Below are 71,553 nucleotides of genomic sequence, written 5' to 3'. Positions count from 1 at the left end.
TTCCCCAAAAAATATTCAACTGGGATCTCCCTTGCTGCAATCTGTGATGGTTGCCTCTCATCCTCTTGCTGATCTGCTCTAAGAAGAGTCTCTTAGATTTGAACTTACAGTAGACACAGGTACAGGTATGCACCTTACTGCTGACCTAATTTTGCCGCACTGACTATAGCTAAGCCAGTAAATATCTACCCCTTCTATACCTGCCAGATTTTAATCAGGACTTACAGTGCCATTGTGTGATATTTGTAAAGGTCAAAAAGCTCACAAGTTACAGGTGACCTTTTTGAAGATACTTATGTCGCTGAACCTACTGGGACTTTTCATTCCCTTTATGGGAGCTGACAGTTTGGAAACAAAGAAATACGTGCAAAAACATGATCCTGCAGTTTCACAAGAAGTAAGGTTTGCTTATCATAATTTTTATTGTACTTCATACTTTGTACAGAAAACCAAAAGAGCATCATGCTTTTGTTTATAATTCCATTGCAGAGAAATAACCAAGTCTCAGCAACTCCCACAGAGCTGTTGCACAAGTCACATCTTAACTGGAACATACATTTATCATCAATCCTCCAGTAACTGGAAAACTTAAACAGAAACCCCCACATCACTTGGAATTCTGCTGCACGTTGCTAATTTGGTGAACTTCACTTATAAACATGTACCACCAACTCAAGTGGACTAAAGATCTCTAAATAATATGAATTTAGTATCAAGGGAAAAGACAAATATTTTCTTTAGAAAATATCCTCCACCTAATCTGAAGCTTGATCCAGGTCCATTTTTATGCCTATGACAGGAAACTATCTCCCAAATTTAATTTAAAGAAGCAAATAACAGACTCAGATTATTTTTCCCACTTGTGGTCTAGTTCTAGCTCACGTTTCCTTGTTAATTTTCAACTTTGCAAATTCTCATCCCCTTCTTCCAAAGTAAGTAATATCACATTGTATGCAATTTATTTTTCCTATTTTCTCAGTTTTCTCTCCTTGCAAAGTCAAGTTTAATCTCTGATCTGATTTCTGCCTAAAACTCTATGTTTCCACATGCCTCCAGGAAAACTAAGCTCACCCACTCCTTGTTCAAGAACCATTTTTGCTGAGCTACTAAGGTCCTGCTTGGACTTTTAACTGCTTACCTCTTTGCAGATTCAGAATGTAACCGATTTTTAAAGCTGTTAAAAGCCAAATTCTTCCTTTGGCTCACAGTCAGGTTTCTTCTATCCTTTTATTCTAATAGCCCTGGATGAGCCTTAGCAGCTGTTTGTGTATAATAATTCTTATAATGGGGCATTTGTGATGTACGTCCTTTCTGCAGAATCCATCTGGCAGGGCTGTTCTCCTAATAAGTATACCGAGAGCTATCTTTACTGTCCAGAATGTTGTTACACAGCTGTCTCTCCCTGATAATAGCTATGCCTATGTTTATATCACGTTATAGTCACCTCAGACGTATTTTGGAGCAAGCTGAGAAGCTATAAAATAACTGCAGCACTTACACTCATACCAGCTGCTGTCAGGACACAGAGGGATAACATTATGTGTTGGAGCTACTTTTCATGCTAGGAAGGCTTGTTCCAGCCACTGAGCAGCTTCACTAATTTCAATAATTACATGTGCTAGTGTTTTTACAACTAGCACAGGTTAAACTGTAGAATACTACAGCTGGGAAAGTAGGGCTTTGCAAATGCAGATGCCTACTGTGGCAGCCATTTTTAACTGTAATTTGGTTCCTCCATAAAATCCTTATACTCTACCAGCTCATAGCGTCATCTAACCTACATAACAGCACTCCAGCATTTGGTGTGGATATAGTTTTGTGTGGGAACAGCTGTAAAACCGCCTACAGTGAAATGGCTTAGGGACAAGCTACATTAACATAGTATTATAAATGCTGCTCCAGGATCATCAGTTTGGCATTTCTTGAGCGCAGGCATCAGTGTCTTAATTAGAAACTGTTGCAACATCTTGGAAGAGGAAATCCCATGTATCAAGATTTCTGTTTGCATAAAAATAGCAATACCGGCAGTCTTAACTACTGCAAATTAAATTCCATCTGTTTCTTTTACTGATCTCAGTATTAGTTTCAGCTCCTAAAATGGAGTAAGTTCACACTTGGAGGGGGTGGTAATGGCGTTCATTGGTTGTTTTAATCTGTTTAAATCAGCATGGTTGCAACATATTTCTCAGATAAGACCTTGTGAGAAATATTAATGTAAGCTTGGTAAATCAAAGAAGTTACAAATCAAGTCAGTAAAAAACTTGTTTTTCCCATGTTACTCCATCTTGTGGATGACTGAAGCTGCCACAGTTTCATGACCCTAGTTTGACCAGCATCCATGAAAACCATTCAGATGATGCCATATATTCTCAGGATATGTACATTCAGAGCCACATCAGTTGACACTGATTAGCAAATGCAAAAGAAGCAGGAAGGAGTATGAAGATGAATGTTTCTCCTCACAGACGCCGGTTTTGTTTTCCCATGTTCTGAACAGAGAAAAGGCTTCATGAAGCACATCAAGATGTCACAAAAGCTTTGTAGTCACTAGGAAGGAAGTTATAACTGAACGTTTCCTACAGTTGAAAGCAAATAGTGCCATAATGAAAGCAGATACCTTGCAGGATGAACACAAATGACTGCTACACTGACACCCATCAATGACCCTTGTCAACAACTTTTTATACAAATACCAAAGTTGTTGTGGGTTCTCCTGGCTCAATACTCTACTCCACAGAATTAATTTCTGTAGTGTGTTGGAAAGAAAGATGGAGGAAGCAGCTGCAGAAAAAAAACCCTTGCAATAATCTTATCTATTAATTTGAATTATGCTTATTTTCAAATACTAGTAATATTTACAAGTGATACTGCCCAAATAGTGAAGCAAACCAAACAAAGTGTCTGGTCTCCCTGCTTTCTGTTTGTTTAGCTGTACATTTGTTCTACAAAGGTATTAGGTATCCAGTTTAATTCTTTTGATTCAAGAAAGGTGAAAGTTCTTGCCACAAAGTGGCAGGAGCTTCCCAATTAAAATCATACCTAATCTGTGATCTAATGACAGGTTGCTAACTGTCAGGACTATAGACCATTTCTGTGCACCAGGATGCAAACTAGCTTGCTTCAAGTGGGTGGCGTTTTTTTGGTTTGGGTTTCCCCCCCGCCCCGCCCCGCCCAACGAGAAAATAAAAATCTTTTTAAAAAACAATAGAAGAGATCACAACAGTCTCATGGACAGAAGAATTTCTTGCCTACTCAATTCAGGAATTACAACTAAAAAGGCTTCTAGAAACAGTTTAAAAAAAAAAAAAACTTAGAAAAATTGTTTTCCCACTCTGGATTGATTCCTATATAAGCACTCTTTCCTGTTTAAAAGTAGAATTCTCAAAGCTCTACCTCTGCCACTTTCCACTCCATTTTTTCAGCAAGAACAAAGCCATTCATTTCTATTCAAAGTAGCAGCTGCCCTTATGACATTAAGCACCCACAGCCATGCAGGGCAGCAAGCTCCACTGAATGCCGTGTTTCCTGCTCAGCACAGGTTTCTGAGAAGAACCAATCCTTTTGCTATCAATGAGAAAACCCAATTTAGAGCAAGTCTACTTAGTCAGCTTCATTTCTGCCACCTGATAACAGGTTGGTTTTTTTCTTTGAGTTTCAAAGACTTTGCTTTGAGTTTCTGGGGGATGCCTAAAAGTCATCATCATTGTCTCTGATCTGCAGATGATGTCCCGGTAATCCCTGACCCAAGCCTGAGTCCTTATTCCTTCCTTCACTGGAGCTTATGCCCTGAAATATAGCAGCTACAGTGTTTTTGGAGATGTTTTACCCCTGCACTCACAGCTGACAGCTCTGCTGGTGTAAGTTTAAGTATAGACCTAGCCTAAATATTTCAGAGATGTAAACTGACCAACATTCATGAACACAGCATTGCACATTACATTTCTGTGCCGTGGCCCATGTAATATTTGCATTTTTACTGATTTTTTTTTTTTTTTTTTAAACTTGTGTTTACTCTTAGGATTATTCTGGGGAAATGGAAGATCATACTACTCAGGAACAGCAGGAGTGTTTCATCTGCTGAAGACTCTCACTGTGGTATCAGTAGCAAGAAAGCTACTAAGTATGACCTTCAGGTTAGTGTTCACTGACTGGTGCTTAAGACTGTCTCCACAGAATGCTTCAAATCTATTGTCACATAACCACAGCCAGAATATGGTGGCAGAGAGGATGGTATCTTCTGGATTCTTTTTTTTTTTAAAACTGTTTTGGGTTTGCATGGCAAGGTCTTGGTAGCGGGGAGGGGCTACAAGGGTGACTTCTGTCAGAAGCTGCTAGAAGCTTCCTCCATGTCCAATAGAGCCAATGCCAGCCGGCTCCAAGACAGACCCGCCGCTGGCCAAGGCCAAGCCCATCAGTGACAGCGGCAGCGCCTCTGGGATAACATATTTAAGAAGGGGGAAAAAAAACCCACCAGGACACAAACTGCAGCTGGAGTGAGGAGTGAGAATATGTGAGAGGAACGACTCTGCAGGCACCAAGGTCAGTGCAGAAGGAGGGGGAGGAGGTGTTCCAGGCACCGGAGCAGAGATTCCCCTGCAGCCCCTGGTGAAGCCCATGGTGAGGCAGCTGTTCCCCTGCAGCCCATGGAGGTCCACAGTGGAGCAGATAGCCATCTGCAGCCCGGGGAGGACCCCATGACGGAGTGGTGGATGCCTGAAGGAGGCTGTGACCCCGTGGGAAGCCCACGCTGGAGCAGGTTTGCTGGCAGGACTTGTGACCCCGTGGGGGACCCACGCTGCAGCGGTCTGCTCCTGAAGGGCTGCACCCCGTGGAAGGGACCCACGCTGGAGCAGTTCATGAAGAACTGTAGCCTGTGGGAAGGACCCACGCTGGAGAAGTCCGAGGAGCACTGTCTCCCGTGGGAGGGACCCCACGCTGGAGCAGGGGAAGAGCGTGAGGAGTCCTCCCCTGAGGAGGAAGGAGCGGCAGAGACAACATGTGGAGAACTGACTGCAACCCCCATTCCCTGTCCCCCTGCGCTGCTCAGGGAGAGGAGGTAGAGAAAATTGGGAGTGAAGTTAAGCCCAGGAAGAAGAGAGGGGTGGGGGGGAAGGTGTTTTAAGATTTGTTTTTTATTTCTCATTATCCTACTCTGTTTTGACTGGTAATAAAATAAACTGATTTTCCCCAAGTCGAGTCCGTTTTGTCCGTGACGGTAATTGCTAGGTGATCTCTCCCTGTCCTTATCTCAACCCATGAGCTCTTCATTGTATTTTCTCTCCCCTGTCCAGCTGAGAAGGGGAGTGATAGAGCGGCTTTGGTGGGCACTTGGCATCCAGCTAGGGTCAACCCACCACATTAACACAGTAGAAGAGTATGGAGAAAAGTCTCAAGTATTCTGTCTTCCACTGACTTTAAACTTTTTTCCTACATATCTTTGCTTTAGAGTTCTTATTGTTTGCTACTTATTCTACTAAAGCATAATTATTATAAATTGTGCTCTCATGACAGAACAAAATCCCAAAGATATTTCTGCATAAACATCACCGAAGTTGTACGTAGTATTTGTAGATTACAACATTTTGTTAACAAGAATAATTATATTTAGTTCCTGACAAATTCCATTATAAGTTAGAGCTAAGGATATTGCCCTTCTCCCTCCCCTTTTGTCCCAAGCAACTAGCCAGCTATTTTCAGCAACATTTTTCAGTTTTGGGAAACAGGCATTTCCACCAGAAAATCATTTTGAGTAGAAGCTCCCAACCACCTTTAACTGCAAGCTTGTCAGCATACACTAGGGTATTGGAAGAGTCTAGGTTCTACTGATTTTAGTTTTAGTGTTCCGTCCCCTATTTAACACTTAAGCACACCACCCCCCCCCCCCCCCCCCCCGCCATGTTTTGTTTCGTTTTTTTTAAATGTCAATGTAAAATGCAATTCCAAGGAGAAAGCCAAGTCAGTTATTCTGTAATATGCTGGTGACCAGGACAGTAAATCAAGAAACTTGGGGTTGGGTTTTTTACAGGACAAAGGAGGACAGCAGCAAGCTAAATATGAGTAGGGTTACAGAAGGTCTAATATTGACTGTTACACCTCACTATACCACAAGATAGCTACAAATACAACAGACATCCATTATATGGTAGATTTCAACTGTATTTACACTGAAACATATTCATGTTCTTATACCAAGTTTCTAAATAATCAGTTGTCATTTCATTAGCAATTCCTAAAGGCTTATGCAATTACTTTTCTTTGCTATGTATCTGCAACCAACTGTACTGGGCACACACACAAGTAGAGGTTATTCTCCTACCTCAGAAGTATAACGAGCACAGAAATAAATTGACTAGTTGTGCCTCTTGTCCACACTGTGCTGACCAAACTGGAAACTAAGTAAAATTGCTCATTCAAAGTCTGTCAAAGGCTTTCAGAGAAATTATTAGCTCGAATCTAAAAAATCTAAAATTTTCTGCAAGTATTTTAAGTTAGCTTCCTTGGAATCTGACATGAAGCCCAAGCATGTGCTCTTAAACAGCCAGAGCTGTGGGCAAATAAGAGATCCTATATATAATATTATTTTTTTTTACAGAAGTTTTGCTAAGAGACTTCAAAGTACCTTTGTCTTGGGATGTCTTCGTCAGACCAGAAAATTTGCCAACTTAGGATCCATTGTTTCTGAGGTACTTTATCATCTATACAACATATTGTGATGCTTAAGAACAGGTTTCTTTAATTGAGGAATTTGGCAGTAATCTGAATAAGGCGGTAGATAGAAAATTGCCGTGGTTCTAGTGCAAAGAGAGCTCCCTTGCAGCTATGAGAGAAAATCACCTAAGATGATATTAAAGCACAGCATGTACACTTACATCTCTCCTTTTGTAATAAACAGCATTTTGTGATACAGTCTGGAGTTACTGAGTAAAAGGGCTATGTGCACAGCAAGAGACCAGGACACACTCAGAACTATTGCAGAATTTTGTTATGCTCCAGAGCTGGGCAGTTGACAGCGTATCTTGTTACAGAAAGAGGAGTATTAGGAGATGAACTGGACAAGTGACCTTACCCAACCAGCTAGGTAAAGTCAAGTTGATACACACAGAGGTAATACAGGTTTGTGAACCAGCCTTTAACTAGTTTATTGCCGTGAGAAGCTGAGTGTTTTCATGCTGTCATAGAATGATCTGTTTTTCAAATCAGGATGGACCAAGCTCATAAACTCCAGTGAAGTTGTAATATCTTCTCACCTTTCTTCATCTAAACACCAGCAAGGCTGGTATTAAACAAGGGGAGCATCTCCTCTCCTGGGTGACGTTCTGCTTCTGGCTTTCACAACACAAGTATGTCTCCTCAAACTCTGCGCTGGGATTTGATTACCCTTTGCATAGAGTCATACATATGTTTACAAATGTATCACATATGAGGACCGAAATCAAGACATCTTGTTCTTCTGTGCAAGGCCAAAATGTGAGACATCACTCACATGGCTCTGACCACACTCAGTTGACAAGAGCTGTGCACAAAGCCACAGCAGCACACAGGAAGCAGTATGTTATGTTGAATCTGATGACACAAGCCAGGACACGTTCCTTATTCTCTACAGAATAAGAAACAAGTATCAACAAGCATCCTGTTTTGAGGTTTATTACAGTTTTGACATCTTCTCGTCCTAGTTTTATATATACCTGCCAACACTGTATGCCCAACAGTCTTCTCTTTCCGTAGCTTTATTCCAATATAATTTCAATTAGCGCCAAGATCATAATTTGTTACTCAGTTGGCTGGCTGTAAATGAATAACAAGCTTTGTTAAACAACTCTACCAGCCTTATCAAAAATAAAGAAAGACTGCAAGCAAAGTGTGGATACAATGCTTTTGGCTGTTCAAATTGAGTTGTTTTATTTTTATTATTAATTCTAGGTAAGGCAAAATAATTTGTGGGGTATTTATAATCAGCAATAGCTGCCATACATCTACGTGTCCAGTAAGGAGGACATGAAAAAGTCATTTATCCCCACACTAAGGGGCATCTAAACTGCTGTGTGTTTAACCAGACCTGCCTCATCATGCCTGTGATAGACCCAGTTTAGGAGAGACAGGGAAGACACCAGTTCTTAATTTACTGCTTCAAAAGAGGCTGCCAAAGTGCCTAAAGCAAAGTCAATGGCATTACACACTTCAGTTTACATAAAGAGAAACCAATATTTCTATGCTGCTGCTTGTATTCGTATGTGCAACCACGATACCTATTACACAGAGAAAAGTCAGTATCTGAATTTTGAATTCTTATAGTTTTCAAGTTTCCATTGCTTCAAGAGCGGAGCTGATGGGACTTAGACTGTTGACCAAGTATCTAGCTAAAGCTGAAAAACTTTCACTGAAGTACTAATTTAATTTCTTAGCAGTCTAATTCATCAGCATGGCAAAAGATCTCTGTGGATATTTTGAGCATATTCTCAAGTAATTGGAAAGTATTGTTACTGATTCTTTACCAAAAGGAAAAGGTTTCACTAAAAGGTTTACAACTAACAAATCAAAGATAGCTGAACAGTTCAACTTCAGTCTTCCTAGTCAGTTATTCAGCTTGGATATAATTCTGCCAGTAGGGCTGAGTTGTACCTCACTTTGAAGAGACTCTCACCGGAGTTCATAGAAAAACGTACTCAAGAGTTCCTGTCATGTACATTTAGTTTAGATAATCTCAAAGAATCAGATCTTGGATTACTGGGTCATACACTGTGGGAGTTGAAACATTTCAAACACAGGTTAAGTTAAAATGGATTTTGACAAATTACCCTTTATATTGCCTAGAACTCCTGCAATGTATAGAGAAGGATGCAGGTTATTTATGTTATTCAACAATAGTTTTGAATTACATGATTATTTATATATAACAAACATGGGAGAGTGTTTTTGCTTAAGCTCCATGAACTTTACAGGGTATCTAATCACAAAAGACTGAATCAACTTAGGCATATTACATGACTTACTTTTTATTCCTAGTGAAGAAGTTAAATTAGAATAAGCTGAACACCTCATGAAGTTAAACTGTAAAAACACATTTTGAACACTAAACGTTCAAGTCACAGAAGACAGAGAGCAAAAGACATTCTGTTTTTTCAAAAAGTAGTCCCAACCCACTGTACAGGAAACAGAGATTTTTTTTTTAAAAAAAATCACAGATAAGCTCTTTTAGCAGAGCATGAGGTGTATGAGAGTTATTGAGAGCCTCAAGGCTTTTACCAGAATCTATATTTAAGTTTCCTTCTTCAGCAGATGGTAGGTTCTGGCATTGAGAAAGCAAGTCTTTATCTTAGCATACAATATGAAACAATACCTCAAGACATAAAAGAGCTTGTCAAAGAGATTATTATCAGTTGTTTTAGTAACTATATGGTAGACTGCTCAGAGGAAGATTGGACAAAATGTTTCTGCTCCCTTGATCTGCATCAGGTTGAATGTGATCTGTTTATTACCAACATCATTTTCTACCTTGGAGACTGACTTGACAAGTCATAAAACAACTCTTCAAGGATGAGAAAGGCAAATCTCTGATTTATTTTGAAGCTTTCTACAGACACACTCTTAAAGACAACCATTTGAACATGAGCCACATACGTCTATGTTTTAGGTGACACCAAATTATGTACACACTGAAGTAGTAATTTTTTAGAATTAAAAACCCCATGACAACCTAAAACAACTTCTATCTGTTCCACAAGCTTCTGAATAACTACCTTAGTTTTTTCTCATACATCCAAGAATGTTCTGTAACATTGGATTTGTCTTCTCACCACTACAGGTTACTATTTTCACACAGGCTACATTATTCAGGAAATGAGTTGTTTTTTCTTCTGAAATGCACTGCCTGCAGTTAAGCAACCATATAAGCAAGTCAGGCAGTCAGCATGCAGACTACGTGTTCCGTCCCATGGCCTGAATCTCCTATAAAGCCTCCTAAGAGTTTTTTTAGGAGTACTTCCTATTTTAATGGCATTCCCTCTGGAATGAAGACTGAGTCCTTAGCATAATTTATGTGCTAAGACACCTGCAAAATAGATAAACTACCCACAGGTCACTTCTAGTGAACAATCTGAAGATGTTGCAACATCCAGAATAGAAAACAATTCAGCAATACCTTCACTCAGGCACTGAGCAAAACAAAATAGTTTCTTTGAAAAAATGAGACTGTTCCATAAATCTATGTGAAGGTAAATTGATGGTATACTTCAGCTCCCCCTCCCAACCCATTAAAATGGATGAGAGAAAGATGGAATTTGCAAGAGCTGACACTCCTGGAAAGGAGCATACTCCTGAGAGCAGTACAGATATAGCACTGAAGGACTTGGGACCAAAAGGACTTTTCTTAGTTCAAAGTACCTTCTTTGAACTGAAATCAGCCATTTCTTTAATTAGCAGTCAAAAATCAGTTAGAATTTTATCTAAAATTATTTAACTTGTGGAAAGAGGTTAACAGTCTAATCATTGAGGGAAGAATATTAACTTCGGATCAGCTCCATGCAAATTTTAGAGTGAAATATAACATGAAGTTTTGCCAGATTAGAACATTTCCAGAGTTTAGCTTATCATACTTCAGGTTATGTATTTGCTAGGAAGTAGTGCAGGCCAATAGAAACTGATTTGGAGAGTGACTGTGGTATAAGACACAAGAAGCAGGGACAATCAGCAGTCTCAGTTCAGAAGTACACTTTTGATGAAAATTTGTGTAGATACACCTTTATAATCTTCCTGTCCCTGCTGAGGATGGAGAGCATGGAACACTTTTGCTTGGTTTGTCACATTTTCAGTATTTAGCCTGTATTTACATTTAAGAATATGCTTTGTTTTGCCATTGTTACATGGCTGTATGCTCCCCGAGCTCTTACCTCAGCAAACACTTGAGCTATACAAACAAAGCAGATCCACAGAGCCAGCCAATAGCCCACTCAAACAGTTCCATGATTAAGTCTTATTAAAGAGAAAAATAGTACAAACTGATCTAATAGATTAAGAATCAATCAATAAACCTCCATCTGCTTTAAATCCTGACTGTACCATCTCAATGGCAACATCACAGGGCTCAGAGCAGCTGTGATAGAAGCTGTCATCAATTAAAATGAAAGGACTCTCTTCTCAGTTATGTTCAATCTAAACCCCTTTCATCGGGAAGAGTTTTACAGCCCAATAAAATTGCAACTCTTCAAAAGAGATGAAGTGATTGATCTTTGGTAATTGTGACTTTAGTTACCTATATGCAGGGGAGTACCCTTTCAGCCAGCTGTTTGATTAAACCAACCCCTTCTGTGCTTAGAAGGCTCTCCCTTGTGCACACACACACACAGGCTTGTGCCAAAGAGACAGCTATTTACCAGTCTCCTGTCCAGCCCTCCAAGATCCACAGGTGAGAGGGAATGGCTCTTTATCACACCTGAGGTTCCAGTTTAGTTCACATACTGACATAGCACATTAACAATTTCAGACTCCTCTTTTCGTATCGTACAATGTTTGACATTGTCATGGTCAGAGTGAGATTCCAATCCCTCCCCAAGAGACTCAAACTTTACAGCTCACAAAAGTTGAAAGGATTTACTTATTCATTATATTGATTTTTTAACCCTAAAATTCATGAAGCAGGGAAGTCACACTTCAGAACCCCTTCTTTCCTCCACCAAGTGCCTAGCTTGAACAGTCAATTATTTTTCTTCTGGCCCTGTGATGTTTGCACTCTCTGCAGCACTTCATCATAGTTCCTACATGGGCAAGACTACCCTGTACAGCTTGGCTTATGGCCTGGTGGACAAGTGACTTAGTGTCGAGGGGATGAAGATTTCAGTTCCTTTAGGAAAGGGATTTTGCGGGGTTGGAAAGGAATTGAATCTGGGCTCCCATTTTTTGGGCCAATATATGCAGAGTGGGCAGCAGGACCTCCTGCCCCTCTTGGGGTCATACTTAAAGAGGAATGGACACTGCATCTTCTCTCACCAGGGCATAACCAAGCTCGGGGTCACAATAGGAGCGGGTTGTTACAATCCAAGTGCAGACAAGTGCAGAGATTTCAGACCTACCGTTGCTTGTTTCCTAGCAGCTGCATCTAGGTAGCTTGTTACTCAGCCTAAAGGGCTTTTCAGCCCAAGTCAGTCTTCTGAAGACCACAGTATAAAAAGACAGATGCCAAACTCAAAGCCACAAACTGGACTTTTGGGGCTAGATGCCTGTTTGTTTTCCCTTAAATGGATCTGGATCTGAGATGTAACCCACATTCTCCAGAGAGGGAAAAAAGTATGACAAGTGAGGTTCTGGCTCGCTGTTATGCTTGAGTGCCCTCTTCCACTCAAAAGTCAAGAGGCTTAGAGAGCTAATGCATAGGTATCAAAAAGCTAAACCACGACTATCAAAACAGTAAGAGTGATTTGCAACATACCTGATATTCAATGTAATTAGGAGCTGAAGCACCCATTAGCAATCAGAAAATGGACAAATTAGTTTGTACCTATACAGGCTAAAAATGTTACCATTTAAATACTACCATCTAATGCTTTGGGTTTTTCCCCCCTACCCTTGTTCCTAAGGCTGACATTCTCCCTCTCTTCGCCTTAATGTGGGACTGCCAATTTATCCATAAAGATCCAGTGCTGTCCTCTCTCAACAAAACACCTCTGATGCGTGTTTAGTCAGGGACTCAGCATGCAAGTCCAGTGCTTTCATTTAGCCCAACATCAACTCAAAGGCAACAGCATGTGGCTTCCAGTTCAGTCTTGACCGAGGTGATGTCTGTGAGACTTCTACCTTTTTTTTTCCCCTCCCACAGAGGATATTCAGTTTCCTTTTCCTACGTCTTCTTACTCACGTTTAAATGTTTGTTGTCTTCATCCAGGAAGCAACAGAGTTTCTAAAGAACAGCAGAATTTGTAGAGCTATTTCATGCAGCTCAATCCACAGTGCATCAATTGTTTCTGGTTTTCAGGTGAAACACCACAGAAGTACCACACACAACATGGATGCTCCCAGCAAACCAGGTATTACAGGTTCACTTGCTATTTGTGCTCCTGCACTCAAGAAAGTGACTTGATCTTCTCCTCCTAGTTGGACTAATGAATATGTCTTATGGCAGGTACTTTGTCTCCACACGGTCAGTTCTCATCCAGCTGCATTTGCGCTGTGCATTCTCAAGGACAGGGGCTTTCTCCCTGTCAAAACCACACCATTTAAAGCAGTTGAGAACTGGCAGAAAGAGAGAAACAGAAAAAGGAATGCTTACCTTTTTAGAACTTTTGAATGCCACGGTAGGCATGATTTCAGGACAAGTTTTCAGCAAAGCATGTAAATTACCGCTGGAAATTATTTCCTCCCAAGTAAGGCCAGCCAGGAATACTCCCAGACCAACCAACTTCCATTTAAAGTCAGATTTGCAGCATCTCAGTTCCCCAGTGAAAACAAGCTGAGTTTTTGCACCTAGCTTACTGGATATCTAATTCAGCAGGTCGCTGCCACTTTCCATTCAGAATACTCACCTTTCCTCCCACTCCCCCAGTTATAACACTCTCACTGAAATCTGAAAAAAAACCAACCCTGGAGCAGTCTATTTTTTTAAAAAAAAATCAAATAGTATTCTGAAGATGGAGAACAAAGCTGGTAATGTCCCTTCTGCAAGAATTTAGGAGATTTTTGAAAATTTTTTTACAAATCTAAACAATCCTATGATCTCTCCCTCCTCACTGCTAGAACTGTGCTGTCCTCTGCCCATCTTCCACTTGGTGTGCCATGCAATCTTTTAGTTCTGCAAAGCTGTGTTTGTTCTGCAGGTGACACATACATACAAGTTCTCAAATTCCTGCATGCATTGTCTCAAATCCCCTGCAGTAGAAACCATTTGTGCTGCAGTTTTTATTATTTTGCCCAAACCCACTAGAAGAAAAAAAAAAGGACTCTCTCATTTGCTGTGATTGCTATGGGTGCTTCTTAAATAATACTTTCTGATATGACTGCCCACTAAAGAAAATGGAACAAAACCAAAACATATCTAAAATACAGCAATAGCTATTGAAATCACCTGCAATAGACTTCTCTAAAATGTTACACGAAGTCACATGAATAGTTTCACAAGAAGTAACCTTATGATGGTCACATATTAACAGAAAAGGAAAAGCAAGAATATTTAAGTTTCATGATTTAACGATGTGGACGTGCACGAGGATGAGAGGAAAACAACAGCAGGTAGATTCATTACCAAACGGTGGGACAGTATGTTTGAGGGAAAGAAAGAACAAGGACCGCCACAGGAGCTGTCTGAAAGCAGTGAAGGAGATGAAATGCCAGCAGATGGCACTCAGATCTGCAGCACAACCCCAGAGCTTGCAGGGTCCCTGAAAGCAGTGCACTGCAAGCAGCTGTCTGCAAGCTGAGGGCAGAGATCCCAGCAAACAGACAGAAGATTTGGGGGACTGGAAAACTTAATGGTGTCTGAGGTGCTGTGCCACAGCACTCAAGGCAGACGGGCTGCAGAAGACTAAGAGAGCTGCAGGTGGCATCCAGGTAGCTGGCCCAGCCAGTGATCTGCTTGCTGGCACACAACAAGGGTAGATACATTTTCCACTGCAACTTTCACTCCCTAGCCACTTCCCACCTCACCCCATAACTAGCCTCAAAACTATGGGGGGAAATAAGGAGTCTAGCTTCATAACAGATTTTAAATGAGTATATCAGAGCAGGCTAAGGCAGCACTATGACCTCTCTCAACCAGATCTTAGAGACAAGTCACAAGGCATGGCAATTCTCAGTCACAGAACTTCATTTCAAAAATTAAGGGACTCCCTCCAGTCTAACCTCCACATCCACAGGAGCCAGTGGTGGGCCACCCTGACCAAGTGCCTAGACTTGTAACCACTGAAAAATCAAGACGTGTACTCTTCTATGCAAGAAGCTGCCCTGCATGCATAAATCACTGTGTGCAGGTACTGTTAATGTTTGCCTAAACTCTGTTTCCCTCCTTACTACCTGTAGAGTTCACAGAATCCCTTAAGAAATGTGAGGGAACATACCATTAAAACCAAGTTACTTAGTGCTTTCTAAAACATACGTACTGTTTCTGTAAGTAAGCATCAAAACCACAATAACTAAGCCATTAACCCTTAATAAAACTTACTTTTTTTTTTTTTTTTTTTCCCCAAATCCATATCTCTATTCCCTAGCAGGGAATACTACAGCTGCTCACAGTTACCAAGACTGAACCTTTCCTTTTCCAGTCCAGATGCTCTTGGCACTACTGGGCTGAACCTGGAACTTCATTACAGCAGGATCAACATGATCAATGAATGTTCAGGCACTAAGGAATTTGGGCAGATAGCCAAGAAGTGGCAGGACGCAGCTGCTGAGTCTAAGGCTCTTCCAGTTTTTTGTGCTGAAAATACAACTATCCAGATTGCTTTATGCTCTAATGTGAGCACATTAGAGAGAGTATGAAACAAAAAAATCCTGCTCTGTTGATAAAACCACATATTTTAGCCTTTTTCCTCCTCATGCAGCCAGTTCCAATGCTGCTCCTCACAGAACTATACACGCTATTGCTCAGCAGTTGCTGCTCGACCCATCCCTTTGGATGAGAACTATGCTTTTGCTCTGCTCTTCCCCTCCTTGTGAGTAGTAACTTACAGGGGCAGAGCTGATCAGGGGTTATTTTCTGAAGCGCTCAGGTCACAGACAGCGTTTGTTCTCACTGCCGCAGCTCTGACTGGAGCTGGGAGAGCAGGTACGACAGCTGCAGATCCAGGGACTGGCGTGGGAGGGAAGCAGAAGGAGGGGCGTGAGGAAGCTGAGCTGCAGTCGCTTTGCCTCTGCTCCAAGCTCCCAGAGCAGCTTCATCCTCAGCCCTTCTGGCACGGACTTTCCCTCTGCCATGAGAGCTTCTCCAGCAGCAACTGCCAAACTTGCAGTTACCTCTTGGATGAGAAAATTCCTCAACACCCTTTTTTGCCAGTTCCTGGAATAATCTGCACCAGAGACAGACAGAGCTTGGAAGAATCATCTGAAGAAAATTGCTCCCCAAAGGAGAGACACAGAGCATTGGAAAACCCAAGCATTCAGCCTCTGGCCACCACTAACATAGACATGCCTGACAGCAGTCAGGGCTACAGCAACTGCTCCCTGCCTTCCAAGCAGCCTGGCTCCATGGAGGAGCAGGAAGACAACTTTGTGCTCTCCCTTGGAGCCAACACCAGCAAGTACAGCCTTGAGACTAACCAAACACAGGCCCCAGCATACTGGTCAGGAGCAAGCAGGGGTGGCCCGGAGGTGGTGATCGTACCAGTGCTTTTTGGGTTGATTTTCCTCCTGGGAATGGTGGGAAACACGTTAGTGTTTGTTGTTTTGGGACGTCTCCGGCCTGGGGGACGCCCATCACGCAGCACTACCAACATCTTCATCCTGAACTTGAGCATTGCAGACTTCTCCTTTCTGCTGTTCTGCGTCCCCTTCCAGGCCACCATCTACTCCTTGCCAGAGTGGATCTTCGGTGCCTTCTTTTGCAAGTGGGTTCACTATTTGGCCATGGCAACAATGCTGGTGAGCATCTTTACTCTGGTGGCTATGTCTGTGGACAGATACATTGCTGTGGTCCATGCCAAGCGTTCACTCTGCATCCGCAGCAAGCGCAACGCTGCCCTTGGCGTGGGTGTCATCTGGCTGCTGTCTCTACTCATTGCCATCCCTGTAGCCCAGCACCAGGCCCTCATGAGTGGTCATCAGCAAGCACCCAACAGCTCTTTCTGCTGGGAGCACTGGGCAGATAGTTCAACAGCCAAGCAGATGTACAAGATTACCATCCTGCTGGTGGGATACCTCCTGCCTCTGGTGCTCATCACCTGCTGCTATGCCAAGGTGGGTGAGAGGGACATGAGTAATGTTTAAATGGAGGGAAAGGTCACTCCCAGACTCTTGGTGGCTTGGATGTGTACACTTAAGCTATGCAGCCAACAAATAATAGATCCAATCCTTTCCATATTCTCTCCTGGTGTAGAATACTTCTCTGAGGCAGGGGGAGGGAAGGAAAACAGAGAATGAAATTACACCAGCTCACAAAAAGGATTACAACTGCTAAGTTGACACCCAAATCCCCTAAAGACTCTTACTATTTTTCCTATTTTTCTGTTTGTTCTTTCCTGATAACAAATGTTTGTTCCTGGCAAGAGGAAAAACCCATGGAGGGAGAAACTATGCAGGGCGTGTACAGAAACAGTATTAAAGACATCAACCCGTTGTTTGTTTTTTTTTTTTCTTGGGTTTTTTTTTGGGGGGGGTGTTTTTTTTTTTGGACACAAAGCTCAGACACTGTGTCTTGCAAAGACTTGCAAAAAGAGATCTTTAGGATGAGAGTTTTATTCAGCAAGAAAACTCTTCCTTTCTTCTTGTGGATTGCTATTGTTTAAATTTTTGTTTTCCCCTGACTGATCTTTAGTGTGTTTAAGACTGACAGTAAGTCTATGAGTTGTGCTAGCATGCAGAATAAGTTTTCTGTGAATTTTGAATTAATACCCTGTTGTGCAGGGACTGGACTTCCTTGTCACTAGTCAGTTGCAGGTCTACCCTCTTGGAGAAAAGGAAAGTTTTCCTGGTATTTAAATTCATGTTTGTTTAATCAAAATTTAATTACTGTCAATACTAATCTGTTCTGCTATCATTAGTGCTAATGACAGGACAATGCACTTACATTTAAGCTAAAAGTCTAAACCTCAGGCCTTGCATGTCATAAGAGGAAAAAGCCACTAGAGCTCTTAACTCCTGTCACTGTAGCTCCAGCTGTTTGTCCCCTCACTGCCCTAGGTGAGACAGCAGCAACTAGAAGGTGAGCTGCATTTAATAGAGGCTTTTTTTTTTGTTCACTAATTGCTTTAGAAAATTTAGTCTGTTAGCTGCAAAGGCCAAAGTATAAACATTGCAAGGTTACTGCTGTGCTGTAATCAGGTTTCAAAAGCTTGATATAGATGTTGTTAACTGAGAATTTCCCTACAGTGCTCTAACATTTCTTATGACTATCCCTCTGAAAGGAGAACCCACTCCAACTGCCCCATTTGTTAGTGCAGCATTCAGGAGTGGCAGGACAGTCACACCAGGGTATAGTACTGGCAGCCTGCTCTCTGCCTTTGTATATAATCAGCCTAGAGAATAAATGTAGATAACCTGAGGCACAATCTAAAATTCAAAATCCATGGAAAGACTCCTGTGGATTTCAGCATAGTGCCAGCTGAGCTCTTAATATATGCTAAACTAGGTCTTCTGGAAGCATAGCTGTTTCAATGCTTTTTCCAAACCTTGTTTCTTGAAGGAGAAAGAACTGAAGAGGGCTTAGAATTAAAAGTCTCACAGTATCAAATTCAGCTTTGGTTGAAGTCATGCTAAAACAATTCTTTTAATTTTTCGTGCTTGTACGAGAAGTTCAAATACTAATATACGCAATTCAATTACCCATTCAATATATTGCTCCCTTTTCCCCCCAAGGTTTTATATCATCTCCATACGAAAGTAAAGAACATTTCCAAGAAGTCAGAGAGATCAAAGAAGAAGGTAAATATCTTTGGTTTAATCTGTACGCTGACCATAAAACGTCAGGTTTCTAAAATAACCAATAGCCTTTTCAAGCTCCGTCCGCATACTGAAGTGTCATTCCTGTACCAGCCTTTCAGCTCAGGTTCAGAATTAATGTTGACAGCTTGTTATACCTTTATAGACACAATACATAATGATGCCATTATTGAAATGTTATATTGATCTCTATATACAGGCCTGCTGGACTGCCTTTTTTGATTCATTGTGCTATAATAGAATCCCACAAATACTATCTTTTTACATTGCCAGCCAGTAAGATATTCGGACTATAAAAATATCTGTGTTTTGAGTATACCTCAGCAAGCTGAAAGGAAAATACATGAAGAACCCTGAAACTGAAGTACTTCAGTTTAGCTGCAGTTTGCATTTAAGATCTTTCTTAAGGCTTGCTTCTAAGTAGGTGGTGGATTCAGATCCTGGTTTGATCCCTTTGCAAGCCAAACAGGGTTTTCCTTGGCTCAAGCTGTATGAAATAAGCAGAATTGCAAGTATTTACTGAGAAAAAAGTTAAGGGTAGAATTATTTTTTTTCTTCTGTCTAGAATATTAGAGTGAATAAGCCATAATTAGTAGAAGTTCTCAGGTAGCAAAACTCAGCGGCTTCAGTGATGCAATATCAGATTTACTTGACATGAAAGGGGAAAATGCTATTTCAGTCAGAAATGTTATAATTGTTGAGTGTGCAGCGATAAGTGACTAGCAAGATAGCCTTCAGTTTCAAACACAAGAAGTAATGGAGTACTATCATTAGCTGCTGATAGGACAGTCAGGTCACAGTCTGTGCCAGCGGCACAGCAACTGTACAACCCAAATGAGCAGTATGTGTGCCTCCAAGCAGATGTGAGAGCCAGTGGAGATGACTAGGGAGTGCTTTGATTTGCTCCCAGCCCAATGCACTGGCCAGTTTCAGTGCCTACCTGCCACATTAGAGCAGCCCTACAAGATGTTGCCATGATGCTGTCTATGATAAAAGTGAGGGCCATCACAGCAAACATGGCCATTTGACTGAAAAAGGTGAAAGACACAGAAATCAAAGCTTTGACATGACTCCAGTAAAAAAAAGACACACACTGGTACCACAGCTACAACAAGGTACAGATGTTTTGAAACACGGAACCACTTCTGGGCATGACAAGTTGCATCCAGTGATTTATTCACTAGCATTACAGGACCCCCTTGTAAATTTAGATCACTCACAAGATGAGGAATTCAAGATACTAGATTTTCAGCATGCTGCAGCTATACCTTATAATAACATGAGCTGGAACCTCCATTGATTTCTCTTTCACCAAAGAGACTTACTGTAGTGGAGACAAAAGGGTATATCCCTAAACATAACATAGCTATCTGGTCCTTATCTCAGAAGTAAACCAATCTTAGCAGGTTAATGTTCTGTATGCAGCTAAGACATCACAGAAAAATGTACAGTTCTTATCAGCATAGACATCTTCATGATCTTCATGATCAACCTATTCAGGAAAAGGCAGAGGTGTTTTAGGAGGTTAACTGTGCACTTTAGCACCTGTAGTAGCATCTCAAACAAAACTTAAGGGTTTTTAATACAAAAATAATAGTCTTTCAGGTGTATCCTCTGCAATATTGTGCTACAGTTTTAATGGTCTGGTCTGTGCTGCTTCTAGTTGATTTAGAGCTTCTATAGAGATTTTGCCAGTCCTCTATGCCTATGAATCCTAACCAGATTTAACTATAGCTTATACTTAGTTTCTACTGGTTCATTACATTCACTAACATACACTCAGTTTTGTTGGTAATCTGATTATCAATCTATAATTGGTCTTGCACCTACACTGCCTGTAAGGATAGAACTCAACCGGTATTTGCAATATTATCTCACAATACAAGATGACTATAGAAATTATAACACACCACAAACAATGTTTCCTTGATAGGAATTACTTTCCCTTTCCCCTTGGAGTGTTTTGATCATGTTTTCTGTGTTCAGTTGCCGAGTTAACAAAGTAAGCATAAAGCCTCACAAATACCACTTTGTTCATCTGCTTGTTCCTGAAACTTATTGAGATTAATATCATTAGTCCACCTCATCTGATTTCAAGTAGGTTCTGATAAACATTCTTTTAATCACCTTTTCTAAGGCAATAAATTATGCAAGAATTAGTTGCTCTGTATTGCCTGCTACAGGAGCACCACCAGACCTAGACGAAACAGACTATGTTGAAGAACACCATGTCTTTCTTTGCCTACTGACTTTCTGATGAACACTGGTGCTGCCCCAGATATACTGTGAATTAAAATTTGAGAACCAAAAGTATCATTTCTGGGCAGATAGCGCAGACTACAAGCAGAAAGCACAGTCAGAGTCTTATGTGCTTAACAACTACCGTGAGAAAAAGCAACCAAGATCTGTTGACAATTTTATTTATGTAAAATACGGCAAATAAAGTGCTAAGAAGCACTGTCATTCTGCATAGAATAATTTCATGACTACACAAGTTTGAAAACTTGCTTTAGGTCTCAAAATCATCAATAAATTCCTAAACAGTTTGTTTGGTTTAAATTCCTCTTCTGTCTTTCCTTACCTATATATGAATGGCACACTACCCATTTCTTTGCTATATTTGAAGAGAATGCTACCAACAGTCAAAAATTACTACTGTAATTTTCCTGTAAGGCAGTAAGTTACAGAATTTCATTTATGACGCTCATTTTTTCAAATGTATCTGTTTGCGTAGTTTTCAGATTTGTCCTGTAGAGTTAGATGAAAAAACAACTCTACAGTTTCTTCAGCTTTGGGTTTCCTGATTAGATATGACTTTACCTGTTCAAACAAGTTAAACGTACAGCACTTCTTTCTTCCTCCCTTTAAGTATTTCCCTGGCCATAATTCTGAGGTGCCCGGTAGCAATTCTTCCTCCTTTTGGCACAGTTAGGCCTCACTAAATAGGTGATCCTTTCAGATGAAAGAAAAATCAAATACATTCCTCTATACACACACACCATCTTCCACAATTTGTCTCCTTCCAGCACTTTCTGTGTAGAAATTGCTCATCAACTCTTTCTGCAGGCCAAAGAGCATCTTTAGTGTACCTATTTCAAGTATTTTTTGTTTCAGCCACTTCTCTTAGCACTTTATAAGGAGTCTTTCTTGGGTAGGTTGCAGACACACTCAATTCCTGCATATGCGTTCAAAGTATACTTGAAACATATTGAGTGTCAATCATTTAAAGCAGATCTTCTTAAGAACACTTCACATTAGAGCCTAATAGAAAATTCATATGTGTGTGTCAGTTCTGCTAAATTAGCTTCCTTCATATGTACTTAATTGGTCTATTAGCAACAAGTAGTTTTGTTTGGTTTTAATTAATAAACTTCATCAGAGATTAAATGAACAGCTTTTGCTTATTTTGCTGAAAGGTGTTTGACAAATGAATCTTGCTCCACATTTGAAAGGTTAATTTAGCATATACAGAATATTTAGCTTGTTCTAAAGTACATGTGTGACTTCAGTGGCTAAACCCTAATTACCCTGATCTATCAAAAGAAAGCGTAACACAACAGCAAAGTCTTCCAATATGAGGTGATAAAATTACCTGACTCACATCTGTTAATTCAGTGTGTATCTTGGCCACACTGATATGAAAAACCAAGTGTCATACTCGTACAGAAGAGCACTGTCTGGAACTATGACCATTCAGTTCCTACTTCATTCCTATGATTTCAAGAAAGCAGGACACTTGAGCTATTATCCTCCTCCCACCCCTAAGGGAAGGGGGTTTGGTCTGTTTGGTTTTTTCCCTGTTTGTTTTTTTGTGTTTGGCTTGTGGGTTTGGGGTTATTCTGGTTTCGGTTGGGTGGGTTTTTTGTTTGTTTGGGTTTTTTAACAGATAAGTAGTAAATTTTGCAAACAGCTATTTGTTCAGATCTCACTATGTTCATTTGGGCTACGTATGTGAGTGAAGGTCTCAAAAGAATCAAACTGCAGATTTGTTGAACAAGATTTTCCAGTGAAATGGTTGCCTGTATTACCACTGCGGTTTGTTTTGCTGTTCAGAATTCCAGGAACTATAATGCCTCTTCTGCTTTGTGCTATACAGACTCCTCAAGATAGAACACTTCCAAGATAAAACATAGTCAAGAAACAAAGCAAATGCCATAGAGCTTAGGGAAGGGACTTATAAACAGCATTCCACATGCTGCCTGAAAACACATTGCTATTATTCTCCATTATAGGCTGCTTCCAAAAAAACCCAGTAATATTGGGTAAGATTTTTAAAAATGTTATGACTTATTTCTGCATCTATAGCTTTCATTGACCTTGTTGGAATCTTAGTATAATACCACTCCCTCCACCCCCAAATCCTGTAAACACGGATAACAGGCAAAAGAGACATCATCCTAATTCACATAGCTTGAGCCATGGAACACAGAAATGCATGCAGTAAGGAAGTATTACAGGGACAAATCCAAATTCAAGCCACCTGAAAGGTCACAGAGGAGCCAGTATTTTATCTGCTGTTAGTACATCCTGTGAATCTCAAAACAAAACATGAATCTGGATAAGGCCAATATTTACAGAACAAGTGAGACAGACTGCTAGATGCAGACCTAGGGCAATTTCTAAAGAGATGATGATAGCATGGACAAATGAACAGTCCCAGTGTTGTGCAAGTATATGCCTGACTTCCCTAGTTGCATTGCTGTAGCAAAGAAAGCTAAATAATACTGGATTTAACCAAATCTGAGCACGTGAAGTATATTACTGGAGTACAGATACTGCGTGCTATAGCTCAACCTCTCTCTTTAAAGATCATATTGTAACAGGGTGATTCCGGTGACAAGTGGGGTCCCTCAGGAGTCCGTACTGGGACCGGTGCTATTTAACATCTTCAACAATGACATAGACAGTGGGATCAAGTGCACCCTCAGCAAGTTTGCAGGCGACACCAAGCCGAGTGGTGCAGTTGACACGCCAGAAGGATGAGATGTCATCCAAAGGGACCTGGACAAGCTGGAGAGGTGGGCCTGCGTGAACCTCATGAGATTCAACAATATCAATACAGGCTGGGAGATGAAGGGATTGAGAGCAGCCCTGTGGAGAAGGACTTGAGGGTACTGGGGGATGAAAAGCTGGACATGAGCCAACAATGTGCGCTTGCAGGCAAGAAAGCCAACCCAGTCCTGGGCTGCATCACAAGAAGCGTGGCCAGCAGGTCGAGGGAGGTGATTCTGCCCCTCTACTCTGCTCTGGTGAGACCTCACCTGGAGTACTGCATCCAGCTCTGGAGCCCTCAGCACAAGAAGGACATGGACCTGTTGGAGCGGGTCCAGAGGAGGGCCACAAAAATGATCCCAGGGCTGGAGCACCTCTCCTGTGAGGCCAGGCTGAGGGAGTTGGGGTTGTTCAGCCTGGAGAAGAGAAGGCTGCGAGGAGACCTTATTGCAGCCTTTCAGTTCTTAAAGCGGGCCTATAGGAAGGATGGGGGCAATCTTTTTAGCAAGGCTTGTTGTGACAGAACAAGGAATAATGGATTTAAACTAAAGAAGAATAGATTTAGAGTGGATATAAGGAAGAAATTTTTCACAATGAGGGCGGTGAGGCACTGGAACAGGTTGCCCAGAGAGGCAGTGGAGGCCCCGTCCCTGGCAACATTCAAGGTCAGGTTGGATGGGGCTCTGAGCAACCTGATCTAGTTAAAGCTGTCCCTGCTCACTGCAGGGGGGTTGGGCTAGATGACCTCTAAAGGTCCCTTCCAACCCAAAGCATTCTAGGATTCTATGAACAGTAACCTGTATCAATGCCTTAAAAAAAAAAAAAAAGCCTTTTTTTTAAAAAATAAAACAAACCCACAAGAACAAAGCTTAATGAACTACAGTACTACAAATTTGTTATTAAGAACTCTCTTACCTGTTTTCTCTACCACTTCTTTCTGCCTTTTTCTGGCGCAGTGCTTGCCCCCACAGTGCTGTGCTCAGCCTCCTGTAGAGGCTGAGCTGGTGCGCGCTGTCTGCACCCAGCAGAGGAACACCAGCTACCCAGGGGCCGAGCAGAGCTGCACATGCAGACAAGCGTGCCTACTGTCTATTTATCTGACTACAGAAAAAAAAAAAAAAAACCAGTTAAAAGTTAAAACAATTGTAAGTTTTTTAGCTATCTGCGCAATTAACATGAGCCTAAACCAGTGCCACCCAATTTCCCCTCAAGGGAGCTCTGTCAAAAAGTTCCCAGAGGACACTGGTATATGAAGCATCTTCTCTAAATAAGTCTTAAATGCCAGGCTTCATTTCAGGAGGATCTGAAGACCCTGCTATTGTCTCCCAGACAACATTGCCACAAGATATACCTGGAGTTCCAGTGTGGATTTCATTCTGTGCATGGTGTTTGCAAAGTTACCTTTCCCTTCTCTTCCATTATTTGTGATCTTTCTGCTGTCCGTGATTGTCCCATTTGCCACATTATTGTACTGAAAGTTTATGTTATTTGCAGACATATAGGGCCTAGAAGGACAGATAGGAGGGCCCTGTTTTCCAAGGCCCACATACGTGTGGGCAATGTTTAGGTACATGACTGTAAAGTTAATTACAAACACATTTTATTTGAATGGACCCAGTTCATGAATAACCCAGACAGTTCTGACGACCACCACCTCCAAGTCAATGTTCAAACACTTGCCGAAAAGAACAAGTTTGTCTTTAACAGAATTCTACAGATGACACACAATCTTCCAGGCACATACCTCACCAAAAAAAAAAAAAAAAAAACCCAAACAAACCAAAGTTTTATTCTTAGGTTGCTATTTGTAAGCTTTTAAGTTACAGCATGATTATGTTCAAACTACAGCAGCTTTTTCAATTTATGCACACTTGAAATCTTGCAAAAATTTCCCTTACACAAAGTTTGTTGAATCCTGACTTCATATTCCATTGTCAAAAGAGTTTGACCTTTAATTCAGATTCCTACTTTGCAAATTTTTACATATGCTTGCCATCTACATGTCAGTGTTGGAAATGCTCAATTTAAGATGTTTTTCTATTTATATGTAGTATTTGTGCATTAGATCAAGGAAGACGTTTAGGACTTTTTGCAAGCTTAGACTGAAATTCTGCATGATGAACTAAGACTGTGTTTACATAACCATCTGTTTCCCCATTTGATGCCATACTAGCTGCACAAGTTTGCCAACCTTAAAACTGAGATTGTGTGATGCTGCAGGATTCCCCTTTGCAGTTCCGGATAATTATTTCTTGAGGCCAGCCAGCAAGACCACGTGCTAAGAAATCCTGTGCACCCCTCTATCACAAATAAAGTATACTTCAGTTCTGTTACTTCCTTTCTGCTTTATGCAGAGTACAGCAAGTCTGTAATTTGGCTCCAAGGAAAGTTAACAATTCCCTGCCTGACAGTGTTGAAAAGCGTTTCATAAGAGCCCAGCCCTAGGAACCCTGAACGTACATTTGCCGTAAATAAGATGATTTAACAATGGAAATTAATGCAAACCAAGATCTATTCTGATAATGGAATGGCCCTCTGCTGTTTTACTGGCCTCTGGAGCACACCAGGGTTCCTCAATGTTTACTCAGTTTTGTCCTGTACATCTTTAAAGAACAAATAACAAGACTTGCAAACTGAACAATCTGAAATGGTTTTTCAAGTTTAAGAGTGTTTCTGGGGATGTGAATTTCACAGCTATTTTACAAGCTCCCTTGAAAGGACAGTAGGAGTTGTGGAACCTCGAGGCCAAAAGCTCCAATTAACAGACCAATTGAGCCATTTAAAGCTAACAATACTAATACACTAAGCTAACAATACTAATACACATACTATGTGTTTCTGTTCTGTAGCTACAATAGAAAGGTGAATGATGCTTACCTGGTGGGAGTGCAGTGTCTCTTGTTTTGTTCCCTATTCCTTTTCCAATAATTCCTAAAGTTTGATTTTCCTTTTTTTGTTTGGTTTTTTTTTTTTTTCCATGTCCCCTCTTCTAGCCACTATTTGAGAACCAATCTGTTCACAAAACTAACATAAGCCCAAGATCTTGCTCCAAAATTGTAATGGTCAGTTCAAAGAACCTGTCTCTCTATGAAGCTGATTGTTTTCATCCTCAGCTCATATATTCACCACCTTACATTTACCTACATGCAAATTAGCTGTTTATTGCTCCCAGAGCTAAGTAAATGCAAATACATGCAGAGTTGATTTGGGACACTCCATGGAGCACCTGCATTTTGAAGGTCATAAAACAGCTAGAGGTAAAACATACAGAATTCCTTGAAGGTAGATGGGTATTCCTGAACATCTTGGCCAAGAGAGGCAGACAAAAGTTGTGCTGTAACTGCTTTCCTATATGCTGAACATTTTCTTTGGCTTCTGTTCACACAAATGGAAGGTTTTCATACAGACTTAATGAATGTGATGTTCAAGGCCTTTGCACTTGAACAACAATAAGTAGAGCAAAGGAGCATGGGAGATCCTGAGATCCATCCAGAAAAAAATATATTAATCAGAAGTGAAATCCTGCAAGTTGTTTTGCTAACAAGAGCCTAGGGCAGCAGGAATAGAGAGCATCATTACCAATTAGTGGATAATAGGAATATCATAATGCTTATACGCATTTATGAATGCAAAGTGAGTCAGTATTAAGGGCACCAACAGAGGAGATTAGTGACATAATCACAGAATGAGAGAAGTGCAGATGAGCAGTTAGAACACTATCAGCAAGCTGCTGGGAAATGAAGAGTCCGCCTCTTAGCCCGCAATGCAAGTCGCCAAAATGAACTGATAACAACTGGAAATCTATTTGCTTCAATCCCTCCTCTTCTTCATGACAGCCAACCATCTCCGATTGCAAGAAAGAAAATACAGAACAATGAAAAAGAACAATTTCCGTGTGGTTTTCAGGCTGCTGACAAGTAGTGTTACACTCAAGTGTAATAAAAAAGACCAAAGGGCACTGAGAAGTGCTTCAGAAGTAATTAACAGATGCATTTGCTCTGAAGCAGAGGAAACTGCTACCCAGCAGTTAAGTTAGTTAAAAATAGGTACAGCCTTTTTTGAATCAGCTGTCTAAAACCTTGTGCGTTTATCACTAAGCTATAAGCATGTTTCTGGAGATCAAATTGTGCTTTGGGACCTTTCTGTTAGAACTTTACAGGTAGAAAGGAAAAGGATGTTTTCAAATGCATCAGGGGGAGTGTTGTGGTTTAGTCCCAGCCAGCAGCTAAGCACCACGCAGCCACTTGCTCGCTCTCCCTGCCCCAATGGGATGGGGGAGAGGATCGGAAGAGCAAGAGTGAGAAACACTCCTGGGTTGAGATAAGAACAGTTTAATAATTGAAATAAAGTAAAATAGTAGTAGTAATAGTAACAGTAATACTAATGTACAAAGCAAGTGATGCACAATGCAATTGCTCACCACCCACCGACCGATACCCAGAGAGTTCCTGAGCAGCGATCGCTGCTCCCCGGCCAACCCCCCCCCCAGTTTATATACTGAGCATGACGTCACATGGTATGGAATAGCCCTTTGGGCAGTGTGGATCAACTATTCTGGCTGTGCCCCCTCCCAGTTTCTTGTGCATCTGGCAGAGCATGGGAAGCTGAAAAGTCCTTGACTAGCATCAGCAGTACTTAGCAACAAGTAAAACATCAGTGTATTATCAACATTATTCTCATCCTAAATCCAAAACACAGCACTATGCCTGCTACGAGGAAGAAAATTAACTCTATCCCAGCCAAAACAGGGACAGGGAGTCAGATTTGTGAAAAAAGGAGAGAATAACCTAGCACCAGGAGAGAATAAACTGACAGTTTTCACTTTGCATATTGGCTTAAAGAGGGACTTGGAGCAAAGGGATGCTCTTGACTGATTTCTGTCTTCAGGAAACAGAGGATCCCAGAATCTAAAGCCACAAACGTTTTTTTCCTCAGAAGCTGATAAGTACCTCCAGCAGTACAGTGGTAGACTGTGCTAAGCCACATGTCCTTCCTGAGCACCAATACAGTGTACCTGCAGTATCTAAAAGCAAAAGCTTAGGCCACCATGAGTCACTACTTTTTGCCAAGCCTTCACTACAGTAAAAGTACAATATATAGCCAAGTCTGAAAGTTTGTAGCTTTGTCAAGTCTGGGACAATCAAAACATGCACCAATTATCTCTCAAACTTCAGGGAAAAGGAGATGCAATTTAGAGATGAGCATAACAGGAGAAAAGAGTTTATCAGTAAATCACATCATCAGATAGGCTTTATATTAGAAGTCAAGAGAAAGTCCCAGCCCACACACAAAGGCTCAGGAAATATGGTACGGTGTGAAGAAGCAGCACTAGCTAGAATAAGTCTGCCTTTGGAGTCGCAGCAGAACATTATTAACTGAAATTAGTTCCGGGGAGTAAGGGAAGGAAGACCCAAAGTCCAAAACAATTTCATTATATCCCCCATCTTCCTACAGAGCAGTAATAAAGGAAGGGTCAGTTGTTATTTTCTGATAAGACAGCATGGAAGAACAGGCATAGGCTTCTTTATGCTTCTTCTTTCAGAATCATGGAAGAAAAAAGAAAAAAACTTCCACCATATTCAGAAAACAGCAGTTGTCTCATAATGGAGCCCAGCTTTTCCTGCAAGCTAGTGAGAACATACTGTTTAATAAAAACACCACTGAATGTTCTTTCCCATTTCTGTGGGGCTGAGGTACACAGTACAAAAGGCTGGCCTGATCAGCTCTGAAAAAAGGATGTGCAGCTAGCTGTCTCCGACTATGACTAGATCAGGAAAGTGACAATCTCTCCACCTCTAGGCTGCTCTGTCCACTCTATATTTTAATCTCAGGATTGTTTATTATTCTAACGTATCAGGTAGTCCTGCCAAAAATAGGTAAGTCCAATGAATACTTGAAGCATTTGACTCATTACAGGGCAATCTTAATTTTGCCCTTGACAAGTTGTCTGATGAGTTGATGCAGTTTCATTAGAAGCTTATCAAGGACAACGGCTCAAAACACAATTAAATGCTAAAGACTTCATCATCCTCCAGAATGAGGCATCTCCCCCAAAAAGGGTTTTTAAACACATTTCCCATTGCTTTTTGAAAGACAGGGAAAGGCTAAATGCAAAAAATAGCTTGTCCAGGGCTGAGGGGGAACAAAAAAAAAAGCAAGGTAAAACAGACAAAGAAAAGGAGGAAAGCATAAATGAGAGTCAGATCACCTACAAAGATAACAAAAGAATAAGCAAGTAAATTCTAGACAATCTGTGCATGGCAGAAACCATAAGGGGGGCAGGAAATAAGAGAGGCATTTATCTATTTATTTGACAAACAGAAATATTTATGACACTCCTAGTCTCTATTTCCCACCAGGCTATTGATTCACTGTATGGCTTAAGCACACTTACTTTGTCTGTACAACAAGTAATGCACCAAGTTATTTTGTGGAGCTGCTTGAAGGACTGTTGTGGTTTAACCCCAGTTGGCAACTAAGCACCACACAGCCGCTCGCTCACCGTCCCCCGCAGTGGGATGGGGGAGACAATCGGAAAAAAAAAGGAAAACCCATGAGTTGAGATAAAGACAGTTTAATAGGACAGCAAAGGAAGAGAAAAACAATAATAATAAAAGAATATACAAGTGATGCACAATGCAATTGCTCACCACCCGCTGACTGACGCCCAGCCAGTCCCCAAGCAGCTGTCGCTGTCCCCCAGCCAACTCCCCCCCATTTATATACTGAGCATGATGTCATATGGTATGGAATAGCCCTTTGGGCAGTTTGCGTCAGCTGTCCTGGCTTGCTTCCTCCCAGCTTTTTGTGCACCTGGGAGAGCATGGGAAGCTGAAAAGTCCTTGACTAGCATAAGCAGTACTTAGCAACAACTAAAACATCCATGTGTTATCAGCATTATTCTCATACTAAATCCAAACCACATCACTATGGCAGCTACTAGGAAGAAGATTAACTCTATCCCAGCCAAAACCAGGACAGTTAGATAACCCACAGTGGCCATTGTACATGTCTATTATGGACCCAATGAACCTTGAGCAATGGACCAGAAGGCTAGCCTTAATTGGGCACAGCTAGACTAACAGTTGTAGAATCAGAGTCATTTAGGTTGGAAAAGACCTTTAAGATCACCAAGTCCAACTGTTAAACTAACACTGCTAAGCCCACCACTAAACCATATCCCTAAGTGCCACATCTGCATGTCTTTTAAATACTACCTGGGATGGGGACTCAACCACTTCCCTGGGCAGCCTCTTCCAATGCTTGACAACCCTTTCCATGAAGAAATTTTTCCTAATATCCAATCTAAACCTCCCCTGGCACAACTGGAAGCCATTTCCTCTTGTCCTATCACTAAGTACTTGGGAGAAGAGAACAACACCCACCTTGCTGCAACTGTCTTTCAGGTAGTTGTAGAGAGTGATAAGATCTGCCCTGACCCTCCTTTTCTCCAGACTAAACAACCCCAGTTTCCTCAGCAGCTCCTCATAAGACCTGTGCTCCAGACCCTTCACCAGCTTCATTGCCTGCCCTTCTTTAGATATGCTCCATCACCTCTATGACTTTCTTGTAGTGAGGGCCCCAAAACTGAACACAGTATTTGAGGTGCAGCCTCACCAGTGCTGAGAACAGAGGGACAATCACTTCTTCCCTGCTGGCCACACTATTCCTGATACAAGCCAGGATGCTGTTGGCCTTCTTGGCCACCTGGGCACACTGCTGGCTCATGATCAGCCGGCTTTCAACCAGGACACCCAGGTCATTTTCCACCAGGCAGCTTCCCAGCCACTCTTCCCCAAGCCTGCAGCGTTGCATGGGGTTGTTGTGACCCAAGTGCAGGACCTGGCACTTGGCCTTGTTGAACCTCATACAGTTGGCCTTGGCCCATTGATCCAGCCTGTCTAGGTCCCTCTGTAGAGTCTTCCTACCCTCAAGCTGATCAACACTGCCACCCAACTTGGTGTCATCTGCAAACTTACTGAGGGGGCAGTCAATGCCCTTGTCCAGATCCCTGATAAAGTTATTAAACAGAACTGGCCCCAGTACTGAGCCCTGGAGAACACCACTGGTGACCGGCTGCCAACTGGATTTAACAGTAATCCATTAACTGTGCAATTATCATAGAATCATAGAATCGTTTAGGTTGGAAAAGACCTTTAAGATCATCCAGTCCAACCATTAACCTACACTACAAAGTCCACACTAAACCAAACAAGGGTAGACTAGACTAAACCATGTCCCCAAGTGCCACATCTGCATGTCTTTTAAATACTACCTGGGATGGGGACTCAACCACTTCCCTGGGCAGCCTGTTCCAATTCTTGACTACCCTTTCGTAAAGAAATTTTTCCTAATTTCCAACCTAAACCTCCCCTGGCGCAGCTTAAGCCCATTTCCTCTCGTCCTATCGCTAGCTACTTGGGAGAAGAGACCAACATCCACCTCACTACAACCTCCTTTCAGGTAGTTGTAGAGAGCGATAAGGTCTCTCCTCAGCCTCCTCTTCTCTAGGAGAAGAGAAGCCCACTGAACAAACTCAAAGAGTACACAAGCTATTTGGATCAGTCCTCCACAGCTGGTCACAGTCTACATTAACATTGGTTTTAGCTACAACAAAGTTACCACATTAAAAGCCAAACATAATGTTTTGTTTCAGTTTCCTCTATCTTAACTAGATATTCCGTAACTTGAAAAAACACAAGACACAAGTTCCATTTCCAAAACATGTTTCTTGAGTCGTGAATTATGTATTTTATTGCTCTGGTATTGTCTGTGTTTTCCCATCTGCAAAAGCCCAAATAACTGGACCTCAGAAACAGCTTTGTGCTAATACATAGCAACTGCAAACCCATTTTTTAATACTTAGCCCTATGTTAAATGCACGGTTTGTTATTTCACAATAAAAAGAAAAAAGAATCTAGGTATATATCCCTTATTCAAAGAATATTGCAGTGCTTGTAGCCCCCTAATTTAAGCAGAAGGATGCTATGAAAAGTTGCCTTAGTAACAAGCCTAAGCTACTTAACATTGCTAGAGATTAAAACAGTAGCACCATTATTGCTGGTGAAAGCTAAGGATGGGACCTGTTTATTAATAATTTCTTTAGTACCTGTCATACCACAATAGGCAAGCTAGACCCCACAAGACCACTATGTCTGTGTCTTTCAGTTCCATCATACCAGTGTATTTTTAAGGACAGCATCTGGTTCCCAGTATGGCCACCTTGAGGACATTTGGAAGCTGAGGTTGTTCACTCACATGGGAACATCCTCTGGCACCTCATATGTCAGACAGCATTCTAGTAGGTGAAACAAGGAAGCACCTGAAGTATGCCAGGTACAGGGTGAACCTACAGGTGATTGCCATTCAAAATTAATACAAACTTAGTTGAAAGACCTATTTGACAGAAATCCGTTCTTTTTTTACTTGTACTGTAGGCAAATGTTTCCTCTTATCTGCACAGAAATCTTGGTCTGCTGCAATAACACCTTCCTAGAGAGGTTAACAGATTTAACTGGCTTGTTAACGTAGGTAACACAGGTGAAGGTGGTACTTTTGGCTTACATCCAAATACATTTTTCCACTTCAATAATCATCTTTTTTTTTTTATGGCAGGAAATCATTGCTGCAGACTCTATGAAAACAGAGCAAAGACGGTGCCTGTCCAACATAGAGAAACCTCCTCTTTATCACAGAGTGTATTTTTCTGCAGGGTTAAACAAGTAGAAGAAAAAGCAGTTGCCATGTAAAACACCTCTTAGCCTTCCCCCACATTACTACTATCCTAGCAAGCAGAATATACTTTAAACATTTCTGTGTGATTCACTCAGACATAAGATCAGATTAAATGTATGTTGAAAACAATAATTAGCATGCTAGTGTGCCCCCATGTTCTGCAGGTTTCAATACCGCTGCTTAGGAAGGACAGCATAATATGAAGGTCCTGATCCAACTCCAATTATCTAGATAAAGTAAGCCCTAGCCAGATATTTAATAAAAAACTATATCTGAACACATAAGTGTAGCAGCTTCTTAGAGCTGCAAATGACCTTTGAAGTAGTTTGACATTTAAAAAAAAAAAAAAAAAAAAAAATCAAACCAAAAGGTTTTTAAAGTTCCAAATAATCTTAGGAAACTTCAAGAGCATTGTAGGGAAGTGAAACAGAAGAACCTGGAAGACAAATAGATTTCCTACAGTTTCACCCTGTATCTCCTACCCCTTTGAACAAACCAGGTTATAAACATCAGACTTGTTTATAAATATTTTGGCAGTGTCTCCCACTGTTCCTGTGTATGGGACTGCAATCAGTTGTTACAATCCCAGATGTTATGCACCAAGATCTTATCACCTTATATTCTTTCTGCTATTTAGTAATGTCACTCCACTCTTTCCTGGAGCATGCTGTCATTTCTCCATGCTGTCATCATCTCCAGGACATGATCTTGGCAGTTAGTCTGCAATACAGAAGACTTCTGTTAGCCAGTATACATTCATGAACATGATGCCTAACACACTGATACAGGAAGACAAAAAAAAGCCATCATTAAAGCAGACTCCAGACAAGTGAAATTTTATTAAGTATTTGGAGAGCCACTGACAAGGGAAAGACTGCAAATGCTCTGAGGAGAAGTGTTTTGGTTGTACCACTACTGTCTTTTAGGGCACCAGAGAATCCATCTAAGATAGAATTCCTTAGGAAACCTTGCTTCATTAGTTCTGGTACTCATAATTCCCTTATTTTCCTCATATTACATTTCCAACAAGGCCAAGCATATGCCATAGGGGGGCAGACTAACTAAAACATGCTGCAATTTCCGTCTCGCCCAAAGCACACAGCCACAGAGAGTACTAACAGAGGAGCAAACAACCCACGAAATGCCCTCCCAGTTTAACGGGGATCCAAAAAATCTCCTTCCCGAGCCCAGCTCTACCCAGCTACATGAATCACCACTGAAATACCGTGTGGCAGATGTGCTTAATTTCGCAAGTCATGCCAACTGTGCAGTGGTCAGAGAACATACAGAGGTTTTGCAGCAGCTGTTGTATTTGCTGTATTTTGGGAGGGCTGAGAAAAAGATTTCCCTTCTCCTAAAAGATCATTCAAGCTTAGGTGTTTTGGTGTTAGATATATGTAAGCCCGAGTCTTTATGACTTCTATTTATACATTTTATCATAACAGGTATAGTGATAGAGTGCTTTAAAATGAGATACGAAATGTTGCAGGTCTTCTCTAGCAGACAAAACAACTACTAGATGTAGCCATTATAACCACTGATTAAATGAGTTTTTGTTCATTAGAAAATTATCCCTCTTCTAGGAAAGTAATTACACGCTATTCACTTGAAATCATGCAAGGGAATTATTGACAGAAGCATTGACCTAGACTAGTAAGGCTGTAAACCTTAAGCTGAAATGAAGCCTAAGTTTTAATTTTCCTCCATTGCTTTTCTGCTACTTGTATAACAATTCTGCTTAGTGGAAGGATATCACCTGTATATTGGGCAGTTATATTTATTAAAAAGACAAAATATAAATGAGAAACACTAAATACTAAAGTTGAAAAGCACACATTTTGCTGAAAATCAGGTGGGGGGAGAGGAGGGAAGTCACCTGCTGTGCATCTGCTACAGTACCCCCGAAAGGCAGGATTAAATATGTAAAAAAATGCTGACCTTCATTACCATTAGTATTTTTGAAAACTCATGAAGCCAGGTGGAATTAGCCCTCCAAAAAAGTTAGGAAAAGCTCTCAGTGGCATCAAGTCAGTAACCTCTGAGCCTTGCTAGGTATTCACTGAGTGTGCTAGAAGTAGAAAGTGAGAGAAAAGCAACACCCTCAGCATTCTTAAACTTAAAAAGTGAGGTCCCACTCCCACAGGCCTCAGGGTCTTACAGAAAAGAAGATGAAGTGACTTACATTTTAATTTTATTTACTGTAGCTTACAGTAAATAAAAGTCATTCTTCATCCTCTTCAAAGGCTTCCAGGAAAATAAAAAATAAACAAAAAAATTTAAAAAGAGTGCTTTTCTTGTAACACACACCCTTAACTATACTAGGTTGAGGAGTTTTTGTTCAAGAGGAAAAAGACATTTTCAATAAAGACTGGGTTATTTCTTGGTATGCATCTTGCAGGTCCCCTGAACATTAACTTCACAGCAATATTTACAGGGCAATGAACTTTCCCTACATTGGTGAGGATCTCCACCTCAGGGACAGCAGACAGCCTGAATGCACAGCCCCAAAACACAGCCACCTCGGTCTGCCTTCAGTCCTCTCCCCACCCAGGTCCCTCACAGCCTGAGCCCCTCTCCCCAAGCTACCATTTCCCATCAACAAAAGAACAAAACCCAAAGAAACAGCCTGCTAAAAATCACACCAAAACAGCTCAAGCAGCTCATACCACCTACCTTTGGTCAAGGCTGCCTCGCCCTGCACCCTTCCCACCCTGGCAGCACCCAGCCAGCCCCTCATGCTGCTCCGCTACGTTCCTCAGTCCTCCCAAGGCACCACCTCAGCCCTGGTTCCTCTTCCCCAGCCACAGCTGTGGGGCTACCACAGCTGCAGTCAGCAGCTCACCTCATGTTAACTTTCATTTTGGATGGTGACTTGAAAGAACGCTGTTTTCAGGAAAACTTTACCTCAGGTCAAGCTTTGGGGCTTACAAACGATAGCTTGGGATGGTGGCTGGCCAGCCTAACTGGAGAGCAAGCATTGCAGGGTCACACCTCTAACCCAGCCAGCACTCAGGCTGGGATCCCACAGGCACAGTGAGCCTCCCTCAGGTAATCATCTAGCTAGGAATATTTCTAACCAAAGAGCACTGCATATTTTTAAAAAAATAACTCTCTATGTGTTGTTTTTCTTGGTTTCCCCTGTAAGAGGGAAGCTACTGGAAAAAATCTTTCTCCTCAGGTCAGTCTTTGTTACTCCTCTCCGTAGCATCTTTCCTTGCAGCCAGCCTGTTTTCCCCTGCAGTTATTTTCCATAGCCTTAATGTTCTTCAGCCTCCAAATGTTAGGGAATATTATTTCCACTCTTCCATGTAACATAGTTAGCATTACTGTTGCAGCCTCTGTATTGTTTGAGGTTTTATGGGCACTATCTCCATTGCCTACAGAGTTATTTGCTTGAGCCAGAACCAGGCAATTCTGTTTTCCAGGGAGGAGAGTTGGTTTTTAGCATCCTTTTTCATATTGTCATAATTTTCCCACCTGGTAGTCATCAGTGTTGCCTGTGTTACGCTGCCTTCACTACTGACAGAGGAAGGCAAACTCACTCATACCACAGACACCATTTAATATGTGATCTTGTCTTTTCCAGACAGCGCAGACAGTGCTTCTTTTGGTCACCGTCTTCCTGCTCTCCTGGTTGCCACACCACATCATCACGATGTGGGCAGCGTTTGGGCATTTTCCCCTGAACAACATCTCCTTCACCTTCCGCATCATCTCTCACTGCTTAGCCTACGGGAACTCTTGTATCAACCCCATCATTTACGCTTTCCTCTCCGAAAACTTCCGCAAGGCCTGCCGGCAAGTCTTCACCTGCAAGTTCTTCCTGCGGCCGGTTCTCACTGATAAACTGGTCAGAATATGCATGGAGAACTTCTCTACCACGCACTCGACCACTAATGTGTAAATGGGGCTCACAAATACATTTCAGGAGGAAGAGGAGGGGAAAGGATGCTGTCTGGGGAGAACAGGTATACAAGTGCATTCCAGGGAGCAGTACAGCCTGCAAAAATGTGGACTTTGTCAGATTACCAGAGTGCTAGGAGGCATTTTCCATCCGGCTGTTACGACACTTGACACAGCTTGCCCTACGGTACCTTGCTAGGTGCTGGGCTACGTGCAACAGAAGTATCTGAATGTCCTTGTAGTGCCCATAAGACAGAACTTGCATGCAGTTGTAGTTGTGCCCGTAAAGTCTAAAATAAGAGTTACACTAGAAGGTAGAATATGGACAGGCAAGAAAAGAGCAGTTAATTATGTGTGTAGACAGTCATTAGGATGTGAACAATGGGTGATGTGATATTTAGAGAGCACTGAAAAGCAGTTTGGGAAAAGTCAAACTAAAAAGTCTTTGAATATGTCTGTCTGTCTTAAACAAGTTTGACCATGTATGAGCGACATATATTTTTAGCTTGCTAGCTGTGATAGGGTCTCTAAATCTCCTTGAAGGCTTTGCTATAGTATTTACCTATTGGGTACTAAAACCTTTCACATGACGTATGTCAGTGATGTGGATGTCTGCATGTGGTGGCTCTGTATCAGCTTATGTATCCCAGGGTTCGAATGTCTGTGTGCTCCTGAATGTAATTACTGCTGTTAATCGCTGGCTCCAGTAACTGTCTCTTTGTGAGCAACAGTAGGAAAGTGGTATTTCTCAATATATGCTTAAAAGAACTGTGGTTTTGTTTGAAAATAATGTTTACAAAAGGTTTTATTGGTAAATATAGTGTTCTCTGACTATATATACACAAAGCTTTTTATAGGCCACTTTAGTATGAAAATGCCAAAAGTTTTTTGTTTTGTTTTTTTTTTTTTTAATAAACTGTTTTGATTAACGGTGGCCTAGCAACGATCAGTTTAGAGCATTTGTACGAAGTTCAAGGTTACTGTTTGTAAATATATAACGTGCATATTACTTAAAAATTAAGAAGCATATGGCTGAAAGAACTTTATTATTTCATGGTATTGTCTAATCTGATACTATTGTGTGCTGCAATCGAGACTGACCTGTCATGGGATTCACCGTAACGTAATTCCAGTTTCATAGACTACGTTACTGAGTTTTTAAAAGTGAGTTACAGAAGTTAAATGACAAATTACACATCTAAAAAACATAACAAACCCATCCAAATATAACCTTGTAGAACATCTTCAACATCTTTTGTTACAACCATCAGAGCACATACAATTAATTTCTGTAACATGTGTAATGTACACCAATCACTCGTTTTTAACATGTATATTTTATACCTCAATGTCAAGTATGGCCACGTTGCCTTTTATAATCTGGATAATTTGTCAGAGTTCAACTTTCCTCCCATTTTCCTTCCACATATTTTAACTCAAGAAAAAAACTACTCTCTTATCACCAATGCCACTTAGTTACTGATACAAATTAGCAATGCATTAATTATGAATGACCATTGCCACATAGTTCGACCATGGATCTTGCGTGAGAAGTTATTGTTTATGTGACATCATTTAACTGTGGTTAACTTTGGTTGCATTATTTAGCTGGAAAGCGTAGGTAATAGAGCAAAGTATTACAGTATGCAACATCTGCAAGAGTTAGGAATTTTTAGCCCAAACAACTGATTGATTTATTCCTGTATAACAGCTATATGAGAAGACAAATATTTGAAGTCCGACATCTGAGATCCCAAGCAACAATCTTCCTCAGAAAATTAAAAGGGCAACCCCTGTATGTTGAACTGGGAAGTATGGTCACCATCACCAGCTGCCTCGGGAAAGAAAGATGCTTTATGAAGCAGGTAGTAACTTGGTATTTATGCTAATACAGTGAAGTGCTACAGCTTTGAAAAAGATCAGATTCAAATTATGTGACACTTGAGATGGAGTCAGCCTGAAATTGCTTAGGCAAAGCAGGCAAGCAAATATTAAAATTTCTTATTTGGAGTTTCTTGAATAGAATTTACCCCATTAATCTGTGTGTCTACAATTAAAGGAAGCTATTTCTCAGCAGTTCAGAGGACCTGATACAACCTGATAAGATGCACATTAACAAATGGAAATAGGATCTTCTGTAAATTATAATACTAGATTGCCCCCAGATTTCTGTTTAAGGATTTACCCTACTCCTATACATGAACAGTAAGCTTCTGCTTGTGGACACATAAATTGCCTGATCTGCAGTTAAATGAACTACAGATGAGAGGCAAGTAGTCCATGCAATGAAGGGGTCCAAAATATAAAGGTTTCCAGTCTCTGAGTGGATCGCTCTTCCACTGTATTTCTATAAAGTCAAAAGCTTTCTATTGCATTAAGTAATTTTACCACAGCTTGTAACTTCCTCTAAGAACCCCTTAACTGTGCAGCGTGAACAGAGTACATGCGTACAATTTCTAGGATAAGGTTATATAGCCTTATCCTTAAGTGATTATCTGTGCAAGTTTTCTGTTTGTTCAGTTTTTACTCTCAGTATACTATGAATAAGAGTAGCTCCAGTGCTTTATTTCCTCTGAAACCAAAGATTTAGATACTATGCTGTGATCTTTTCATTCAACAGCTTACTATTTCTGCTTACGGAGTTTTTGCACAGGCTAAAGTGGACAGCATGGGAAAAACAACCACTAAAAGAAAAGGCTGTGATAGATAACTGCAACAGAAATCAGAGATAAAATGCTGGGTTTGTGTGATTGGTTATTTCCCATGGATACAAACTAGCAGCTAGATATGAAATAACCTCAGCCTCACTTTAATCCTTTTGGTTATCAATAGCACGATATTCAAAAGAAATCTTGTACTCACTCCATTACCTGCGAGTCATTAAAACCTGTGAGTCAACATACTTGTTTCCTTTAATGCGAGACATTACAGCATGCGGAAAAAATGAGAACACACTTAAATGCTTTTTTTTTAATTTATTTAACAGAACATGAAGCAGCAACATCCCTTTTCTCAGTGAAAAGTAACCATAAAATGACAAATTAAGACCTTGAAAAAGCCTCAAGCTTTACTGTGCCTTCTTGTTCCTATCGAACTTCAGAGGTATCTGGTCTAGAATTCTCTGAATGAACTGCTATATCACAAGAAAATCAAATACAATTTGCCCTTTAGTCTTTCTACATGTATCTATAATTGGTCAAAGTTATATCAAAGTTAGGAAAGTATTTTCTTTTTTTTTCCTGCCACGTAGTAAATTTTAAGTTTTAATAATGAATGTTTAGCTGCTGGTGGTGGGAAGTAATCAAACACAACAGAGAGCACATCATACGGCATGCTTTCATTCTGATTTGAATTTAAGTTAAAAGTCCCAATAAAATTAAACAAAATCCAGTGATGAGATCATTCTTCAGTCCTCTCCAAAGTCTGGCTACCTTCTCCAAAGCTGGCTTCCTTTTGGAAAGCCATGAGTTGTGATGCCTATGGAAATGACTACTGCATCTTCCAGAAGGGTGCACAAAGTTAACCTGATCACCTGGTTCTGACACTCACTTCTCTAGTCTTCCAGTCTCGCTTACATACAAGCTCATTCGCTCTGCTTTAATGACTTCAAGCTTAGTCCCTACCAGGCCATTTATTACTGCTCAGCAACCTGAATCAACCTCCTTTAGGTGGAGGCTTACTAACAGAGGAGTCCATGCCCGGGAGACCCGTCCTTTTCCGGGCCGCGGTCTCTATTTTCCGCACCAGGTCCACATCCCACCGATGGGTGACAAAACTAACCGCGGCTCCAGGCGCCTTGCTTCCAACCCGTCCAACTCGCCCCACGCGGTGCAGGTAGTCCTGCAGGGTGTCTGGGAAGTCATAGTTGACCACTAGCTGCACGCTGCTGGTGTCCAGCCCCCGTGAGGCAAGGTCAGTGCAGACAAGGACAGACACGTCACCCTTCTGGAAGGAGGCAAAGATGCCAGCTCTAGCAGCCGCCGACATCTGTCCCTGCAGCCTCAGGTGCTTGATTTTGTGGTCATCCAGGATATAGCCCAGCCAGTTGACAGTGCTGGCGCTGTTGCAGAAGACGAGGATGGCCCCGCCGGACGCCGGGTGCTCCTTGAGTAGCTGCAGCAGTTCGGGCAGCTTGTCCCGGCCTTTGAGGCGGACAAACTTCTGCTGGACGTGGGGCGGCAGGCGGTGCAGGCTCTGGGTGGCGAGGGTGACAAACCGGCCCACGTCGGTGAACCTTCCCAGCGTCTGGCTCAGCCCCGCGGGGAAGGTGGCTCCGACCACCACCACCTGGGTCCTCGCCTCGCCGGGGCCGGCCGGCCCGGGGGCGCCGGCGGCCAGGGGCGCGTGTGCCAGGATCTCCTCCAGCGGCTCCGCGAAGGACTCGTCCATCAGGGCGTCCGCCTCGTCCAGCACCATCCAGCGCAGCCGCCCCAGGGTCAGGAAGCGCCGCCGCAGCGCCTCCCGCAGCGCCCCGGGGGTGCCCAGCAGCACGGCGGCCCCCGGCGCCGCCGCCCGCAGCTGCCGCCGCAGCCCGCCCGCGGCGCCGCCGCCCGTCAGCCCGCGCACCCGCAGCCCCGCCGGCCGGCACAGCGCCGCCGCCACCGCGCCCACCTGCGCCGCCAGCTCCCGCGACGGCAGCACCACCAACCCGCGGGGCGCCGCCGCCTCCCCCGCCGCCGCCGCCGCCGGCCCCTCGGGGCGGGAGAGCAGCCCGTCCAGCAGCGGCAGCAGGTAGGCCAGCGTCTTGCCGCTGCCGGTCTCGGCGGCGCAGAGGGCGCTGCGGCCGCGGCGCAGCGCGGGGATGGCGAGGCGCTGCACCGCCGTGGGGCGGCCGATGGAGAGGCCCTCCAGGCCGGCCAGCAGCGCCGGCTGCAGCCCCATCTCGGCGAAGGACGGGCCCTGCCCCGCCTCAGGCGGCGGCGCCTGCAGGGCGGGAGCCGCCTCCTGCGAGGGCTCCAGCTGGAAGTAGTCCCCGCAGGCCTTCCTGTGCTTCCAGCCCGCCGACACCAGCTGCGGCCGCTCCCAGCGCCCCACCGTCTGCCAGCGGGGCTGGCTCAGCTCCGGCCGCCGGCTCCGCAGCAGCAGCTTCCCGGGCCGCGCCGCCGCCGCCGCCGCCTCCCCTTGCCCGCGCCGACGGCGCTGCGCGCCCCGCTGCAGGCGCAGCCGCAGGGCCCAGGGGACGCGCACCACGCTCCCGGCGGGCTGCGCGCTCGCCGCCGCCGCCGCCCGGCTGGCCGCTAACCGCCGCGGCAGCAGCACCAAGGCGGCCGCCATCCCGCCGCGCCTCGGCGGCCTCTCACGTGGCGGCGGCGCTGCCGGATGACGCCGCGAAGAGGCGCTTCCCTTCCCCCCACCCCCCCGCAGCCGCGGCGGAGCCACGCGAGGAGGGTGGGTGCCACGGGTGGGGGGCGCGCGCGCGCGGCCGGCCCGTCAGGAGGAGGCGGCGGTGGCCGCCCCGGCCGCTTCACGCTCGCCTTTTCCGCTGGCGGCTGAGAGCCGACGCGGCGAGCAAGCATGGCCCTGAGGGGCTCCGGCAGAGCCCGCCCGGCGGCCCTCGCCCCGGGGAAGGCGCCCGTGCGGCCGGGAGCACCCCCGGGCCGGGCCGCCCCGACGCCGCGGGGCGCCGCTGAGCTCTCTCACGGCTCCAGGGCCGCGGGGGCTGGGCGAGCGGCGGTGGAGCAGCCGGCCTGCGGGCTACCAGGGGAACGCTGTCATTTTGACAGGGTCACCCGCTCCCTCCCGCTCCCCCTTCCCGCCAAAGGGAGGTTCTGGGCGTTTGCGAGTAGGAAATGATATTCCATGGCTGCCCCCCTCGGTTGTCTCTTTCAGGTCGTACTGCAGCCGGAATGACGGTGAACACACCTCTGTGCTTTAGAGGAAAGAAGATCCTGGCTCCCATGGTGCGGGTGGGAACCTTACCAATGCGTCTTCTTGCTCTGGACTATGGTGCTGATATCGTGTACTGCGAGGTATGAAGGATGAGCAGATGAGGCAGTCTGATAAGATCTGTCCTGGTTTCGGCTGGGATAGAGTTAATTTTCTTCCTAGTAGCAGGCATAGTGCTGTGTTTTGGATTTAGGAGGAGAAGAATGTTGATAACATGCTGATGTTTTTAGTTGTTGCTGAGTACTGCTTATGCTAGTCAAGGACTTTTTCAGCTTCCCATGCTCTGCCAGGCACACAAGAAACTGGGAGGGGGCACAGCCAGAATAGTTGATCCACACTGCCCAAAGGGCTATTCCATACCATATGACGTCATGCTCAGTATAGAAACTGGGGGGGGTTGGCCGGGGAGCAGCGATTGCTGCTCGGGAACTGTCTGGGTATCGGTCGGTGGGTGGTGAGCAATTGCATTGTGCGTCACTTGCTTTGTATATCATTATTATTATTAATTATTATTATACTGTTACTATTATAATTCCTATTTTACTTTATTTCAATTATTAAACTGTTCTTATCTCAACCCAGGAGTGTTTCTCACTCTTACTCCTCTGATTCTCCCCCCCATCCCATCGGGGTAGGGGGAGTGAGCGAGCGGCTGCGTGGGGCTGAGTTGCTGGCTGGGGCTAAACCACGACAGATCATTATTAAGAAAAGTACAAATAGACTTTGTTTATTGTGGGACTTCTTCCTTTTACATATATTTTTCATTAGAAAAATGGGGAAAGAAGAATCTCTATGGCTTAAGGGATTTCCCCTTGAGCAGTCCTCAAGTTATGGCAAACCCATGTTCTAAGACTGTTCAATAATTTCAATTCATTTAGACAAAACACTCACCATAACCATTTCCTCACATTCTACTGTGGGTTTTTTCAGGGTGGTGGGGGTTTGTTTTTTGTTGTTGTTGGTGGTGGTTTTTTGTTTGGTGTTTTTTTTTTTTTTTAAGTAGAGTCATAACATTGGAAGAAGCCTTAGCCTGACTTACGCTCTCACCCAGTTAGTTCTGCTGTGCTAACCCAGAACATCCATATATACCTCTCACAGTGCTGCTGTCCTTGTTGCTTAACCACTTTTCTTAAAGCTGCCTGAAGTTGAGACTCCAGTTTGCTGCAGATATTATTGGTAGGACTGCTCTGTAACTTAAGGTACTTAGTCTTCACATATCCTTATTGTTGCAGTGCATCAATATTTCCCTTTTCCCCTTCAGTGCTATTATTAGCTCTTCTCAAATGTAGGCATTGGTACAAGTTACATGACTCAGCTGAGATTTTAAAAAGTCAAACAGTAAGGAGTTAAACATAATGTAAACATGACTTAAATAGTGGCATTCCTGGAGAATGTTTGATTTGTACCACTAGAACAGGCTGAAACAAACTGTCAGAATCAGTCATTTACAGTGTTCTCCAGGAATCTTCACAGCAGTTCTCTTGTGAGTTAGCTCACTGCCCTTTCTGGGGGAGAAGAAAGGAAAGATTTGTTCTCAGAGAGATAATATGCTTTTTTTATCTTGGCCACAGCTCACCTTTTGTCTCTAGCTTCTAGAATTACAAATGATATTTAATTAGTTGGATCAGCTCCATGTGAAAGAATAGCTATTGCTGGATGATTCAGAAGAAATCTCAAAATTCAGTAGAATAGTTACATCTGTCTGCCATAATATTGAGAGTAATAAGGTGTTTTTCTTCTTTGACAAACAATAATTAACAGTTTCCCAGTTTATGAATTATGGCCTTTCTGCTTTACATGGGATTCAGTGAGAATATATATTTTTTTTCATTCTCTCTGAGGCTAACTGTAGATCATGTATAGAGAAATCACAAGCATAGAGTTACAGAATCTGGAAGTCTTAAGCACTAAAAGCAAGTCAGGCTTCAGACAGCCTTTGTACTTTTCCATTATCTTTTATACTTCTTAGTAGCAGCAAAGAACCTTGTTACTGAGCAGCTACTGGATTTCACTAACCACAGATTTGATAGGGATGTTGTATAGGAAATTAGTGGAAGATAGTAATGCAAAAAAAAAAAAACCACCCCAAACAAAAAACAACAAAACAAAAACCACAGCAAGCTACACACATAAAGGTACTGCTTTGCTTACTACTGAAGTCACAGGGTATGAGAAGTTCTTTAATCCAGCACTATAAACTGTATAGCTAAAGCAGTTTTTCCTTCACACACACTTTTTGCCACAATCCAGAGAAACAGTACCTCAAAAGCAGAGACCCTCAAACTTACTTAACAAATTGGAGTACATAAAAAACTTGTAGTGTTAAAGTTATTTCTGTAGCCAAAAACATGTTTTACTTTTCCTCACCTCAAAAAGAAGGTCTCCTATGGTATAATACAAGCAGATTGAGATTAGTTTAATTTATTGCTTGTTTATCCCTTACCTGTAAATCAGCACATCTTAAACCTTGTCTTATTTGCTAAAACAAAGTATCTATAGTAGACTAAACTTCTTCAGGTAACTAACACTGTAGCACAGCAGTGGGGTTTTTCCTCCATTTATATAACAGCTGGGTTAATGTCTGCATATTTATTTCAGCAGCTAACAAGTTGTACTGGCTCAAGCTGTAGTCCTTTGTCAATTAAAGGCAGTCAGTTTGTCTTAAAGCTCACCTGTAATCAAGTTGATGAGATACATATGAGAAAAGGACTCAGATGGTGTCCTTAATAAATTGAATTGCATAAATCTGCAGTTAAGCTAATATATGTAACTTGAAGTTTTGGGTTTCTTCTAAAAGCCACAAATTCTAGAAGAATGGTGATTGTATATTAGGTTTGCAAGTAAAGATCAACACAGAGCTTCATTTTGCATTTTAACTAATGTAGAGAACCATTAAAACTCAGGATTAAGGTAAAGAAGTCTTAAAGCCTAATACTACTGTTTTGTTCACCTATGTGTTTGGCCAGTACAAATCTACATTGATTCTTGAGGTGGTCTGTTGCTATAGCATTAAGTTATTTTCTCTTTCCACTCTAGGTGGTTCATTCTGCTTTGTTTCCAGCTTGCTAGATAGGTATTTGGACAAAATGGTTCTTATAGAACCGTGTAAATCTACCATATTCTTACATTCATATGTTCTGTTCGTATTTTGAAACTTCATTTGAGAGTGTTGTGTAGTTCAACTCTTGCTTTCATTTGCATTCTTTTTCTATATTTGGTATCTTTAGGTAGTTATTCTCACTTAATAAAATGGGCAACTGTTTAGAGCTGGGTGGCTCACTTCAACTCACTGAGGTATTTTTATTCTTTCTTTTCAGGAACTGATTGACATAAAGATGCTGCAGTGTAAGAGGGTTATAAATGGCAAGTATATAATTTATTTTAATATCTGTAAGCATCCTTTTTTCTAGTTAAAAGATAATTATTTCTCTGAAGTAATTTTATAGTGCTTGCATTGAGGTATCAGTGCATGTAATGTCTCTGAACAGTGTCTAGGGACTTAAAATAAGCTTTTGAAGCTCTACCTTACACCTGTCTGCTGCTCTACAGTTTTAAACTTTCAGTTTCTCTTCCTAAGGAATGTCAATAGTTCAGTTAGTGTCCCTCAGGAAAACCACAAATGTTTTTTGAGGATAGGGCTAATGTATTAGTAACTGACAGTTTGTTATTCTTTTTAGGCCCTAACAACAAGGTCTTTCAGCATGGTTGACTTAGCTTATTACAAGGATTTGATGAATTTTGTGTTAAACTCGTTGACAGAGGTCAGGTCACTGGGTGTGCAGGTATACGCCTTCTAAAGTGAAAGACTTTATAATTCTAGCTCCTGGAATTATGTCTTTCTCTTTTTATTAAGAAAAATGGAATCAGTGTTGGAAATACATTACTAATGTTTCAGCATCATGCTTCCTGGCAGCAGGTGAAAGAAGGGGCTAGCTGGAATAGACAGGACGTTAAAGTTTCAGTGCATTGTTTAAAATATTAAAGCTTTTAGTTTTATGTGGGTTAAAAAGATGGATAATAAAACTATAATTCAGATAACCCTCCTCAATTCTGTATCTACATACTGGCTTCAGAGTCTCATTCTCTACTGCCTTCATATGCTATTATAATAAAGAATAAACAGTAAAAAACTCTTGTTTTGCTTTGGGGTTTCTTGTTGTTTTTTTTTTTTCCCACCCCCGAAATTTTACATGTGTATGTGCTAATATAAAATCTAATTTCCTGAGCAAAACTACTAATATTTAGTTATAAAGCCTTTTAATTTTTCAAGAAAAGTTTGATAGTGTCCAAGAAACAAGTTCAAAGACAGTTTCCAGTCATGAGTCTTTATAAATGTTAGCTGTTTGTGACATAATAATATACACACCTTTTAGTCTACTGCAATAAGGAAGCAAGACATACAAGATTTCACTGTTTATCATTCTTTTATTAATTTGCGGTCCATGGGCTAGATTTGGCCTAACATGATTTTCATGGACAAGTTCTTAAAAAGATATCTATGAGACCTCCCCACCTGAGTGGCATGAGAAATAGTTGTTTATAGTGTCCCTGCTGGGGAACAGAAGTCCACTACAAATCTACTTTTCCCTCCTGCCCCTTCCCAATAATGGTACTGTCATGTTCATTCTGTCCGATTAATCATTAGACTTGTTCTGGTGCCGATGCTTGCTCAAGAAACAGGCTGGGGGGTGATTAAAGAATACTATGGAGGGAAACAGCAATGTGCAAGAAATGTACTGCAAAGACATATAGGAGGCAGGGTGCCATTAGTTCTGTTGTTCATGGAAGACTTATTTGATAGCATTTCATTTACAGACAAGTTATATAGTCATATGACCATGATTACACTTGTATATCATTTTTGTCTGTTTTATCTATTTCTCATTTCATACAGAAGTACTTGAAACAGTGGACTTTGTTGCACCTAATGAAAGAGTTGTTTTCAGAACTTGTGAAAGGGAGAGGCACCGTGTTGTCTTTCAAATGGTAAGAAACCAACCGCAGGTACTCTTCTGATAACAACACAGTTAAACAAGGTAGTGCTAGTAACAATCTCTAAAGCAGCTCTCCGTATTGCAGACTATCAATTTCTTGATGCTTCAGTGGATGTAAAATTTCACACCAAACGTGTTGCAGAATTTCTAATCTGTTGGTACACATGCAGTCAAGATGCTACATTATAAGCTCTCTGTACAGGTGTTTTCAGAAGAGGTGATTAAGATGGATTCTGTGCTCTATGACAGCAGCTTGGTTTTGTAATAGGTATCTGATATATTTCCAAACATATAGATACCAAAAATAAATTATGCTGATGTTTTATCACATGTTTAAGTCTTGCACTGTCCAGTAAACAGTCTCGCTGTTTACTGAGAGGAGTAGTGTGTGCATTAATGTAGCACAAATGAATTAAAGGCTTCTGGAGAGAAAAAGGTAGTAATTTGTTCTTTCAGACTACTCTGTGTAGGACAAGAGATGGTGGGAGTTGCGGGGAGGGACAAGTGTGGACTGCATTAGATATTGAAAAAGACCTTTTTCAGCGGTAATGATAGTCCTGGAATAGGTTGCTTGTAGAAGCTGTAGAATTTTTATTAGTGGAGCTTCTTAAGAACATGATAAATAAATATCTAATGGTGATCTAAGAACATTTGATACTGCTGTAAGTTAAGAGGGTGGACAGACCTCTCTGGATTCCTTTTTGTATCACCTTTTGTCTTCAGTGGCTTACTTAGTACGTGCTTTAGCTAAACGTTTTAGCTGTCCATTGTGCTGTGAATAGGTCTCTGTCACTTTGCAGTAAATGTTTAGCAAATACAGTTACACACATGTGCAGGTGAGCACTTTTATTTACAATTTGATGATATTTTATAATTATAATTCGTCTTGTTTTACCAACAGGGTTCAGCAGATGCTGAAAGAGCCCTGGCAGTAGCTAAGCTTGTGTAAGTCATCTTTTCTCACCCCCTTCCCACCATGGGTTTGTTTGGGTGTTTTTGTACAGAGGCGTGATCATGGAAGACAATTTTTTATGGTTGAGAGGACCAAGGTAGGACCAAGAAAAGTTCTGTAGGAGCTGCACAGTAAAGTGTAGCATCTCAAAAGGCCGGTGGTATAATTCTGTAACTGCAACTCCTATTTAAAATAATTCTTGCTCAAAACAGCAGCTGCATAAGTTCTGTACTGAGATTGATGGGTTTTTGCTAGTGCAGTGTGTCCTTGATCTCTCTACAGTATGAAATTTCCCTGGGTATTGCACAGCTGCAAGACAGACCAGTATGCCTGAAAATGTCTCCTATTGTTTCTGGTTTGAAGCCCGCAATAGAATTTTGTGCAGAAATGAAGAGTGTATCTCAAACCTTTTTAAAAGGTGTCTTCAAGCCTCCACTTGAAATAGATGGAAGTTTCAACAGGACTTGCTTTAGTGACAGTGGTGAATTTAGTGATGGATATACTTATATATACTTAATCCTATATAAACATGTTTAAGATGAGTATTTGCAGCTTCTGCACAGCACTGGTCATTGAAACTTGGGGGTAGACTGATCTTCAGACCACTGTTAAAATAAATATGTAACTTATGTAAGCAAGAAGCTAAAAATTCAGAAGTTCACATAAAAACTTAACCTTAAATACTCATTTAAACCTTAATGACGATGGAAGAAGTTTCCTGGAAAGATGTCTGTTTCCTGATTCATGTTCTAATATGCTGAAAAATATTTTAATTATTTCTTTCTTCCCTTTCAGAGAGAGTGATGTAGCTGGTATTGATATCAACATGGGATGCCCAAAAGAATATTCTACTAAGGCAAGTGGATTTTGATTACTCTTAAATAACCTTTCTCTTTCTTAGACGTGTGGAGTGCAGAATACCTGTTATGGTTTTCTGGACTGAAGAAATTCAAGTAATAAAATTTTCATGCAGATAAACTTGGGTATATTTTTTTGTGGTAAACAAAAGAGTCTTGAAGGTGTCATGGCCGTAATATGGTAAAATAATATAGTCTATTAGAAATCTCACTTAAGAATAGGTTTGTTCATGTAATTAAACATAGCATATCCTTAAGTGGGTAAGCATATATGAAGTTTATGAGCTCAGGTTAGCATGAACTTGGACCACTGAGTGAGTGGTGATTGTGTTTTTTGTCAAGACAACTACTGAATATTGAGAAAAATGTAGTGAGGTTGTTAAATTGTATTTTACAAAAAATAACACTGAAGTTATTTAGAATTCTGAAAATTCTGACAGGCTATGTTGTATATTGCACTTAAAAGTAAATTCTGTAAGGCAGGATAAGATAAAGTGGGTTGTTTTCTTTTGTTTTCCTGAGGTCACTAATTTGGTGGATGAGTGAAATATGTTCTTTCTAGCCTTAGAAAAGATAGGAATCACAGTTTGTCATCTGAGCAAGTAAATATTTGCAACTTAGCAATGCTGAGTTCAATTATTGGTCAGTTTTAAGTGGCAGGAGGATAGATCAGTTAAAACTTGATTTTATTTATTTATTTATTTATTTATTTTAGGTAAGCACATGCAATACTAAACCAGTCCTCTATCACAGGTGGCTAAAACAGAGTAGTCAAACTGTTTGCTAGCACTGTTAAGCCAGTTAGTGTATAGATGAAGTATCAGTGAATTAGAGCATGGAGTTCCATTTTGATGTCAGATGTTGATGCAGAATAGATAAGAGAAATTTTGCACTTATTGTCAAAGAAAAAGAACTTCAACTTGGAAGACTTAAAACATCGTTCCAGGGAAGAAGACTGTCTGTTGCATTTAAACTTTCTATCCTCCAGTCTTTGTAGTATTGGCGTTTTTAGCATTTGGAGCAAGTTCTCTGTCCTGTGAAGCTATAATGCTTTATCCTATCCCTTTAAACAGAAAAAACAATATATCCACATAGGCAGTACTTCATTTCCTAATTCCCTGTTACCCGTCTTTACGTCTGGAAGCTCTTTACTGGCCTTTTACTAAAGCAAGAGCACAGATGTAAATGGTAACCTGAAATCTGCCCTAATTCCTAGTACCAGCCTAAGCTTTTATAGAGCTCATATATTTTCTGTTGTCAAACCAAGTTGCCTGTGGACCAAGTAAAACTGGTTTTTTTCCCCCTCTCTGCTTTCACAGTAGGAAAAAACAGAATTCTGTGGGTTTATGTATCTGGCACATAAATATATGGCCAGTTGAAATGAGATATCTGGTGCATGAAAGCAATGTTGTTAAAACGGGGAATAGTAAAGGCCAAAGCTGACACTGCCAAACATGCCTATACCTTGCATGATGCCATGACACTGTACAGATTCTCTTCCACATAAGTATACCGTTCTCCTTTCTCAGTTTTTCAGCCAAGAGAAAAGAATGCTTTGTCTAAATGGATTTATTTTCCATTAATGGAACATGTCTTTTGATAAAACTACTTGAAAAGGAAAAGGGTTTATTTTAGACCATATGGCCTTAAAGAAATAAAAGGACAGACTACATCATGGAGTTTTGGAACAGAAGAACCAAAGGGCCCTAATGACTGTACATAGAGTATATAAGAGAGGGCTGATGTTTTTCCATCTCAAAGATTGCTTTTTCTTTGGAGCATGCGAGGTATGTAAAAATGTTGGACACCTTTCAGGTATCTAGTGTCTTCACTTTAACAGTTCATAGTGTTTCAGCCTAGATCTGATAATGGTCAATGTTGAAAGTACCAGGTGATGGTGCAAGAAGGGCATAGGATGGATCAATTTATAGGGTGATTTTCTGTTTCACTGCTTCTTAGTTTTGTAGGTTGGCTTGCACTCAGAAGAATTTAAGTAGTTATTCTTCAAATATATTCCATCTAACTTGTGAATGATTTTACTCACATACGTTTCTAGGGTTTTTCTGCTTTAATCCCATTAACTTTTTTGTTTCAATGATAACTTATGAAAATGACAAGTTGAGGTATGGTGAAAATAAATATTTCACATTCTTTTAAACTCAAATTTTCATTTCCCCTGTTCTGGAGCCTTTTTATTTATGTATTTAGGTTCTGTTGTTTCTGAACTTCCTCTGTTTTTCTGCCAGATGGCTTTTGAGATGAAGTGGTATTACCAAGGCACTGTAGTCATGTTAAGGACATGTCATTAAATTCGTAATGGTCTGATGATATTTCGAGTATTGTTTTCTTCAGCCTTTATTACTTCTGTATTATAACTAATTACATGGAAGACTATTTTATCTGTCCACAGAGTCATAATTAAGAACAAAACACCAAAACATCCACCCTGTACTAGGATGAAAGATCAAAAATTCAAATCATAGAATAGTTTGGGTTGGTCATCTAGGTCCAACCCCCCTCCAACGAGCAGGGACATCTTCCACTAGATCAGGTTGCTCAGAGCCCCGTCCAGCCTGACCTTGAGTGTTTCCAGGGATGGGGCCTCCACTGCCCCTCTGGGCAACCTGTGCCAGTGTTTCACCACCCTCATTGTAAAAAATTTCTTCCTTATATCTAGTCTAAATCCCCCCTCTTTTAGTTTAAAACCATTACTCCTTGTCCTGTTGCAACAGGTCCTGCTAAAAAGTCTGTCCCTATCTTTCTTATAAGTCCCCTTTAAGTACTGGAAGGCTGTAGTAAAGTCTTCCTTGAGCCTTCTCTTCTCCAGGCTGACCAACTCCAACTCTCAGTCCTTCCTCATAGGAGAGGTGCTTTCATTTTTGTGGCCCTTCTCTAGACCCGCTCCAACAGGTCCATGTCTTTCCTGTGCTGAGGGCTCCAGAGCTGGTCGCAGTACTCCGGGGGGGTGGGTCTTACCAGAGGGGAGTAGAGGGTCAGGATCACCTCCGTTGACCTGCTGGCCACAAATGCTGGTGAATGGTTATTCTCTGACAGTAGTTTTGGGTCAAAAAACTTCATACAATTTTGAACTTACTTCTTATGTCTACGTATTGGCCTCTAGATCTATGTATGCAGATGAGATAGTGCAGAAAGAACAGCTAAAATATTAAACTGTTTAAGTGTTCATAATTTGTCTTCAATACAGCCACTTAATTTGTCTTAGTGTTTTTCTAAATGTAGTGTGTAGACATAAACTACTGATATCAAGACCTCTCAAACATGGTGTATAATGTTAAAATGATAAATCTGTTCAGCTGTCACTTAATGAGTAGAAACCAGATGATTACAGTTGCTGAAAATGGCTTTTTGAAATCCTGTTTGCTCCATAAAGTAATGGGAGCAAGTTGATGGCCTGAATTAGTGCTTAATTATTCTCATACAATTCTAGGAAATGTATTTCACCAAAGTGTTCACTAATGCTCTTGCATTTTAGATTTTGCCATTTTCTCCTCCCCGCCCCGCCTTCTTCTTCTTAATATAACACTGTACTTTTGCTGTGGTCTGCTATTAGAGTTGAAAAATGTGTTTGCCTAGTGTGTAACAGTTTCTGTATATTTTCCTAGGGAGGTATGGGAGCAGCACTGCTATCTGATCCTGACAAAATAGAGTCTGTAAGTATCACCTTGTGGGTTTTGAACTGCCTTGGCAAGTATTATGTACTGTGCTCTACTGGAAGCAGGAATGAATGTCTAGAAGACAAATTTGTAAAAGCTGGGGTGGAATGATCAATTTTGAATACTGAAATTAAGGTTATGGCTAAATAATCCTGATTTAGTTCTCCTTGTCATTGTCTGGACTATAAAATTGCTACCTTCTTCCTTTTCAGTTTTAAAACTTTCACAATGCGGTGCTATATTTGAGGGACAAGTTTTATGTGCATATGTATTTAAATGTATATAAAACCCTATGTGACCCAGTATGAAAAAGGTTCATACATCTGCATGTATATATTCTTTTATATATATAAACCCCTGTATGAACCTATAGGAAAAAAGATATCTACATCTGTCTGTATGTAATACTGATAGATGATGTAACCTGTTGTTGTTGTTCCTCCCTCCCGCCCTGCCCCGGACTTCTAAGCTTCCTGAGATTAAACAGAGTCCAGACATTGTTCTGGGTTTCCAGGAACATTCTTAGCATATAGTTCTTCCATTTTCTTTCTGTTTAAAGATCTGATTCTTCATAGTTCAGTCAGTTGACTGTGAACTTTGTCCTGCTTCCCCTTAGCTTTTAGTTGCTCGCTATATCCTTCAGAGTTCCTGAGGGCAATTCTAGTTTACAGTTCACCTCTCACGAATAACTGAACTGTGGTACACAGTGTCAAATGTTTCAAGGTAGTTATTCTTTGTTTCTTGTACTGTCAAAAGGATGCAGATCTGGACAAAACAAAAATACCAAAAGCATTGCTTTACCTTTTTCCATGTGGCTTTTGAGTGTTCTTTGTTTTAAGGGTCTTTGATGTAGGTCAGTCACACAGACCAGACTTTCTTCACTCATCTGCATGACTCTTTCTGAATGATAGCCAGTCTCTTTCTGATCCCTGCAGTTCATGCCTTTTCCTTCTGTCTGAAATGGATGTTGAGTCAGTCTTTTGTTTGTAAGTCCTTCCTCTTACGATAACACCATTCAGCTGTTCAAAAATTTGGAATTGTTGTTTTCAATTTAAGATGTTAATAGGCAGCAAAGTCTTAGGCATGAAAATTACTCTTAGCCAACTGCAAAGGGACAAGTAAACTTGTAACATGCAAAAGACATCTGAAATTACAGCTCCATATCAAGCTTTCCATATGATTAAAAAGTGCAGGATTTGGTTCTCACATTGGAATCCTTAATGAGGCTGACACTGAAAATTTATGAGGTTTGCTTATGATGCTATTGTAAGAAAAATATTATAGTGATGATGTTTGGAAAATGGTGTCATTTCAGTTTGATTTATATGCAAAAAATAATATAAGTTAAAAGCACTAAAGAGAAGGGGATATTTAGACAATTTTCTTGGATCTTACTGTTATTTGAGAGAACACTGTTGAGGAAAGATACAAGTAGACAGTGCAAGGTGACACTAATTACTTGCCAGCTGTTCTAAGAACTTGAGTGCTAGCTGTAACACCTCATTTCTGTATTGGGAACGTAGTAAGTGCAGTAACATTAAACAAACTTCAAGTTTCATAGTATACACAACTCTGAAAGAAATGATTTACCTGCAGTTCCAGCCACTTTATACAAGGGAAGTATACTCAGAATAACATGCATGGTAATAGCTCAAAGAAAAAAAAAAAAAAAAGTTGAACACTAAGTATTTTTCTAAGAACAGTCAGGATCAGCTGGTTTCCACTCTTTTATTTAGAGAGCTATTGGGTTTCTCATACCATTTATTATGTAGTCATACAGTGATTTAAACATGTATAGGCCATTACATGGCCCTTTTAAGTATGCTTTGTTGGACTTAAATTCACCCTGTGAAAAGGAGATTCTTTCTGTAACTCAGTTCTTAAATGGTTAAACTAACTGCTGCTCATTTGTCTGCTTATTTTGAGTTTGTTTTAATGAATAAAATATGCTTTGTCTTAAGCATGGAATTCAGTTTACAGTTTTTGGTTTCTTTTAGAAGATTCAGCGATGATGTTGCTTGACATTTTCCTCTTATTTTTTTCCATTTGGAAGGCTTTCCTGTCTTTAAAAAAAAAAATCTCGTTTTAGGGGATACTTACATTTCGTTTTCATAAGAAACTCACAACTCGAATATAAGACTGTGAAAACAGTTGCATGAACATGAAAACCTTTGCACTTTATTTTGAAATGATCAGAGTTTACCGGTCACCTCATATTAAAAGCAGTGTTAAACTCCAGCAGCAGTTAATTGTTCTGTAAAAGTCCAGTTAAAATCAAAAAAGAAGTGGAAATAAAAATGGCTTAGACTAGAAATAGGTTTGTATTTTTTTTGGTTAAAATGATATAATCTATTACAGACTGCATATGTTTGTCTAGCATGTAATCCTCCATCTTTATAGAGGAACAGTAACTAGTGTTACATTGTTCTAATTTCTTTGTATCTTCAAGGGAGAAAGGAGGACAGCTTTATTATTGTCACCGTTGTGATCATGGTTTTGTCTTTTGTTTTTTTTTTTTTTTTCTTCCAGATATTGACTACCCTTGTGAAAGGGATTTGTAAACCAGTAACCTGCAAAATCCGCATTTTGCCCTCAGTAAGAACATAAATTATTACACTAAAGCTTTTAGTTGTTGTTTAATTCTGTGATTTAAAATCAATTAGAATATATGGCATTCTAATATATTGGCATTTTAGACCTGTTGTTGTGAAATAGCATTCGGAATTATAATTTCTGTTTGGGATGCTGTCATGACCTGAAGGGTTATCTGACCTGTGGGCGTACAGAGATGATCATTGTGAGTTCGTCGGATTCCATGGTATACAAGGACACACAGGCTTTTATCCTGTAAATTTCCCAACTTTATTACAGATTACCACAAATACCACAAAAATCCCTGCAGCAAATATACATATGATTGATAAAGCAAGATATAGATATATCTATCTCAAGCTATTACAAATTATTAGTAGCAACAATAAATAGTATTAACAGCAGTGATTAATATGGCAGCAATCAATTATAGCAACAATCAGTAACAGCAACAACAAAGTAGGTACGTACTATTACAAGTTACTACAAACTTATCACTAGTGAAGCAAACTTATCAATAATATAACAGCAGGTATACTTACTATAGATTACGATATATATGCATATATATATATGTATGTTCATAGTAATAATACCAGTATCAAGTGCATTAGATCTCAGAAGGGGGGCCAAACCATCGCAGACAGAAGAACAGACTCATCCTAGAAGGGGACCCAACCATTCCAGAAGTAGGAAGGCAAACTGAACCAACCCCAAAAGTAGGCCTAGAGGGGGACCAATAAAATAACAGACAGAGACTCACTCCAAAAATGATCTGTGTCATGGAGTTTGGAGTGAGCCAGGCATCCCTGGCAAGAGTCCAAGATCTCGTAGAAAGTTGTGCAGAGAATTCAACCTGTTTAGGAAAAGGAAAAGTATGTGAAGCATGGGAGGCTCTCAGAGAGAGGGAAGCTCAATTTTGGATAAAAATTAAGTCCTTTTTATGTCAGAGGCACAACAAGATGTAGGACACCACTCCTCGAGCAGCCAGTAGATGTTGTTAATCCCTATTTTTCACCTGGGTCAGCCAATAGATGATTGTTCTGTTCTTTCAGACCTTTTTTTTTTTTTTTCTCCAGACTGTTTTCCTGTGCTTGCGGTTAGAAAAGCCAATGGCAGTTACAGATTCATTCTTTCTCAGCATGTTTTCCCCCTTTTCCAGACTTTTTTACCTTTCAGATGATAAGTTGCTGATACCGTTCCTTGGGTTTGCACTTATCGCTGGTACCTCAGGATGTCACTGGTTTCTAGGTACGCAGCTGCACTTACCAGGGATGCTTCTGGTTCACAGGCCTAGTTCTCAGGCTAACGATTTCCAGGCTGGCAGGCATTTTCTCTCTCAGTATTTTTCAGAAGATATTTTCTTCTGTTCAGTAATTTTCCCCTCCCAGCCAGGTTGCCTTTCTGGCTGCTCACATCAGATGCCAAACTTTGTTTCTCCTCTCTTAATTTAAAAAGTCAAGAAAATACTAAATGTTAGATGTCAACACATGGTTTTATTCTGTTGAACGCCAACTGTGGATACTTCTATTAAAAAGTATTTTAGTTCATTTATTGTAACCCACTGAGTTAATCCCAAAGCTTTTGCTGGTGGATAAGCACTAGATGAAAATAAAAAGGAAAAATGCACTCTTATTTTAGAAGACGACTGCCAAATGTAGAATTGACTGAGAGTAATATCAGGTGTGCATAAGCACAGTGTGATGAACTTTGAATTTCTTGACAGTCTGCTTGAAGTTTAAACTTCAAGAGGGGAAGACCAAGCCGTAATGTTACTTCTCCAACTTCCAACATTCATGTTAAGAATGAAGATTTCACTAATGAAATTATGTTTACAAAAGAAACTGCCTGTGCTCTATAAACTACTCATATTCTACTCTGCAAGGAAATTTTGCATTACTTGACTCCTGATTTGCTGTATGTGCAATGACAGCAATAAATACTACAAATGATACCCCAATTAAAAACAGATTTTGCAGCCTTTTTAGAACTTGTTGATAGATTGATGCAGTGAAATTGCTAGCTTATACAAAGGGGTTCATAATCTTCCTTCTCAGAAGCAGCATCTTCATTGCAATTAGAATGACTTTGTCTGGATAGTTTCTTGGGTACAGTAATTAATTTCAAAGAAATTGTGGTAAGACTGTTATATTGCTAAAGCTGTTACATTTTGTTTTGTCTGCATTTTCCTAAAATTCAAGAATATAGTGAAAATACATAGGTTCTTTTTTCTGTTTTTACAGTGGATTTTTTTTTTTAGTTGAATTCCCTACTTATTTTTAAACCTCCGGGAGATGATGTGCCTTCTCTTTTAATGACTGATTATTTTGCAAATGTGTATTTAATTACCTGCCTAGATACCGTGATGGCATATGACCTGGATAAATATTTCTGTAGATGGATGAACTGTAACTGAGCTAGCTATTGTTCAAAAGTCATTTACATGTGCACTTAAAATGATTAAATGAACAAATGAAACCTGTGTGAAAAGAATCAGTAACTCTGTGTAAGATCATTTTGGTTTTGAAGTACTGAAGTATTGCATTGAAGAACTGGCACCTCTCCTTTTTATTTTCTACAACTATCCTAGAGCCTCTTCCTTTTTGTTTAAAGCTGCTTTTGCATAACATGTCATCTGTCAGAACAGCAGGTGGTCTTCTGTATCTCTGTCCGTGCCAGCGGGTAGGTGTTGCATTTTTCAAAGACTGAATGTGCTATTTTTGTGATGAGCCACCGATCATTCTCCAGCTTTTGAAAAGAAAATTGGCCTTATCTCTTTTTCATTCCCCCTTTCCCCAAAGCTGCATAAGACAGGCTAATCCAGCAGCGTGCTAAATTTCTTTCTGACTTTTTAACAGCATTTTACCTCTTTGAAGATATACTGGGAGCTTCCCCTTTTTCCCCTGTATCTTTTAGTTCATTGGTCATGTACAAATAGCATTAGAATTTTTTAGACACTAGTTAACTTTTTTTAAGACACATCTGAGAGGGATATTTATAGATGTGTGATTGCATGTTACATTAATTTCAGAAGGCATCCTTTTATTAAGATGCATTTTAATTACAATTTACGGAGTAGCTGTTAGAGAGGACATGCTACTCAAGTATTTTGTGTCATTTTCAAATGACAGTCTAAAAACCTATTGGAAAATATTCTCCTACTACAAACTGTTGTGTTACCTGGTTCGCAATCTATAGTTCCAAGGAAGTATTGAAAATGGATTCTTATTTTTGCCATACTAAGTAGTTCTTTAATTGAAGTATCTATTAAATGGTTATGCATGTTGGGAGTTACTGTTGAAATACAAGAATCATATCCCTCTTGATGAAAGAAAACTTCCAACATTTGTTTGTACAATGATCACATGATAGTTATTCCTTTTTCTTTGAACTAAAATCATGTCATATTCTCTTATCCCTCAGGTTGAGGATACTGTGAATCTGGTAAAGAGAATAGAAAAAACTGGTATTGCTGCCATTGCAGTCCATGGAAGGTAAATTGATTTTAGGCAAGAGAGACTTAGGTTTTTTGTTTTTTTTTTTTTTTTAAGTTTGCTGGTGAATGTAGCAGAGTAATATATGACTAGAGTATACTCTATATGTGTTCTGATTTCAACTGTTAACGAAATCGGTGTTGTAGAAAATCAGGCCAGTGATTAGGGAATTGAACAACTTGCTGCTATTTTTATAAAATTTTTGTCTCAAAGACCAAATAAAACTAAAATTATCTTGCATACTCTGTATCTAAAAAATGCTGCTTACCTGGATATGGAATTACAGGAACAATGTTTTAAAATGTATTTGATATGAAATACTTCTCTTGTGTTTAAAAAAAAAAAGAAGAAAATTACATCAAATATATAAAGTAAAGAAGTGGAAATAAGTATGTCTCAATAATCCTTGAGGTATGTCTGCTATGATTCAGATATCTGTATGTCTCAATAATCCTTGAGGTATGTCTGCTATGATTCAGATATCTGGAAATTCCATAGGAAATCTTTGGTCTTGTTTGTCTTTGTTTGCTGGAAAGGAAGAAGGAGGAGAGGCCTCAGCACCCTGTCCACTGTGATGTGATCAAAGCCATATCTGAAGCAGTCTCCATTCCAGTAATAGCAAAGTAAGTTGGACTAATTAGCTAGTTATTGCAAGATGCCTGTACCTAACTTAAGATTTGCAAGTGCAGGAAAAAGATCGTTCATGTAGGGCGAATAGAATGTTGCCTGTTACCAAAGATCAAATCTGAATAGAGGTAGCAGTGACAGAAGTTGGCCATATGAAGTATCACCATACCTCAGTTTTTAGTTTAAAAATTCTGGGTATTTCTCAAAAAGTATTGCTTTTGTGTCTCACAGTCTATCCTATGCAGGTTGTTTCTGATTACATCCAGCAGTTGAATTCTCTGTGCTTTTAAGCCCTGTACATTGACTGGTTATAACCCTACCACTGTGTATCTTGGACACTTGCACACCAGAGGTCGCCTGTCCCACTGCTCACAAAAACAGTGTTCTGTGGCCTCGCATTTCCCTAAGACCTCCTTAGTCTCCAGATATATGGACATGATCCCACTGAATCTGTCTGCTTGTATTGATAGATCCTTCAGTAACTCTGTGATAGTAAAATAAGAAACTCAGTCTTAGAAACATTTAGCTACAAACAGGTAAGTTTTAAGAACAATTTTGGAGGTAATGAAAAGTATCAAACTGTCCTGAATTGTATCTGATCTGCCTGACCAACACCTTTAGATGTTTCACATCTTTATAAGTGGCAGTAGAATATCCTTGGCCAGAGTAGCAGTGTCAGTGTCCTTAATTTAAGTTCTCTCTTCATTGGTCATGAGTTTTCATGGGAAAGCTGCATCTCTGCAAACCATATACTTGGATCAGGAATTTGAGAACTGTTTTCCTGTAGAAAAGACATTGAAAGCTACAGCTTCTGCAGTTAGAAAACCTGTTTCTGTACTGGACAAAGGAAATATTCCATACTGATAATCTTTGTTGATCCACTTCTCAGTCGTTCACCCCCTTTCTAGTTTTCAGAATGTCTTTTTTAAACAACATGGAACTAAAAAGCCAACAAAATTCACATTGTGCATTGCCATGAAGCCTTTGTTTGCCTAGGTAAAAGATGAGGCTAACAATTTTTCTTAGATTTTATGCACGTCACAGAAATGTCAGCTCTGTATGAGTACTTTCTATGAGGTAGAAGTGTGCAATTAAGATATAAAAATATCAGAGGTTTATTGTTGATAAATTGCTTCTAATTAATCCCGTAACTTACTTCTTTGCAAGTGTCCCAACATGCTGAACTAACCTTAGCAATCCTGGTTCTTTTATGGTTTCTCTAAAAAGGATATGATCTTTCTTTTAAATCCACTTAGTGCAACTTTTCCCTCTAAAGAAAAGTGAAAGTGCAACTTGGAATCCTGCTTATTAAATATATTTGATCCATGATAATTGATCCCTGCTGTAACTTATTTGGCTGGTATTTTGAGAATTTTAACCACTTGTACCTCAAGCTTTGTCAGGAAATATACCAGAACGAATAAAAGGGAGTAGACTGGTGCTGAAAAAAAGCAAGAAAACTTGAATTGGTGCTATGATTTCTAGAATGGTACTGTGTTTATGGAATAATCTTTCGTAAGTGCAGGAAGCTTGTTTGTGCTGTCTTCTCAATATAAATGTCTGGTTTTAAAGTAATGTATTGTTCTCTAGTTTTTATTTTGAATTTGACAGTGTTTTTACTTTTGAAGGGATAAATAAAGATCCTACTCTTTATAGTTCAAAAGTCCAACTTTTATTTTACATTTAAAAGATGTTGCGAAAGGGAACTTTAAGAGAAAGAAAAGGTGTTTTAAGTGTTCTCTTTGCTTACTAACATGTCTGACTTGCTGACTTGAAAGCAGAGGCAGTACAACAGAAGCAGTGCAACCTTCTTTAAAGTGCTTTGTGACTGATCTGGAAGTACTACTTGCAGTTACTCTCCATGTTAATGGCAGAGTGAAAATGGAATGATGCTGTCCATACTTAACTTGTTCTCAGTATCACTAGTCCCAACACAATTAGTATGCAGTTGAAGGTTACAAAACTAGCAATTACAAGGTATCATTTTTTCAAACAACATGGAAATGATTCTTTATGAGCCTTATCCATTAAGAACTGTGCGAAAGCACACAGTTTGTGTAAAAGCACAAACTATATTCTTTCTTCATAAAAGGTCTTCTGTTTTTAAGAGAAGTATGCAGATAATTAAAAATGTTAGATATAATCAGTGTTTTAATGAGCCATTACTAATAAAACTCTGACCCACTTATTCTCTTAGATTTGAGATAATAGCCTAAATAGACTCTGCCACCATTAATAATGTAATATCACTGAAAATACAAGGCTGTGTTAAAGTACAAGTAACAGCAAATAAAACTTTCATGATTAACAGTCATATTAACTTTTAGTGGAGGATCTCATGACTTCATCAAAGAATATATGGACATTGAGACCTTCCAGCAAGCAACAGCTGCCTCATCAGTAATGATAGCTCGTGCTGCCATGTGGAACCCATCTATCTTCAGAAAAGAGGGCCTCTTCCCCTTGAAGGAAGTCATGCAAGATTACATCAAATATGTATGTTTTTTCGAAGATCTTACTTGTAGTTAACATTGTTTAGAATTGTTAATCCAAATCTTACTACAGTATTTTAACTCCTCTTAATTTCAAACTTAGGCTCTGGGGATATTTTAACATACCGCATATGACATGAGTCTTGCAAATCAACCACTGCTTTGTCTGTTTTATTTTGTTCAGAAAAAAAATTCAGAAATCTGTATTCAGAAAACAGTTTTTCCTGATGATTCCCTTCTTAGGTACCATGCTTTTTAGCCCTAGTTTCTTGGGAACTTTTATGAGGCTTGTAAGGCTATCTAAAAATGTCTAGGAATTTGAAAAGCTAATTGTATGTAGGCCAACTGTCTTGATGGTACAGTAGTACAAATAACATTGAACAGAGAAGTGAAGGAATATTAAATATTCAGTTACTGCTAGATTCATTTTTAGAAATTAATTGCTTTTCACAAACAGAGTCAAGAATTTCGAACAGCAGGGAAGCAAAGGGAATGATTTGCCAATAAAGTAATGCTGCATATCTACAGCTCCATTAGCAGAGTTGTCTATAAAGTTTTATCTATTATTCAAAATACACAATTTTAATGACATAATAGGAAATTAATCAGAAATCTGGCTTTGATCATGTCATCAATTCAAAATTTTTTTGTTTTTGAAAATTTGGACTGCCATTAACTAGTTAGTTACTAAAATATCTCTGCATCGGTAGTCAGTTATGTAAACTGGTCAACTCTGTCTTCGTAAGTATATGAATAAGTTGAACTTCTGTTCATGAAAGCATGCCACAATAATCAGAGTATACTCACATTCATGAGTAGTCTTGAATGTGTTATTGAGAAAATTGTACATTGTGGTTTGCCTTTCAAAAAGGATTTTGAAATTTGTCAAGAGACATGAGGGTTATATAAGATAAATATGTTTGGTATGTTTTTATATACTTTGTCTCTCTCCTCCAGGCAGTGAGATACGATAATCACTATACCAACACAAAATACTGTTTGTGTCAGATGTTAAGAGAACAGTTGGAAACTACTCAGGGTAAGAAGCTGCACGCTGCACAGTCCACACAGGAGATCTGGTAAGCATGTACTTCAGAAATAGGAATTGTACTCTCTGTCAGACTTGCAAACCACTTTTCTGTCTGTAGCACTGCCTGGCATTTCATACCTTCAGAAGAAGTTGCAATAAGAAAAGAAAAAAAATCCAGTTAGTGAGATGTGGAATAATACAGTAAACTTTTCCAAGTTTCTTCCATGCTCAGGTGTTAAAGTTTTAACCCTAAAACTGTCTATATATTTGACACAGTAATTTGAGTGGTGCTTCACTGAGTGACAGGCATTTATCCAATATTTGCATTAACTGATTAAGAAAAGTTTCAGCATTCTCTAGTGGTAGTCTGGAGATAATAGTGTGGAGCTTGTCTTCTTCCAGCAATATTTATTTAAACTTTCCCTTTTGCATGTGGGTTTTTTTATATTACTGGAATTTTTATGACAAGATGTTTGTTTTAAATGAACACTTAGAGATAAGCTCAAAACAATATATGAAGGTTGCCTATATGATACTTAAATGTATTTCTTTTGTGCTGCTTTTCATACCTGACATATGCTAATGAATGCTGACAGCCTTTTTGAGGAAATATAGTAGCTTTAATCAACCTTTTCATCCTGGACATCTGAAACACTCTGGCTAAAATTTCTCAAAGGGGGAGACAGAAAAGGAAGAAGAAGAGTTTGAGAGAAAACGTAAAATAGACATGTGATTAAAAAATTCACACAGAATGGAGGGGAATCAGGTTTGGACCCATCCCAAACTGAACAAAATAAAGGTCTGAGCTTGCATGTGTCGTATCCATGTTGTGTGCTATAATTATCCTTCTGATGGAATGGAGGGGAAGAGAGTCTCTTTGTTTTTATAAAATAAACAGTCTGAAACTGTTTGTTATCTTACAGGTATGAGAAGGGATAGAAATGTTAAAAGCTTGAAATATTTTGCAAATAGAGTTACTGTTTTCTAGAATCAGCATTCTGTTCATGTTCAAAATGAAAGGAAATGCCTGCAGTCCTTTTGCCAGTTTACTGCGATTTACTAATTTTGGCACTCTATAAATGCTGCTGTCCATGATTATTACATTACAATACAATGAGGGTAATTTGTATCATATATAAAAGGAGCTAGCCTTCATTAATCATACGGGAGCAGTGGAATCCATGAACAACATTTGCACTTTGCAAGTTACTTTTCACTTTTGCAATGTAAATAGTTGAACAATAGTTTAGTATGATAACTTACTATCTATTTTGCTTACAGTTTTCCAGTTTGGTTAGAAGAGATATAGTATAGATTGAAACTGAAACAATCTTTTACAGCTTCGAATAACTCTTAGCCACAAGGGTGGTGGTCTTTACTGGATGAATAGTAATGCAAAGTATGTAAAGAAAAACTGTAAATAAGAGTCAAGCCCTTAAGGGTCACAGTTTATACACATAAACACTGGATAGAGATCTAGTGTAAAACTTTTGGGTTTATGTGCTATGCCTAACAATTCTTTCGGGGCTTCCAAAACTGAACATAATTGGGTTTTGTATGTGTGATGCAATACCAATTTCAAAATTGCCTTAAGCAGTGTGTGTGCACACGAGAGGAACAGGCTCTCTCTGAGAGCCACTTGCAAATTTATAAAACCGCTTCCTATCAGCAGACTCAAAGTCTTTTAACAGCTGTTCTAAACAACCTGTTTAATGTCCAGATAACTGAAGAACATTCAGTTATTTAGAGTACACCTATAAGTCTTCAGACAGGAATGTTACTTAATACTGCTGCCTCCTGGTGGTGATGGCATGTTACAGCCATTCGAGGTTTTAACCTCAGTACGGAATGCAAGACAACAGGTTGCTGTATTTCAGACAAAAAATTTACATAACATAATAAGTTGCCTTCTCTTAGAAACATCAGTTAACATTTTTCAGCTTCACTGCTTTTCCACTTAGAGCATTGGAGATGGCTTTGTGGTCAGAATTCATTTTGTCATTGAACAGCATCATACCAGTGAGCATTCTCATAACAGTCAGAAAGTAAAAGTTCTCTTATGCTGCAGGCTTTATTGTTGTTATCATTGGCAGGAAATTAATAGTCTCAGTCTTTCAAAGTAGATGCAGCCCGCCATGGTCTGAAATTTAAAAGGATTTGAGGCTCTTGCCTTTGACCCAAATCCTAGTTGCTTCCTCCCTTGTATTGGGGCTTGTGAATAATACTCTGAAGTCAGAAAATCTGAGATTTTGAAGTATTTGGATGTTATAGTGTTTATTGCTTACAGTATTTTTAAATACTAAAATTAGAAGAGGAATCTATTTCCTACTTTTTGCTCATATTGCCCTTGTGGAGCTGATGCACCAGTGGTCACTTGGAAACATTCTTTGCCGGTTCATCCATGTGCAAGTTGTTAACTGAGCTAATAACTTGAACATTGCAGGACCTGTATTTCTGATGGATTCTGCCTGGACTTTCAGGCTGCAAATAGTGCTGGAAATGAAAACATTCTTTTTCTACTTGTAGCTCAACTGTGTCTGATAAGAATTGAAGGCGAAACAATATAATGCAGCTGTGCAGAATATAGCCACACTTTCATGTGGTTCTCTGTACATATGTACTCTTCTTAAACACAACTGATTTCTGTACTTACTTTATTGTAATGTGATACAAAAATCTATAAGCTGATCTCACATACAAAGGAATTCTGTTTGACTAGTGAAGCCTTTGAAATGGCTGACTTCTATGAAGAAACAACTGCTATTTTCAAAGCAAAGAAAACATCTTTGGAAACTGAGACACAAGACGAAGATGACCAAATGGAAGATCCAGATGTAATAAAAATGGCTGTTAGATTTGACAAGTAAGCATGCAAATTAAGTTTTTCACTATCTTGTATCTGTAAGTAAAAACTGTGAATTTGACAGTGCCTTACAGTTTTTTGAAAATAACAATTTGGGTAACAGTGCTTACTGAGTGAATTTTTATGAAGCAATTTCTGTACATCATTACATAATCAGTAGCATCACCACTCTTCCTGTGCTATTTGGATGTTGTAAGATGTTCCTTAGTTCCAGACTTCCTGAGACTGCTTAATTCTCTCAGTTAACTTACTAAAAGTGTGGAGTGATTTTTAAACAAAAATCCAAACATCTGTACCTAGAAGAATGTGAGTATACAAAGACAGAGAGTTAAGTTGTTTTGGGTGAAATTTAACTAAAACATACTAATTTATCTATAAAAGTCCTGCACAAATTTCATAATACTCTTTTCTGAGCAGATAACGTGTTTATCTGTGGTCTTCTAAACGTGCTCCACTCATAAGGTATTCCTTGAAAAACTAATTCATGGAGTTACGCACAGTATTATTTTAAGTAACCTTTGATTATAAGCTGTGAAAACTATGGAATTGCTGTCACTTTCCATGTTATACCCATGTTTGCTATTTTTGCTATGTTTGCTATTAAGTCTGTCAAACAGCTCAAGAAGAGTGTGATATAAAATGCTCCTCAAATCCAGTCATAATGCTTTAATATTTACAGGATACCTGACTCCTTGAGGACTGAATACACTGGTTTTACAGTATTTCTTTTTTCTGCAAAGTACATGGGGCTGTAATTCCATGTCAGTAACTGAATCAATGCCAACCTTTCCTACCCTTTTTTATTTGATAACTCCACTGTCTCATAACAGAAGCAGCTTCTTTTCTTTCTTCTAGTGTTTAATCTTATATTGTTGTTTACAATAAGCAGTGCCAAACTGTATGTCTATTCTGTGTTGTATATTTAGTTAGAATCTCCTTTCTGGCAAGTATCTTTTCTCTAGTTGTATTACTACAGGATGTGAATGTTTGGGAAGAATTAATAGAAAAGTTTAGATTTTGTTTTAGATGTTATGTTAGACCTATTACTTGAATTATCTAATAAGGAAGCAGCATTTTTCTCATAATTTGAGCTGTAAAATTAAACCACAAAGAATAACTGGTAGAAGTAATATAATAAGCAGCACTATCTGTTTTATAATAGATCTGTTTAGTAAGTAAACTCTGTGCACAGTTGTTGACCACAAATTTTTCTGTCTAGGCGAGAATATCCACCACAGATTACTCCAAAAATGTATCTTCTGGAATGGTGTAGGAAAGAAAAGCATCCTCAGCCTGTTTATGAAACTGTGAGTCAATGAAGAAACGCTTTGAAACCTCTTCCTCTGTTTTGTCTATGAAATTAAGTATTTTAGGACTCAAAGTAGTGAGAAATTCAGCTTCCCAGTCTGGCATAGCTCTTGAGTAAGCAGCTTCAGAAATGGTAATACATATGTGTATGAAAATTACAGCTTATTTTATTAGAAACTAAAAATTTAAAAGTCAGACCTTCAAGTCTGGTTTTGATTCATGTGTGAAAGAAGTTGCTGTAACTACAGGTCATTACATAGGAGTCCATGACCAACTTTCTTTTACTACTTCTGTTAAGTAAAGAATTTGGATTCAGAATGTTTTCTCTGTTGCACACTATTATAGGTAGGAACTATACTGGACAGTAGCAACTGCTTGGTTGGTTGGGGACATTATTTGATTTCTTTTTTTTTTTTTTTTTTGGTAAAGCAAAAGTATTTGCAGTTTGCACTATTTCTTATTATTTTTTAATCTTAAATATGCAAGGTTAAATTTATTGGTGTGAATTTACAGTAATCTTCAAGGTGTTATTTGATTGTGGTGTAAAGAATCATAGAATCCTAGAATGCTTTGGGTTGGAAGGGACCTTTAGAGGTCATCTAGCCCAACCCCCCTGCAGTGAGCAGGGACAGCTTTAACTAGATCAGGTTGCTCAGAGCCCCGTCCAACCTGACCTTAAATGTTGCCAGGGATGGGGCCTCTACTGCCCCTCTGGGCAACCCGTTCCAGTGCTTCACCACCCTCATTGTAAAATATTTCTTCCTTGTATCCAGTCTAAATCTACCCTCCTTTAGTTTAAAACCATTACTCCTTGTCCTGTCACAACAGGCCTTGCTAGAAAGATTGTCCCCATCTTTCCTATAGGCCCCCTTTAAGTACTGAAAGGCCACAATAAGGTCTCCTCACAGCCTTCTCTTCTCCAGGCTGAACAACCCCAACTCCCTCAGCCTGTCCTTGTAGGAGAGGTGCTCCAGCCCTCGGATCATTTTGGTGGCCCTCCTTTGTACCCGCTCCAGCAGGTCCATGTCCTTCTTGTGCTGAGGGCCCCAGAGCTGGACGCAGTACTCCAGGTGAGGTCTCACCAGAGCAGAGCAGAGGGGCAGAATCACCTCCCTCGACCTGCTGGCCACGCTTCTTTTGATGCAGCCCAGGATACAGTTGGCTTTCTGGGCTGCAAGCACACATTGTTGGCTCATGTCCAGCTTTTCATCCCCCAGTACCCCCAAGTCCTTCTCCGCAGGGCTGCTCTCCAATCCCTTCATCCCCCAGCCTGTATTGATATCGTTGAACCTCATGAGGTTCACACAGGCCTACCTCTCCAGCTTGTCCAGGTCCCTTTGGATGGCATCTCATCCTTCTGGCGTGTCAGCTGCAAACTTGCTGAGGGTGCACTCAAAGACAAGAATAACAAGGAACCTTGACAATGTTGGTTGTTCTGTAAATGACGTGACTGTTTTTTGACATCCTCCTCCCTTTTAATTCTTTTTTTTTCTCCAGGTTCAAAGACCACTGGATAGATTATTCTGTTCAGTAGTGACAGTAGCTGAGCAAAAATACAGATCAACTCTGTGGTAAGCTATCCTTAATGTTTTTTGCAGCTGTACTGTAATTGTCTCTGAAATGTTGCTTAAAACTTGCAATGAAAGGTTACTACAGTTTATTCCAGTTGACTTTAATAAAGTCAACTAAAAGCTACCTTCTAAAGCTACCTCTGAGAAGGAGAAAGGATTAAAAATTTCTGAGAATTGAATGTGACAAGAGGAAGTAATCTTTAATATAATCAAGTGAACAGTTACAGATTTTAATTCACTTAGTACATTAGCCCACAAATTGTATTGGAAGGGGAGCAAATAGGTGACCCAGTTCAGTCATGTCTGTGAAGAGTTCAGAAATTAACTAAGGGAGGCAGAGGGGAACGTTGGAGGAGGTCATGTCTTCAGCCACTACAGCAGATCCATTCTCAATAACAAGTCAGGATTACGAGTCTACATACAGTGAAGCAGAGGACAGTTTAGTGGCTTCTCAGAGATCACAGTTAATCAACAGTTACATCCAGGGCTGCTCTAAAGTTTCATGATGGTATTTTATACAATCATCTACTGGAGTTGACTTCAGGCATTTGCACCCAAGTTGAACTTGATTTAACTGCAAAGCTAGAGCTCAGCATTGAATATTTTAAAGAGGACAAATGCACAGTTACTGGTGTTTGCAGCATTCCTGTTCAGAGACTTCAGGAAGTTAAGCTCAGCTGATCTGAAATGTTGAGAAGAAAATGTTTTCAAATATTTAATTTCACAAATGTGTAATCTGCAGTCCCTCTAAGAAATGACCGAATTTTTATTGTTATGGAACAATTCCTGCTTTTGTCAGCATCAATGAATTTGTACGCCTACCAGTGATGATATTTGGGCCTGAGTGTCTTTCAGGAAAGTGATCCTTCAAAATTCAGTTTTGTTTAGTGATCATATTTGTAAATGTTAACTTTCTGAGGGTTGCAAACACTTGGGCCAAACACATGTCGACTTCCTACCTTTGAAATGAAGAGTGTTTGAGACGCAAGACCTGAGAGAAGCAGATTTTCTAGGAATATTACATCAGGAGTGATGCATCAACATTGACACCTAGCAAGATTCAAATAATTTCTGGAACTGACCTGTTTTTTGGTTCTGCTGTGAGATTACTGCAAATGCTGTTTATTTCATGATGGTGCATCAGAGACAGGAAGTTGATTGTCTTTTGGCAGTGTAGAGACTTCAGTTTCTACTTTTACCTGTGCTTTGTCTGCTTGCTCTTCAGGGACAAGTCAAAGAAGCTAGCAGAACAGGCTGCAGCTATTGTCTGTCTGAGAACATTGGGTGTCCCAGAGGGAAAGCTGTGTGAGGGAGAAAATCACCTGATTAACAAACGCAAGAGGGAAGACCAGGAGCACTTGAATAACAGAGACCACGGAGAAGATCTTGCTGAGCCTTCCCATAAAAAAGCTAATTTTAGTGAAGAAACTTCTGACATGAATTTGTCTAAGATGACACGATAGCGTGGAAATGAGAGGTTTCATGCCTATGCAGCTACAAATTAGTTCCTATTTGTATATCTTGCTGTTCACATTTCATTTGGATTCTCTCAGAGGCAGATAAATTCCCCAGTTGTGAAAAATGCCAATGAGATGTTTACTGTTCACCACTCACTGTCCTTATGGTGCCTTTAAGACAGGATAAACGAGCAACTTGATTTGAAAGAACATTGAGAAGATTATTCCAAATAATAAATTTTTTAAAATAACAGATATTTTCAAAGCAATTTTGTCATTGATTTTATTACTTGTTTTTTATTTTTAAGAAGTCTGCAGCGTGCTGGTGAGAGATGTACGAATACATCATCCATAAGCAGACGGATTCATTGTGGAACTATGTAGTTAATCAGAAAAAGTAATGTAGGAAAATAGTAGTAGCTAAGTAAACATAGTTTTGTCAAATGAGTTTTACGCAGGTCTTGCAAGGTTTATTTACATGTGTCATATATCAAGAAAAATTTTTTTGCAGAGAGGACTTAGAAATTATAACACTAAGCATAACACCCTTCTT

At 40.3% G+C, this 71,553-nt stretch overlaps 4 protein-coding genes across 5 annotated transcripts in view; 2 read left to right on the top strand and 2 right to left on the bottom strand.

The window, feature by feature from the left end:
• LOC104032522 (dipeptidase 2) overlaps window positions 1-1,316 on the bottom strand; it is a 20,042-nt gene extending 18,726 nt beyond the window's left edge. For both annotated transcript variants that reach the window (XM_075715861.1, XM_075715863.1), the window contains exon 1: window positions 1,139-1,316. The gene's annotated coding sequence lies outside the window, so the exon portion shown is untranslated. The remainder of the gene's footprint in view (window positions 1-1,138) is intronic.
• A 14,848-nt stretch (window positions 1,317-16,164) lies between these two features.
• Window positions 16,165-37,204, top strand: LOC104026966 (galanin receptor type 1). The gene is made up of 3 exons (XM_009477561.2): window positions 16,165-16,872; window positions 18,490-18,555; window positions 36,887-37,204. Exons 1-3 carry the CDS (start codon window positions 16,165-16,167, stop codon window positions 37,202-37,204), a joined length of 1,092 nt encoding a protein of 363 aa, XP_009475836.2.
• Window positions 37,205-40,226: 3,022 nt separating this feature from the next.
• On the bottom strand, window positions 40,227-42,591 carry DDX28 (DEAD-box helicase 28; the record flags this gene model as incomplete). Its single annotated transcript, XM_075715098.1, has 1 exon — window positions 40,227-42,591. A coding segment is annotated over one exon (1,734 nt), but the record flags the coding sequence as incomplete, so codon positions are not given.
• DUS2 (dihydrouridine synthase 2) lies at window positions 42,569-71,053 on the top strand. Its single transcript, XM_075715097.1, has 16 exons — window positions 42,569-42,591; window positions 43,033-43,172; window positions 46,407-46,452; window positions 47,984-48,075; window positions 48,985-49,028; window positions 49,831-49,891; window positions 53,516-53,563; window positions 56,096-56,161; window positions 59,582-59,652; window positions 60,189-60,275; window positions 62,607-62,775; window positions 63,729-63,850; window positions 66,521-66,664; window positions 67,884-67,971; window positions 69,470-69,543; window positions 70,769-71,053. Exons 2-16 carry the CDS (start codon window positions 43,050-43,052, stop codon window positions 71,004-71,006), a joined length of 1,473 nt encoding a protein of 490 aa, XP_075571212.1. The 5' UTR covers window positions 42,569-42,591; window positions 43,033-43,049; the 3' UTR covers window positions 71,007-71,053.
• Window positions 71,054-71,553: the final 500 nt, after the last annotated feature.

This window comes from Pelecanus crispus, chromosome 8, assembly GCF_030463565.1.
Source record: "Pelecanus crispus isolate bPelCri1 chromosome 8, bPelCri1.pri, whole genome shotgun sequence".
Classification (NCBI taxonomy): Eukaryota; Metazoa; Chordata; class Aves; order Pelecaniformes; family Pelecanidae; genus Pelecanus; species Pelecanus crispus.
The sequence above is the reverse complement of the archived record's forward strand: the minus strand, read 5'-3'. Positions and strand labels throughout refer to the sequence as shown.

Bases quoted from the DNA above. Each gene is read 5' to 3' on its own strand.
- LOC104026966 (XM_009477561.2), top strand. From the start codon at position 16,165: ATGGAGGAGCAGGAAGACAACTTTGTGCTCTCCCTTGGAGCCAACACC. The intron at 16,873-18,489 runs GTGGGTGAGAGG...TTTCCCCCCAAG, and splicing joins TCACCTGCTGCTATGCCAAG to GTTTTATATCATCTCCATAC. The intron at 18,556-36,886 runs GTAAATATCTTT...TGTCTTTTCCAG, and splicing joins CAGAGAGATCAAAGAAGAAG to ACAGCGCAGACAGTGCTTCT.
- DUS2 (XM_075715097.1), top strand. From the start codon at position 43,050: ATGACGGTGAACACACCTCTGTGCTTTAGAGGAAAGAAGATCCTGGCT. The intron at 59,653-60,188 runs GTAAATTGATTT...TTTGCTGGAAAG, and splicing joins GCCATTGCAGTCCATGGAAG to GAAGAAGGAGGAGAGGCCTC. The intron at 69,544-70,768 runs GTAAGCTATCCT...CTTGCTCTTCAG, and splicing joins AAATACAGATCAACTCTGTG to GGACAAGTCAAAGAAGCTAG.